At 31.9% G+C, this 64,038-nt stretch overlaps 1 protein-coding gene and 2 long non-coding RNA genes across 8 annotated transcripts; 1 reads left to right on the plus strand and 2 right to left on the minus strand.

The window, feature by feature from the left end:
• Window positions 1-13,089: 13,089 nt before the first annotated feature.
• Window positions 13,090-37,587, minus strand: LOC134702120 (uncharacterized). 4 transcript variants are annotated; one of them, XM_063563215.1, is made up of 19 exons: window positions 37,462-37,587; window positions 36,273-36,355; window positions 35,415-35,548; window positions 33,589-34,390; window positions 32,729-32,983; window positions 31,938-32,100; window positions 31,087-31,134; window positions 30,662-30,706; window positions 30,064-30,114; window positions 28,736-28,777; window positions 26,892-26,936; window positions 24,420-24,629; window positions 23,888-23,977; window positions 23,004-23,054; window positions 20,955-21,014; window positions 20,656-20,712; window positions 20,017-20,076; window positions 18,271-18,783; window positions 13,090-15,678 (listed from the first exon to the last, which is right to left on the minus strand). In XM_063563215.1, the coding sequence occupies exons 1-19, from the start codon at window positions 37,526-37,528 to the stop codon at window positions 15,509-15,511; spliced, it is 2,946 nt and encodes a 981-aa protein (XP_063419285.1). In that variant the 5' UTR covers window positions 37,529-37,587; the 3' UTR covers window positions 13,090-15,508. The 4 variants fall into 4 exon arrangements, with proteins under 4 accessions (XP_063419285.1, XP_063419286.1, XP_063419284.1 ...); XM_063563216.1 differs by having other exon boundaries at window positions 24,420-24,602; window positions 28,736-28,780; XM_063563214.1 differs by having other exon boundaries at window positions 28,736-28,780.
• Window positions 30,804-37,037, plus strand: LOC134702121 (uncharacterized). The gene is made up of 3 exons (XR_010104327.1): window positions 30,804-30,927; window positions 35,886-35,954; window positions 36,622-37,037. It is a non-coding gene; the product is annotated as an uncharacterized LOC134702121 (long non-coding RNA).
• A 4,431-nt stretch (window positions 37,588-42,018) lies between the features above and the next one.
• On the minus strand, window positions 42,019-45,188 carry LOC134702123 (uncharacterized). Of its 3 annotated transcripts, XR_010104329.1 has the most exons (4): window positions 44,103-45,188; window positions 43,680-43,767; window positions 43,222-43,343; window positions 42,019-42,696 (listed from the first exon to the last, which is right to left on the minus strand). It is a non-coding gene; the product is annotated as an uncharacterized LOC134702123 (long non-coding RNA). The 3 variants fall into 3 exon arrangements; XR_010104330.1 differs by lacking the exon at window positions 44,103-45,188 and having other exon boundaries at window positions 42,021-42,696; window positions 43,687-43,803; XR_010104328.1 differs by lacking the exon at window positions 44,103-45,188 and having other exon boundaries at window positions 42,022-42,696; window positions 43,680-43,883.
• Window positions 45,189-64,038: the final 18,850 nt, after the last annotated feature.

Consider the following 64,038-nt stretch of genomic DNA (forward strand, 5'->3'; position numbering starts at 1 on the left):
CATTAAGAATATCATTTCTGAAAAGTGAATTTGTCTATAAAATTATAATCTGATGCAGGCTATTTCATAGAAAAGACGCCTTTCTAAACGTCACCCATAGACCCCTAAGGGACTTTTTGCAAGACAAATATAATGTGTAATGTCATACATTGGAAATTAGTATGGCGTTCATTATCACTGAACTAGTATATATTTGTTTAGGGGCCAGCTGAAGGACGCCTCCAGGTGCGGGAATTTCTCGCTACATTGAAGACCTGTTGGTGACCTTCTGCTGTTGTGTTTTTTTATTTTGGTCGGGTTGTTGTCTCTTTGACACATTCCCCATTTCCATTCTCAATTTTATGTCATAATAACATAAATCTTTCTATTGACATAAACATTATTTTGTTGATACTTTTTGCAATAAAGCTTTGATTTGACCTATTTTTATAATACTTATCTATATAATTTAGCATATTCTTTTACAAATATTTCCCCAAAGATAAATGACGAGGAAAAAATTATAGTTTTAAGTAGTGGAACAATAACTAAAGATACGAGAGTAACAAGGCCAAATTCTCTATACATAAGACCACTGGAATTATTGGTTTTTCACGTATTGCTATTACATGTGAAAGTGTAATGATATAATAACGCTTTGCATTTCTCTCTTATTATGGAACGTGCATCACATATAAGGAATTAAAAACAAAACTTAATTGAAAATCACACGTCTTTAAGAATAAATACATTGATTCTTAAAAACAACTACTTTTAAAGGGACTTTCACGTAATAGAAAGGTTTTGTAGTATCTGTGCAGTTTTGCATGACGCGAATTCGGGAGTCTTTGTACCCGAACGCAAAAAGCACATTACTTTCCACATCGTCTTTGCATTCCAAATAAATAATATGATTGATATTAAATATCCTAGTAATCAAAAATCATATTTTACTGGTAAGATATTTAAACAAAAGCTTTAACACTCAGTTAATTCGTTATTTATTGAGCATGAGCATTCTATGATGTCTTATTATTTAGTCCTGAATATAATTACTTTTTTTCTTAGCATCGAGGATCATTTAAAATAGAAATGTCTATAATCATGATAATATGGAAATCTGGATGGAGTTTATTATTTTTATATTAAATTTACTGAATTTTAAAAGTTGTTAATATAGAACACGTTGAATATTTTTGGTTTATATATATATTGATATTAAAATGACTAGAGTGTTTCTGATGACATAATGACTGGTTATTCATCTTAAAACTATAAGGCAATTATTATAAAGAGGATATCATCAATTGTCAATTTCACGTTGAGTCATCTATAAAAAAAAGTCAAACACCTTATAAATGGGTCATCCTGACGCAATTTTACCTTTCGCCGCTTGCTTTATCCTGGTGCCCCTTGTTGGAGCATAGTCAACTTACGCAGAAAGTTTGAATAAAATGGTCAATATTCAAATTGGTCCAAATCCCTGTAATAATCCGACTTGATTTTCGATTATGAACCACTTGTTCATAAGATGGACACGTTTCTGGATTTTTAAAATAAGAACACGATTTGAACAAACAAATTTGACTTGGAGTATCGAGACGTGATATGGCCACGTTTGAAGAAATACACGTTTCTGATATATACAAAATGTACTTGAACAGCATTGAAATTAAAAAAAATAACGAAAAACTGTCGCATCAGACGATATTATCCTTGCAGCTTAGGATGTCAAGCCCAATTGACATTGATAATATGTCATCATAATACAATCTTCAAATAAGCCGTTATGAAAATTATAAATGAAAAACATTTTCATATAAAATTACTTTAACGCTGCCAATTTAAAAAAAGAAGATGTGGTATGATTGCCATTGAGAAAATTCTCCACAAGAGACCAAATGACACAGAAATTAACAGTTATATGTCACCATACCACATAGTCAGCTATAAAAGGCCCCAACATGACAATGTAAAACAATTCACAAGAGAACACTTACGACCTAATTATGTACCAATGGGTTTTTTTTTCGAAAAAGAAGTATGTAACACAAACAAACGGCAATCACTGAATTAAAGGCTCCTGATTTGGGACAGGCACATACATACAAACTGTAGGCAGTTAATTTTCAATTTTCAAGGTTTGAATGATCCCTTTGTTTGAGGATGTTACAAAGTGGATTTGCATAGTTCTAATGCATTCTATATAAGACAAATACATAAAAAAAAATAACCACACGAATAAGGACATTGTAGATGTGTGAGGAAAGTATACTCCGATTTCTATTCCTCGTTGTATTATAAAATTTTATTGGATAGTCTTTCGGGATTTACATCATAGAAAAATTATTTGTAAGATAGCGCAATTTAAAGAGGAACAAATGCCATGCAATGCCCACTTTAGACGAAACAATTAAACATACTATTACATTGACTGGGAACGCGGAAATATAGTAACAATTCTTTGTCAAAATAGGTCAAAATCTGATACATCAAAAAGCGTTTGTTGCCAAGAGTAATTCGGGTTCAACCTCTCTTTAGCATTATACAATCAAAATCATACTAATTAATACATTTTGGAGGGATTAAATTCCAAATCAATTAACATGATAATTTTAAAGATTACATTGTACTCAAAGCCATGTATCTGAAATTCCGATCAATTAAACAGCCAAAAACAAACACACATAAATAAAACCAATAAAATATAAGCAAACAAACTGGTAACTACCTCGATGTTTTCTATCATTAGTTAAAATCTTCAATAGTACAATAAGACAAAAACTCTAACTTGCTTAGATTTTGATGATAAGGTGAATTGCCAAGACGACAAAGAACAAAATAAGTAGTATGTGAACATCATACACATTGCCATACATGTTCTTAATTGGATATTTTATTAATCAAAACAACAAAGAACATAATCAGTTCTCCTTGAAGATTGCAATACATTTTCTTAAATATTTGCTTTGTTAAATATACGTGATACATTAGTTGAATTCCTTAAAAATCATAGTTATAACGTAGTCAGTATTGTGAGTTAAAAAATATCTTACTGAACGATTTAAATTTGTCCACGTAAATCGACTTTGGTTATTTATTTTGATGTCCAAAAATTCAGATTAACACATAGATAAATCAATGTTAGAAAAAAACCAATATAAAGTTTGAGATTAAATGAATATATCATTTAAAACACAATTTATTTGTTAAATTTCTTTAGCATATCAGAAATATTTATCATTGTGACAAAATTCCTTCTACTGACAGTGATAACATTTAACAGTGTTTAAGGTTAAAGTGTCAAGTCAATTGTCATAGGTTACATGTATCTCTTGTAATAGCTAACAATTTAGATTAACATATACAAGAATATTAATGTGCAAAAAATATCCGGTCTTACTGTGTTCAACCTGTTTGAAGAAGATATAATTGAGTATATGCTCTCTGTTTAAACGTCATCTAGATAAGACAAATAAATGTTAAAATACTACACTTGAAAACACGTCTTGAAACGCATGATAAGTGAGCTTTACTGTGGTTACATTTCAATATTTTTTTGATGATATTCGTTTGACTGGTTTTTACTTTTTTGCTGATGCATTCAAAACAATTCTCCGCTTATCCTTTTTTCTTGTAATAAAATTATTACATATACATGTAGTGTAAACAGCCAATTTTGTGAATTCTATTTTTTTTCTTTCATAGAATTAAAAATAATAATAAGGTGCCAATGATAGGTATATGGTTAATCTAGATCCTAGAGATTATCATTCCCCGTCATCATTTCAATGGCTTATATCTCAAAGACAAGGACACAAGGTATTGCTATATTCTGATAAACAGTTTAAGAAAAAAAAACAATCCTTTTTATTTAACATAACCCTTATTCATCAACTTTTGACAATGGTGACGTTTTGCAAATTCTAAGTATCAACTGAAACCCTTGAATACTAAGTTAGTTAAGAATGTATATTATGTTTATGACATGTGACGTTGAAGATGATATTTTGCTATCAAATTCGGGGAATATGATAATTTTCAATTCAAAATCGTTTCGTTTGACATAGATTAAGGTACTGTAATGACCGCTGGTGTCAACTTCGAAGTTTACAGTACTTTAATGTATCTTTGTGTTTTAATCCACTTTAAAATTTGTTTTTACCTTTACAATATACCTTTACAAAATAATATAGAGGCTGACATAGTTTTTTTACAAACATTTAATGAAAATATGAAAATAATATTTATTTACTTAAATTGCAAATATGTATTCATCGATACTGAATTGTTGAAATAGAACGTTAATTTGTGGATAGATCTTGAAAAAAGTTTTGTAACATAAGACATTACAGGTGAATTTTTTATAGTTGTTTTTTTTCTTCACATCGTTCATGATGTCAGGTCGTGAGCCATGTTGATAAATACGATTCATAGACAACTTTCCAACCGAAGACCTTACATTAAAAGTTAAAAATGGAATAACTTATAAAGTTAAAACGGCTAATTCTAACGTGATATTAAGGAATTAGATAATTCGTTAGCGTTTTTATTCTTCAATTTAAATGTTTATGTACAGTGTTCAGTGAGAAGTTATATGGTACTGATATACTGCTTTTAACCGTATCTTAATATTTGTTATAGTCTGATCGTTCTGTTTAAATTTGTCTGTGAAAATTGTTACTACAAATATTTTTAGACTATCCCCTTTTTTATAATCTATAGCATCAAATCTTTTCCGTAATTAACACATAAATATAAAAAATTACGTAAATAAATTTATCACCGAAATATGTGCTTGTACTTATGATATATTACAGTGTATGTATTTGATGGTGTTGTCATCTCTGTTGTACATTCCCCGTTTCCCTACTTCACTTTATGTAAAATAGATATATATAAATTTGAAAATATCCAGAATGACTCCGATTTCAGTACAAAAAAGTTTCAAAAACGAATATGGTTTTAAACCGGAAAAGCAGGTCAAATATTTTAATGGAACATCTGTTGTTACTTAAATTTAATTAAAATGATAACGATATTGATATACTCAAATATCAACTTTATCATTTTATGATAGATTTCTTTTTGTAGGCTTTGTATAAAATAAACAATTATTTAATTCATACGATTATTCTAAGTTTGCCAATGTTATTAAACAACTTAATGTTACATGTGTTATGCATTGCCAGCCTTTATTCATAAACTTAAACATTTGATAGTTATAACTTTTTATGCGAAATACATGGAATTCAAAGCTATTTTTCAGAATTTAAACAACCTATATACATGATATATATTTTTAGTGACAAGTTGTTGTCGTAATATGTGAATTTTTTAATGCCTGCTAGTAATACCAATTAGTAATATCCTCCTGGAATTATTCTGCATAATAAAATATCAATTATACCCAATGTCAAGTAGTTCCATAAAAGGTGGTCTATAAACTCTTACACAATCACTTGTTCAAAGTTTTTAAACAACAAAACAAATGTAAAAAACAGTCATATTTATAATGTTCATGGCTTATTGCAAGCATTTTCGAAGTAGATGATAGGTTGAGTCAGGTTTTAATAGTTAGTTATAGCCTAAGAAGGGCTTGTTGTTTTCTTATGCAATACTTTTTTTATTATAAAAATAGAAACAAAAGACTGAACAGTTGAAATGATGTACATTATAGGATTATTGATGTCGTATTCAAATATTTTATATCTAGTAATACTATAAAATTTTATGATTTTAATTTAAAAAGAAGGCTTAAAAACTAATTTATTTCATGACACCAGTCATATTTTGGTAATTTACTTTTTTCAGGTGGTAAAACTAGGACAAATTGATTTGCCGACAAATGGAACTTATCTGAGATACTAGGCTAATTCATGGGGGTTGAAACGATTTAATTTAGATTGGTAATATTGTTTATCAGGTCAAGATCTATCTGCCCTGAAATTTTCAGATGAATCAGACAACTCGTTGTTGGGTTGCTGCCCCTGATTTGGTAATTTTAAGGAAATTTTGCGTTTTTTGGTTATTATCTTGAATACTATTATAGATAGAGATAAACTGTAAACAGCAATAATGTTCAGCAAAGTAAGATTTACAAATAAGTCATCATGACCGAAATGGTCAGTTGACCCCTTTAGGAGTTATTGCCCTTTATAGTCAATTTTTAACCATTTTCGTAAATCTTAGTAATCTTTTACAAAAATCTTCTCCTCTAAAACTACTGGGCCAAAGACTTCCAAACTTTAACTGGATGTTTCTTAGGGTATCTAGTTTATAAATTGTATCCGAAGTTTTGATCTATCAACATACATGGTCGCCATTGCTAAAAATAGAGCATAGGGGTTAAATGCAGTTTCTGGCTTATAACTCAAAAACCAAAGCATTTAGAGCAAATCTGACATGGGGTAATAATGTTTATCGGGTCAAGATCTATCTGCCCTGACATTTTCAGATGAATCAGACAACCTGTTGTTGGGTTGCTGCCCCTGAATTGATAATTTTAAGGAAATTTTGCTGTTAATGTTTATTATCTTGAATATTATTATAGATAGAGATAAACTGTTACAGCAATAATGTTCAGCAAAGTAAGATCTACAAATAAGTCAAATTGACCAAAATTGTCAATTGACCCCTTAAGGAGTTATTGCCCTTTAAAGACTTTTTTCACAATTTGTTCATCAGGTTGACTTCCTTTTAAAAATCTTTTCCTTTGAAACTGCTGTATCAATATCAGCCAAACTTAGGCTAAATGAGTTTCAGAGTATCTAGTATAAATTTTATATTTTATTTCCTTGTATGTCAAGAAACATAGCTCCTATGGCTAAAATAGAACATAGGAGAAAATGATTATTATTTTTGGCTTTTGAAGGAAATAGGACGATCCAAAGAACATTTCAATAAATTGAAAAGCCAAAATAATCATTGATGAGAGATTTAACCAAAAGAATTAAGGTGAGCGATTCAGGCTCTTGAGAGCCTCTTGTTTCCTATGATTTTACTATACATTGATCGAATTTTAAAATAATAACCGTGGCGTATCAATGAAAATGCGCAGATGTTTGTCCTTGAAATATTTCTAATCTATCAAAAACTGAACCTGTTTACGATAGGAACAATTTCAAACATATTGTAGACTTGATATTTGTTGCCTTAAAACTCATTTAAGAAAGAACATTATAAATCAAAGGTCCCGAGGTAACGATCGAACGACAGATGGAAAGCAAAAAAGTGACAAACCCATAAACACATAAAAACCAATGAAACCATCTTTTACATCCCTTACGTTATAGAACCACGAATGCAAATCCGTATTGTTTGTATGTTAAATTTCGAAATTTCAAGCTTTTGTTTTTGCAGCTTTTATGTCTAAAGTAAAAATAAATCCAACCAGTAGACGTCATACTTTATTCTTATCCTGTCTTTTGAATGAAAGTTCAAAATACTTTTAAATGCATATTAGAGACGTGGTTTCAGAAAGTTTAGTATTACAAAATACCAGGTAACTTTGATCTTAACAACAGGGCAACTATGCTCTCCTATTCTAATTAATTCAGATTAAAATCAAACATCTCACTTACTACCATTTACATTCATACCGCGCTTAGGGTATCAGAAAATGGGAGTGCTGAAAGGTTTGATTTTAATCAGACGATTCTTATTGAACGGACTGCAATAAATTTTGATTCACTGCAATTTTCATTCTCAAAATGGATTGTTTTGAATCATTGCAAAATGGCTAAAAGTTTAGGTTTTTTCGCTAAAAACCAGTGTTTTAAATTTAATATATGATTACTTACATATATCTTTTTAAATAACCATTTCATGGAGAGAAACAATTCGCAGCCATGTTGAAAAACCTTAATTTCTTTTGAGCCAGAGATACTGCATTCAGCTTTTCAATTATTCAGCTGAATACAATTTATCTATTAAAGAAATAAGATAAGAAAATTCCGAACTGGTTTAGTATCATCCTGCAATAAAAAGAAAAGAAATAACATCTTTGCTATAAATTTAGCAGTCCCTTTTTATATATAATACACAATACATTTATATATTAAAACTAAATTTTTAGCCTACCGAAAATTTTAATTCAAAACTCTTACGGCTAAAATTTTAGCTGCCAAAAAAAAAAGATTCACTTTATGAAACTAAAATTTTAGCATTCTTCGAAATTTGAACAAGTTCTTATAATAGTAAAGTTACATGATATAAAATGCTAAAGTTTTAGTTTTTTCACGAAATTGTATGATGATTCATTACATGTAAAATATTTCACATATGAGGTGTTATGTATATTATGTCTCGGCGGCGGATAAGGGAGGGGGTATATTCCTGGAACTTATGCTTTGACCCCCGTTCCCCCTTATGAAAATGGCTGGATCTGCCCCTGTATCTTGATTAAAGAATACTAAGTAACAGATACTTATTTACATGTAGGTTTCAAAGAAACACAATAGCTGCATTTGCATATTTGTGACACGGTATTATCGCTAAATGTTTGTTATCATCCTCCTTTTGTATACTTCAAATTCATATTGTATACTAGGCAGTACTGTTTATTATATGTTGTGTCCACATATGTTATACGTTGTTTGTTTTAAAAACAATATATAAACCATTAAGATTAAGTCAAGACAAGACAAACCTAACGAGGAGTCCGTTTGGCTTTGGACAGGCGATTGAAGATGTCCAAAATATGAATAAAAGAATACTTGAAAAAAATGTATAACAATCAACAATTGACTGAGCTGTTTGAACATATATATCAGCTATAGAACTTGTACATGAGCATATGGGTCCAGTAGATACTTTGTTTACATTTTCTTATACAAACAAAAACTAGATAAACAAGTCAAATATAAGGAAATACTCACGTAAAAGATTCCTGATGTTTCCTCCTGTTTTGATATTATTCTTTCTATAAATAAAATTCTCATTGCAATTTATAAAACAGACAAATTTGATGTTTTTGCCATTTAACAATAAATAAAATATAAATTTGCGCCATTTTGAAGTCTTCAAAATTCGTTATCTTTCAAACGCTTTAGACAAGGGATAAATCAAGGACTTTTCAAACGTTCAGGTGAGTTCAGCATTTAAAGCGCTTTTATGTTTTGACTTTTGTCTCCTAAATGCTTGAATAATTGTATGACCTTTATATTATTTGTTTTTAAATGGTGTTTCAACAAAGAAAGCAATTATAATATATTTCCAATTTAATTTTTAATAACTGTTCTGATGTTAATACTTGATTTATTTCACTTGACTGGCGGTGTTTAACCGGTTTGCAGGAAGGCGTAACAGGAAAATCAAAAATAGCCTTTCTAGACGGCATAATCTTCTTCTTCTTCTTCTGTAGGTTTCTAGCGATCCTTCAATTATTGAAGATTATTCGCCGGGCGTCGACTATAAAATTTAGAATTTACATTTTAGCAGGAAAAAATCAAAAATAACAATATCAAGAAAAAAAACCAAAATAACGTATGTACATTCAAAAAAAAAAATTTTGATAAAACTATATACATTTGATAACAGAATAGTTAGGGATAGAATATGGGGATGAGAGCAGATTCTGTGATCATACTCTTAAATCCCTCTACTGTACTGCATGATACTATTTGTTGTGGCAGATAGTTCCAATTTATAATTGTTCGTGGATAAAAAGAATATTTATAACTGTCTTTAGATGTTTGTATTTGCCTAAATGAGTGCGGATTGCTATGTCTGGTTCTATTGTCTAGTGGTATCAAAAGGTTATGTGTAGGGACTGCAACAATTTCATGAATAATTTTGTAGAAGAAACCAAGTCTGTAAAGAAAGCGCCTAATTTCAAGTGGGTACCATTTTAGGTCTGTCATCATTTCAGTAACTGAGCTGGTGTTATGGAAGCGATTACATGAGAAGCGTGCTGCTCTTCTCTGAACTTTTTCGATTTGTGTAATTTGTTGTTTTTGATGCGGATCCCAGATTGTTGAGCAGTACTCTAATTTTGGTCGTACAAGAGCTTTATATGCATATGCTTTAACTTTTGGAGAGGCTATTTTTAGGTTTCTACGAATAAATCCAAGGGACTGATATTTGCTTTTGATGTCATGTTATCTATATGTTTGTCCCATTTTAAATTTGATTGAAGAGTTAGGCCTAAATATTTTGTAGAGTCAACTTTTTCTAGAGAGTGATTGTGTAATTTATAAGTGAAGTCTAAAGGTTTGCGTTTTTGAGTTACACTGAGAATGTTGCACTTATCAGGATGAAAATGCATGAGCCAGTCCTGCTCCCACCTGCTCCAATTATTTGGACTATCCGTATATATACAGGTGTTTTTGGATAAATTCTTCGATTAGTGTTCAGCTATTTGTCCCATACTAGTATCATACCGTCCGCTCTTTTGTATATCCGTTTTGTGACACTGATAATAATTAGAAATCAATTATAATTGTAACGGAAATCATCCTTATTGCACACATCTTCAAAAAGACTGTTTTATGTTTAACCCCGCCGCATTTTTTGCGCCTATCCCAAATTAGGAGCCTCTGGCCTTTGTATTTAATTTTAGTTTCTTGTGTACAATTTTGAAATTAGTATGGCGTTCATTATCACTGAACTAGTATATATTTGTTTAGGGACCAGCTGAAGGACGGCTCCGGTGCGGGAATTTCTCGCTACATTGAAGACCTGTTGGTGACCTTCTGCTGTTGTGTTTTTTTATTTGGTCGGGTTGTTCTCATTGACATATTCCGCATTTCCATTCTCAATGTTATGTCCATATCCAAATTAAAGCGTAAGATCAGTTGAAATTACATTGGAAATAACATATATTATATCGACTTTTTTTATAAACCATGCCAGCAAAAAAAGGAGTTTTGATTATGCAATTCCTTCAAATTCCCTTCAATTGTCCAATTATTAATATTTAAATTAAAAAAACCTAAGATTTCAAGTCCACCAGGTGCAGCTGACCGTCAACTATGTTGTCTTATTTTTTGGTTCTTTTGGTCGAATAGCTCTTTAACTGTTTCTGTTGGGTTTTTTTTACATCCTCGTCTTTCAAATCTGAGGCTCTGAGCGTAAATGATTAAGATTAATCCTTAAGAGCTTTGGACGCATGCGATATATACCGTATTTTAATTTTTTCTAACTAATGCAGAAATTTTTGTTGTCAACAGTTATCTTAGTCTGACCTCAGTCTCAAACTGTTTTTTATTAGTGCTGTTATATGAAATATATGACACAACGCAGAAGAGGATATAAGGTAAACTTTGTTTGGCAAAAGAGGGGCGAAAGATACTAGAGGGACAGTCAAACTCATAGATCGAAAATAAACTGCATTTACTGACATCGCAATGGCTAAAAAACGAAAAAGACAAACAGACAAACAATAGTACACAAGACACAACATAGAAAACTAAAGACTAAGCAACACAAACCCCACCAAAAACTGGGGGGTATCATTTGCTCCGGAAGGGTACGCAGATCCTGCTCCACATGTGGCACCCGTCGTGTTGCTTATGTTATTTCAACAAACCTGGTAAATAGTCTCATTCGGTAGGTCACATTCATGAAAAGGGAAGGGGGTTGTAGTAACCACGTAAGGAACATATCTGATATCATCTGTGAAACTGTTCATCAATAGCGGTTATTAACCAGCTCTTGATATCGTATCAATTTGAAGATATATACTCCGTATGCAGGCGCTGCTGGAATGTTGCTACTTAGATCCTCATTGTCAATGTGTAGATGTAAGTCAATATATGAGGACGACTTAACTGTATCTGTTGTATCCTTTATCTCGTGTTCGATGGGATGGATGCGTTCAACATAGTCACAATAGCAATTGCAATAGTGGACAAATTGATACAGTGGTATGTGTTAACTCGTGCAAAGTCGTGATTTTTGGAAGGAAATACCGATGCTTCAGTATGTATATATAATATGCATGATTATTTATTTGTAATTCCGATTCTTCCACTTAAGCATGTTAAGCTAACTTTCTCATTCATTGGTGTAGGAAGAATGTCAATCATTAGAGAAAAGTCCGAAACAAAACAAAAAAAAATAAGTCGACATTTCAAAATCAGAGATCAAGCAGAAGCCGCTGAAGAAGCATTCACAAAAGTACTCCGAACACGCATTGTTTATGAATTGTAATGCAAGTTCTCCATGCTATAAATGCTAACAAACCCTTCAATTTTCGGCCAATGCTTTTAATTTTGTGTGAAGGTTTGTAAAGTGAGCTGATGTTTAATGCTAGTACCATATGGCTTATTTACTCGTTGAAATTTCTAGAGAACACTTGTATTGATGACAGAAATTATAGGGTTCTGATATTTTGTGTGATTTGATATGCTAGAATCTTAATCATTTACACTAAACTTGATCTCTGCTTTTGAATAATCTCTTTGAACTGTTTGGGAGGCTAAATGCTATTCCTGACTATACAGCTTCAGGTATGTTCAACTTGGCGTTTGTTTTCGTTGTAGTTCAGTGCTTTTGATGTTGTTTTCATCTTATAATTGATTGTTCTGTTTTGGTTTGTAACCCAAATTTGTTTTATTGTTTGATTAGATTAATGACTATTGAACAGCGGTATACTACTGTTGCTTTAAATACAATCAAAGAGTTTTTTCATGATGAAGACTATACTGTAATATTCATATCCTTGTGTCTTTGGCTAGAACATTATGGTAGAACATTGGCAATCATGAAAACTAATTACCTAAACATAGAAGTTATTCCATGTCTATGGTTAATGACTTTGTAAGGAGGAAAATAAGAAATAAAACTGTTACTTTGAGAAACTTTAAAATACCCCAACAGTTTTTGTTTGCAGCCTTGATTTGTTTTCTTTTTATCAAATTATGACTGTTGAACATTGGTTGCCTATATTTGGAAATTTATTAAAAAATTAAAAAACACATTCCCATGAAATATTAAATAATCAATAGACCTTGAGACCTTAAATGCTACAATATTTTGAATGTTCATTCAAAATATGGCCTCTTCAAATCTTTTTTTTTCTGCTTATTATTTTTCAGTATGTTTCGTCTATGCATAAATCAACAACTACTAGTAACTAATATATGATTAAAATAAAAACAAATAATATTCAATTGTGTACTAATCATTTATTAGCATAATAAACAAATAACAATGTGAAAGATGTAATACTATGGAATAACAGAATAACATTATCCAGGTCTGCCACCTGTTAATTGTTGTTGTCCTACTGGTAAATTACGGAAAGGGCTATTTGTAATAGGACCATGGTAAGGTGTTGCATAGGTACATTCTGAAAGTTGATTAAGTCTTTCATGTCTATATTCAGTGCATCTCAAACAAATGCAAACTGGTAAAATGTGCACCAAATAATGAGCATGACAGGTTTTAAGTTCGTGCAATAACCTCATAAAATCTTCTGCACTTATATGTCCCTGTGAATTTACTCCATGTAAATTAAGTAAATAAAACTCATTAATGACAGAACGATACATTGGTTTGATATAAAGTGAATGAATGGCAACAGCATTTTTTGCTCTGATTTTTCGTGGCAGAAGCAGTTTAACAAAGTCTGTTTCAAGTTTGAACTTTTCAATCAGTGGAACAAGATGACCTGTTTTGCCCTCTCTACATCTTTTTACTTCATTATTGTCATTTAATAATTGTTTAAATAAAAAGCCTAATGTAAAATTGTGATTATACTCTGATAAAATAATTTCTATTTCTACAATATCATTTTCATTTTGCATTTGCATATAATTATTAACAACATCTAATAAAAACTCACTCCTTTTTAGTGCTAAATTAACTTTGGCCTGGGGCGCAATGGTAACCACACTGGGTTCACCATCATGACCAAAGTTTAAATGAAGAATTAGCTTATTCATGATAGAATTGCGATATCCTTTTTCCTTTTTTCCCAACTATTTAATTATAGTTCCCTATTAAGAATTATATTCTTACCCACCCCAAAAAGGAAAAAGGATAAAAGCAGATATGTTTTCAAGATGCTTCTACACCATAGCAAACCTTCAGACAATCATGTGGATATTGTTTTCAAAACACTCTTTGAATGTCCAAACATTTGGTCTTTACCCTTAAGGGTTAATCAATAATCAACAAGAGACGATTTGGAGCATAACCTCTTCATCCTGGCTGAACGCTAACAGTATGAAGATCGTTACACACCAATATTTGTCTTTTATTCAATTCAATAATTTGACAACTTGTATATCCGAGCAGAATGATTAGGTAAAAAGATTATCTCTATATACATTATGGTACATATTATGCAAAGAAAAAGAAAATTAAAGATGCATGATGCATGAATATTTTTACATTTATGTTGCACAAGATTATCCACAAATTCTGAAGGTTCACAAAAAAGCTGATAATGTAACAGAATAAATAAAGACACAAAATTTATTAAAAAAAAACTTAACATATTGTTTAAGAAGATTGTTTAAGCAAACAAGAACAATAAAATATTAAAGTCACAAGATATACTTTATTTATCTATCATTATCCTCAAATCATAACAAAAATTAACTGTGAGATTCCATCTCTATCAATGAATCTAGAATGCACTTCCTTTTTTTATAACTATAATAACTCAATCCAATTGGAGCATAACCGCTTCATCCTGGCTGAACGCTAACAGTATGAAGATCGTTACACACCAATATTTGTCTTTTATTCAATTCAATAATTGGACAACTTGTATATCCGAGCAGCATGATTAAGTAAAAGTATTATATCTATATATAGTATAATGTAAAAAATCAAGTTCATATTTGACTTGAACTTCTTTATATATATAATAATAATTTCTTGCTGAAAAGATCGGGCTTTAGCAAAACTTTACAGAATTTGAACTTTTTTCTCAAGTTTCTTGGCCAATATACTAGATATAGGAGGGTAAATATTACACAGTGATAAAAACAATACTTATAGTTATGACTTTTTTGTGCATAAATGAATACACATGACCTTAATGGAAAGAACTGTGCAATACACTCTTTTGTTTGTATTGCAGACTCATTTACTTGATGGAAAAAAAATTTAACATTAAAAATATTAGTGTAGAAAATTTGCAGACATGACATACATTAACACTATTGAAAAACTTTAGATAAATAATCGCAAGTTCCACAGAATTAATACACAACAATGTGTTCTCTTTCCTGATTTCTATTATTTGCCTAGCATTTGGTCATACTTATATTTAAGTTGCTACTTGTACATAAAACAAGTTTTGCTGTCATAGAACTGCATGACTAAGCTAAAGGTCAAGATTTTCTTGGAAGGGATTTTGTTATATTTTAATATATTAACACTTTTTTCCTTATTCTATTACTGATTTTCATAAATTAGACAAAAAAATATTAACAACTTTTTGAAATATCATAGTTTTATCATAAAAGTAGACATCCATTCAACTTATTTGAAATATGACACAAAGTATCCTGAATTTGTTGTTTCATATCAGATGAACTTATTTAAAACTTAACATATTACATATATTATTTTACAAGTTCTTTAGACATATCTTTCTTCTTTTTCTTTTTTTCTCTGTCTTATCAACATATGTTTTCAAGTTTTTAATAGTACCAATATCAGTCAGTCTTACTGTGCACTTCTTTGATTCTGTTGCATCCACTTTTTCATTTTTTGAAGAACAACTTGTTCGTTTTCTTCCTAAAAAGATAAATTTATTATATTAGCAAAAAAACTTTTATATTGCTTAAATCACATGACATATCAGGAACAGATATCTTTTCTTACTTTGTAAATACTTGGAAACTATATCATAATATTCAGATCAACTTATGCTTATCCAAGTACAGTTCAAAACAACAACTTGTTTTTAATGAAACAAATATATTGTCCAAGGCATATAAAATATATTTTGGATCTTTCACTTTGATCTGCATAAGGATGACAAAAACACAAATTCAGTCATTCAAACTGACAAAAGATTATTTCTGATTACCTTAAAAAAACAGACAGCATTCCAATACCTTAGAAGAGATAGACAAGGTGTCATCACAATGTGTCTGCTGTCTCTTACATTTGTATAAATGAATTATGGTCAACTATGCCCTTCAGTCCCTGGCATTATTTTGTGTATGTTGTTTCTTTCAGTATAATAAAAGTCTTACTGAATTGATATTTGTAGAAAAATAAGTTTATTGTCCTCTCAGATACAACTATTACCCTCAGATTTATCTCAGGGTACAACAATTTTCTATTCCCCTAATACCTTGTTAGGGGAATCCCAATCCTCACCTTACCTGGGACACTAATTTGTTTAGTTCTTTTATATGTTTTGGATAATAATAGTGTGGCGTCAATTTTCACTGCACTAGTACACATTTTTTATTAGTTGCCAGCTAAAGGTGTTGGATTTTCTCTCTGTGTTGAAGACCCAAACGGGGTCTTCAGATGTTTCTGCTCTTTGGTTGGATTATTGCTTTTTTACACATTCCCAATTTCCATTCTCAATTTTGTCATTATTTCAACTTCTTTAAATTTTGCATTATGAAACTGAAATTTGTTTTCACACACCTTAAATCTGTTTTATCAGTTATCATTCATTTCAAAAATAACTATCAAAATAGCAGCAAAGCAACTGAGAAAGATTGTTGCATAAGGAAACTAAACTACCACATTCATAAAACATCTGCCCTATGGTAAAGTAAATATCAGTGAGATGCAAACAATCTCTATTGGGTCTATTGTATTATATACTAAGAGATATTATAAAACCTTCAGCCTTACACAATCTTCCAATTTTAAGTATATGGTGGCAATCTCAAAAATTGGTAGAGAAGCCACAGTCACCAATACAACCTTTGACTGATTTGATATTGTAACAAGGGCTCTCAAGAGCCTGAATCGCTCACCTTAATTTTTTTGGTTAAATCTCTCATCAATGATTATTTTGGCTTTTCAATTTATTTAAATGTTCTTTGAATCGTCCTATTTTCTTCAAAAGCAAAAAAAATATCATATTCTCCTATGTTCTATTTTAGCCATAGGAGCTATGTTTCTTGACATACAAGGAAATAAAATATAAAATTTATACTAGATACTCTGAAACTCATTTAGCCTAAGTTTGGCTGAAATTTATACAGCAGTTTCAAAGGAGAAGATTTTTTAAAGTAAGTCAACATGATGAACAAATTGTGAAAAAAGTCTTTAAAGGGCAATAACTCCTTAAGGAGTCAATTGACAATTTTGGTCAAATTGACTTATTTGTAGATCTTACTTTGCTTAACATTTTTGCTGTTTAAAGTTTATCTGTATCTATAATAATATTCAAGATAATAACCAAAAACTGCAAAAGTTCTTTAAAATCATCAATTCAGGGGCATTATACCTGAAAAACCAGTTACCCAATTCAGCTAAAAATTTCAGGACAGGTAGACCTTGACCTAATAAATACTTTAACTTCTTGTCTTATTTGCACTAAATGCTGAAGTTTTTGAGATGTAAGCCAAAAACTGCATTTTACCCTGTGTTCTATTTTTAGCCATGATGGCCATGTTTTTTGACAAAATAGAAAATAAAACACAAACTTTATTTTATACACCCTATTGATCATTCAGTTGAAGTTTGGTTGAATTTGGTTGATTAGTTTTAGAGGAGAAGATTTTTTAAAGTGAGAAAATATGATGAACAAATTGTGAAAAATTGTCATTAAAGGACAAAAACCCCTTAAGGGGTCAATTGACAATTTTGGTCAAATTAACTTATTTGTAGATCTTACTTTGCTGATCATTTTTGCTGTTTACAGTTTATCTTTATCTATAATAATATTCAAGATAATAACCAAAAACTGCAAAATTTTCTTAAAATTACCAATTAAGTGGCAGCAACCCAACAATGGGTTGTTTGATTCATCTGAAAATTTCAGGGCTGATAGATCTTGACCTAACAAACATTTTTACCCCTGTCCAGTTTGCTCTAAATGCTTTTATTTTTAAGATATAAGCCAAAACCTGCATTTGACCCCCATGTTCTATTTTTGGCAATGGCGACCATGTTTGTTGATAGATCAAAACTTCAGATACAATTAATAAACTAGATACCCTAAGGAAAATTCAATTAAAAGTTTGGAAGTATTTGGCCTAGTAGTTTCAGAGGAGAAGATTCTTGAAATAGTTTACGACCACAGACGACAGACAACAGACGACGGACGACGACGGACGATGACGGACGCCAAGTGATGGCATAAGCTCACTTGGCCCTTCAGGCCAGGTGAGCTAAAAACTTCAGAATATTTACCATTTTCAGTAGTTTCACCAATCTTTCCACCTTGTCCAGAAGTTTCACCTATCTTTTCACTATCTCCAGTTATTTCACTAATCTTTTCACATTGTCCAGTAGTTTCACTAATCTTTTCACCTTGTCCAGTAGTTTCACTATTTTTTTCATTTTGTCCAGTAGTTTCACTAATCTTTTCACCTTGTCCAGTAGTTTCACTAATCTTTTCACCTTGTCCAGTAGTTTCACTAATCTTTTCATTTTGTCTAGTAGTTTCACTAATCTTTTCACCATGTCCAGTAGTTTCACTAATCTTTTCACCATGTCCAGTAGTTTCACTAATCTTTTCACCTTGTCCAGTAGTTTCACTTATCTTTTCATTTTGTCCAGTAGTTTCACTAATCTTTTCACCTTGTCCAGTAGTTTCACTAATCTTTTCACCTTGTCCAGTAGTTTCACTTATCTTTTCACCGTCTCCAGTAATTTCACTGGTCTTTTCTAAAATTGGGCACACATCTATAGCATCATTTAAATCTGAAAAAGTAAAAATTGCATATGGTTAATTATCTTTTTTTAGATGATGACATTCCTTTTCACCATCTTATGGTGTTTATATTTCAACTTTTACAATTTCGCTTGTGTATGTAACAATGTACTAGATTTTAGCGAAAGAAATCTATGTATTGCTGAAAAATAATTAAACAAGGATTTTAGATATCATAAACTAGTCAAAACATTTACTAAATCTTATCATCAGTACAAGGTCATCATTCATAAATAGAAATCAGCATGCAGACTTCGTATACTTTCTAGTGTTTCAAATCCAATACGGTTAAATTATTTACAAACGCAAAAAATGTCAGCTTTCAACTCAAAATCTTTAAAAAGACCTATTAAAAAAGGGATATATTTACGATTCTGTTTTCATGTTATTAAAGATGGCAAATTTTAGCTTTAATATTGATTCACTAATGGGGTCATTGCAAGAGACAGGGTTATGTACTTCTGTAATGATACTTAATCACTAACAGGAGGAATTGAGATTGATATTCATATGATGAAGACATTAACTTTCAGTCAGTTTAATCCAAGTTTTGAGCTGGCCTGTCAGTAAATGCTAGTATTACTTTGTTAATTTATGTACCATTGTCATTTTTTTTAGTTTCTTTTGTTACCTATATTTCTTTCACTGTGCATAATGCTGTGTGTTTGTATTTTCTGTATTGGCAAGAGGCATAGGGGATATCTCAAAATAACATGTTTAACCAATCCCATTTTTTCACCTGTCCTAAGTTAGAAGCCTCTGGCCTTTGTCATCTTGATTGATTTTTAAGTTTAGTTCATTAATATATTTCAGAGTTTAGATTGACATCAGTTATCACTAGACTAGTTCACATTTATGTTTAGGGCCCAGCTGTATTGAAGATCAATTGTGGCCTTTGGCTGTTTTCTGCTCTTCGGTCATGTTTTGTCTGTTTGACACATTTCCTATTTCCATTCTCAATTTTACTTTGAATAAAATAACAATCTTAACCAATTGTTCAGAGACTTATATAGGTCTTTACATTCTTAATTACAAGTGGTATTAGTTGAAAAGAAACATAAGAAAGGTGAAAAGTAGGCAATGAAGGTGTCAAAAAACAGTTAATCTTACCCTGATACTGAAAATATATGGTTTCTATGTATTTTCATTAAAAGCCCAGAAAAAAAATTGTCACATTGATTTTATCCAGATGTTAAAAATGTCTAGTTAAAATTCATACTCACCATATGTTGGTTTTACTGGAGAACTGTCCGCACTTGGTAAAATATTCAAATTTCTTCTCCCTACAAAAATCATTATCCAATAAAGTCCTTCAAACACATGTATACAGACAGTATACTATATATTTTATTTTCAAAACGTTGCTCTGAATACTGTCAGTTGGTCATAAACAACCTTCTTTTCAAATTTCATAAAATTTCAAGAAGGTTTGACACAATGTTTGATTTCTCAAAAGACTGTAACCACAGATTGAACCTTAAAGAGGGGCGAAAGATTCCAGAGGGACAGTCAAACTCATAAATTGAAAATAAACTGACAATGCTATGGTTAAAAACAAAAATTACAAAAAGACAAACAATAGTACACAAGACACAACATTGAAAACTAAGCTTAGCAACACAAACCCCACCAAAAACTGAGGGTGATCTCATGTGCTCTGGAAGGGTAAGCAGATCCATATAACTGTTGACAACGAAGCCAATAAAGCATGTCTAGGATCACTTTGTTCTATAAACTAAACTTCAATCTAGTATCTGACATGCCTTATATAATTCCTTTACTTTGAAGTAGGCTGGACACATAGTTATCTAGAACAACATAACACTGTATATATACATACTGAAATAAGAAAATATACCTACCATCTGTTGCTTTTAATGGAGATCTGTCACTTGTTGAGGAATTTTTTTCTGTTTTTCCTACAAATAGGTCATAACTTTAATCTTCATTACCTATAAATTATTAAGACAACTACAGAAAAAAATTAAGCTTCAGGTTTCCAAATGGTTTAACAATTCTTTGGTCTTAAGGACAGCCATTAAAATGGATATAAGAATACGTCATAGTTTCAACTTACATTGTCCCTATGAGTAAGGTGAGCTAAATATTGATTTTTCTAAAATAAAGTTAATTTGAATATAATATTTTTTTAATCACTCACCTTCCATTGCTTTTAGTGGAGAACTGTCTTCACTTGTGAAGGAATATACATTTCTTTTTCCTATAAAGTAATCAATTATTAAGGGTTAAATGCGACTGTGCTGAAGAATCTGACTAGTCACACCATTACATTAGGGGCTCAATTGTAATACAATATATTCTAAAAATAAGTATCTTATCACCAATTACTTCAGATGTAACTTGACTTAGCTAGCACATCTAATAACTGTAGCTCATTGTGACCCAAATATTCTAACACAAGTAAGATAAAATTAACCTTATCCACCAACAAATTAAACACATGACCTGCTAATGACTTGTTGATCCTTTTGAAAAGTATTGGTTTTATCAAATACTATGCTCATTCATGGTGCGCTTTTGTGTACAATACTGACTGTGTAAATATATTGCTAGAAATTTAGAAAGCAAAACTTTATCCCATATTTTACTAAGCATAACCCACTCATTATTCAAAGTAGTTGACAACATGAAAATGCGCTCGAACTAGATGAATGGGTTTTATTTCGCTGTTCTGGAGAAATAAGTAATAAAAACATTGAAGTTCAAACATCAAACTGAAATATTCAAAGTATCTGCAAACAGGCAGTGGATGTCTGTCAGATACAATTATCAAAGAGCTGGGCCATGAGGGCATGATATACACCTCACCACCCTTTCAGCTCTTCATTGTCATTATGCTTTAATGAAATAATCCGCTAAAAATACTTTGAGCACTGCTTAAATAGACTTAAGCACCCAACATGGTAAATTGTGAGACATGAAAACACAGTGGTATCCATTTCATTTCAGAAATTTATATTGAAACAAGAATGTGTCCAAAGTACATGAATGCCCCACTCGCACTATCATTTTGCATGTTACATGGACCGTGAAATTTGGTAATAATCTAATTTGGCATTAAAATTAGAAAGATTATACTATAGGGAACAAATGTCATGTATGTACTAAGTTTCAAGTTGATTGGACTTCAATTTCATCAAAAACTACCTTGACCAAAAACTTTTTTCTGAAACTTCCACTTTCATTTTCTATGTTCAGTGGACCGTGAAATTGAGGTCAAAGGTCCAAATTGGTTTTAAAATTAGAAAGATCATATCATAAGCAACAAGTGTACTAAGTTTCAAGTTGATTGGACTTCAGCTTCATCAAAAACTACCTTGACCAAAAAACTTTAACCTGAACAAACGGACCCACAGACAAACGGACTAACAGATGCACAGACCAGAAAACATAATGCCCCTATACTATCATAGGTGGGGCATAAAAAGGGTGGTTATACATGTAATCAAGTCACCAGGAAACCTGCTCAAAGTGTTTTGAATAAGAGTTAGAAAACTTGAAAATGCCTCCTATTTTATGAATAAAATCCCAATACTCCTTTTAAACATAAGATCAACAAAATTTCAAATAAGAAAAGGGAATGCAATTAAACAACTCACCAAAGTTAAGTTTACACATTTTTATTTATAGTGGATTGGGAATCAAGTTTTGCAACTTATATTAATTTCTTTCCACTTTGCGGGTACGAGTGCTGCTCTTTTTCGAAATCTCCAAGAGTGTCTTTTACATGCAAGAGCTATGGCTCTCTCTTAACACCGGTCAGCCATCTATTGTCCCCTTCCAACGGACTATCATCTTTTCCTCAAGACTATACTCGCGAATGGTGTCAAGGGAGAGCTGACAATTCAAGTCCTGAAATTTTCATCCCAACTGGGAATTGAACCAGGAAACTTTGTGATAGTAGTCCGATGCACTCACCACTACACCACCGCTCACTAAAGTTTCATGGAAATCCCTCAAAGCATTTTTAAGTTTTAATCAGAATTCTATCAAATTTTTATGAAAAAATTCTCATAAATCAAAAACGTAAAATCAACAATATATAAAACTTGAGGCTCTCAAGAGCAGGTTTTTAATTACATATGATTGACACCAAATAAATGGCAATACCCAAAATGACCTTTCAACCAACAAAGGACAGTTAAGTATTTGAATTTTCCTTTTTTTTCTTCTTGAAAGAATTAATTACCTGAATCAATCTGGACTGATTTCTTTTTTAAACACTTTTTAAATATTCTTCCTACAATAAATTTATAAACTGTTTGATCCTGAATTAATAAAGATTACAAAGTGAAATTTTTAAATATTTTTTTTTAATGCTACAAATGTTGTTAACAAGAATCATACATGAATTTGCAATTTATATCATATATAATAACTATTGTTGACCATCAAAACTGGTTCACGGATTCAGACAAAGCCAAAGCTTGGTCATATTTCAAACACAATGACATTCTTTAAATGGAATTAGAATATACTAATTGTCTTAGTAACATGCTAAATCATGGTTCACTATCTCAACCATGATATTTGCTCAAATTATACTTCTTTTCCCACTTCACAATGATGCTTAATCAATAGCTTGCTTTATTAATTGTGACTTTTTTTTAGTAATGCCTTGAAGAGAAAGAACAATTGAAATCAATAGCAATTGTTTCACTTTCCCATCTGTATTAAAGTTATGTGTTATTAAGCAGAAATATCAGCAGGGTTACAAGCGAAAAATATCTTTCTTTTTTCATTGGCAAAATAGCCCTTCAGAACATGCTATATCTAATCAGAATGAGATAACTCGTATGGTTGTTTTTATAGTCATGTCACTGATTTGATAAAAAGTTTTTTTTTTGTTCTTGACAAATAGAATACCAATATTTTTATTGTTGAGGTCTCTTATACTTTGAATACTCAAGAAGGCAAAGGTTTTTCTTATTGTATTATTGTTGAAGACCGTACAATGGTCTGTTTGTTAAAAACTTGTTTAATGGGCTTTTCTGAATGGTTGTCTCATTGACTATAACACATCATGTCCTTATATTTATATTTCTTTTCAAAATGATTTTTTTAATGACCAACCTTTAGCTGATCCTATTAAAGCTTTGCCTTTTCTTGTCCGAGATGGAGAAATCATATCATATTTCTTCTGAGTGTTAACAATATACATATCTAAAACATAAAAAAGTAATGAAAATAATCTAATTGAAGGTTCTTTTTAAAATTAACACTATAGTATAAAATCATTTAAAAAAAAAAACTAGTCATTCAAATAAGTTTTGAAACTGTGAATATCTGCATCATGCTCTGATATTTGCTATTAAATGTTTTTCCTATGAAAATCAATGCTTCCTTTTCACATGTGACATGATATTCTCAAGAGCTAAACATGCTTAAGTAAAGGAGATCCCAGAAACATAGGTCTGTTTAATATCTTGGTTGATATTATTTTGAATTTTTTTCCTATGTTCTTTGCTTTATGGTGGTTTTTTTACTACCTTTCTGTACCTTTCAATATATTTTCAACCATTTAGATTAAACCTTTTATATCATTTGAAAAATCAGTTCCAAGGGAATTTGTCAATGCCATATTATAGATATTCAGACTGATTACCTTCTAATACTTTGAGAGTATTTAAAACAAGCTGCCATGCATCTGTACTAAAGTATGGCTCTGCTGCAGTTTGTGTTTCTGGACACAACAACACATCAGTATAACTGATCAACTGTTCTGGCTTTGCCTCCACTTCTTCCTCTTCAATTAAGGACATTCCTGATTCTGCTCTTAAAACAGCATCTGAATCAGCCATGTGATGTAAAAACCCTTGAACAATATCATTCAAGTTTATAGGTGAACATTTATGAAACTGTCATTTCAAATTATTCATTTACAATGTAGAAAAGAGTAGCCTTCCATAGTATGTTTTACTTCTAGGCATCTATACACAACACTTACTTATTCAAGAGAAAAGTGTGGTAATACCAAGTTTTCCAAATAAATAGTTATAAATGTTGATATGACATTAAAAGTAATCCAAATGTTGAAACTAATGTAGCAATACTTCTGCAAAATATTTAAAGTCAATGAACCATGACCAAAAGTGCAATATGCCATTTCATCTCAGTGAAGATGAGATAACCCAAAGTTAAAACAAGTGAAACTGTGAGCTACTGGAAAATCTTAATAGTGTAAAAATATGTAAGTGTTCAGTGAACAGGAAGTTGTTGAGTGATAAATTTGAAAACGCAGCACACGGTAAAGCTGACTCATATCAACCAAATTTCAGAAATCCTTGCAGTTGTAAAGCAGTTCCTTAGAAAATTCAAGGAAAAAATATTCATGGGAATGACCGACAGACAGAGAGAGGGAAAAACAAATTGAAAACAAAATGTATCCCTTAACTTTTTTAAAGCAGGAGTATAACAACTGTGTACTAAAATCTTGACATAAGTGGTTCCCAGAAAACTTGACTAATAAAAGAAATCAAAAATATTTCAAAACATGTCAAGTAAGTTTTTATGTGTTAAAAATATTTTCACTTCAATCGCGTAGTGGAATTAACTATTTGTGGATTCTTATAAGTTCTATATAACTTTTGGACTATTTTAAATCTTGGTCGATTTCTGAAACTTTATTCTTGCATACTTTTGATTTTTTAACCCTGTATGCTAACATTGCATATGTGAAATTTTAAAATTGTTTGTATGTACATTGAAGACAAACATATGTGACGTATGAAATTTTCTGCATCAGACATGCAAATCAATGAATGTGTTTGTAGATAGATGTTTTTGTGTTCTGTTAAATTGTTCAGTTTAAAATGGTTACATGAGGATGACTGCTGTACCCATATTTTGACTATTTTATTGATTGTGTGTCTGTTTAGTTAACGCATCATTGTAAATATAACGGAATTTGATGAGACTGTCATCAAAGTGAGGGGTAGCACTTTAAAACCAGGTTTAATCCACGATTTTCTCCATTTAAAAAATGTCTGTACCAAGTCAGGAATATGACAGTTCTTGTCCATTCGCTTTTGATGCGTTTTGTTACAGTAAAACCTGTATAAACCGGCCGGCTACGGGACTATGAAAAAGGGCCGGTTTGGACAGTGAGCTGGTTTATTCAGGTTTCCGTTTTGACCAAAAGATAATGACTTGTGACGTCCGACATTTTGCAAGTAAAAGTTCTCTCTGATTGTAAATTATATCTGATAAATTAAAATACTTTCACTTCGTTTTTCATTGTTTGCATTTGCATCATAATGCTCGCGTTGTTTGGATTGTAAGACAAGAGTTTCGATTTATTCCCATGATCAATAATTTGAAATGTTGAAATGGCTGATTAAAAAGCCAGAATATTATCAAACGTAATTTCATCACTTTCGAAACGTTGTCGTACAGTGTACAATATCCATTGATTGTTGTCATCCGGGTGTTTTTCATTATCAAGGTCATTTGTTTAGCGGTTCACAACAGGGAACCCAGGATTTCGAAATCACCATTTTTTTATACTCCGCGATTTTAATTTGTTTATCCAAGTTAAAACGGAAGTTCAATCCGAGATATATTCGGTGTGTCTTTTAATTGACACGTTTATAATGTTTTAATTAATAATACAGCTCACTACTATACGATTGTAGGTTCACAGTTTGACACCTGATTAATTGATTATCAAATATGTTTTGATTGCATATCGATCATTGAAATTAATTAGACAAACCGGTATTGACAGGTAATAATTAATGTAATTAAGAGTATTGGGACTTCATAATTAGACCGGAATTCGGAATACACAGGGTCCGGTTTACAAAGGGTATTTTCACAAAGAGTTTGAATGGAAAAATATGGGACTTTCATTTTTGGGCCGGAATGGACAGGAAACCGGTTTATTCAGGGTCCGATTTAATCAGGTTTGACTATATTTGATTTTGCCATGTGATTATGGACTTTCCGAATTGATCTTCCTCTCAGTTCAGTATTTTTGTGATTTTACTTTTTACACACAATTGAAAAGAAAGCCATGGTTGTGTAACTGTAATATTTTTAAAAGTGAATCTTGCAAGAATAATTTTACAAAACTTACCACTTAGTTTCATTGAAAATGATATACCCAGGGAACTTTTGCTACCTGCAATTACAGAACTGTGTATAATAATAGGGATAATATTGTAAGCCTGTCATAAGGAAATGTTTCTCCATAAAAAATAATAATAACATTGCATCTTGTCTGTCTGCAGAGTTTTAGATACAGCAAATTTGATGGACAGCATCACTACTTATTAATTAAAATCACTGTACCATGACTAAGGACAGAGCCATAAAATAGTCATCATTTTGATATGTACTGATAGCAGTGGCAGATCCAGAAATTTGTGTAAGGGGGCCTGCTGACTGACCTAAAAAGGAAGGGGGGCTCCAGTCATGATCCAGTAATGGATCTGCCTATGCATAGTAATAGATGTACCACATAAAACTATGCAAAATATCATTTATTTTATCAGTAGTTCCTATCAAACTGACTTAACAAGAAAACTTAACATTCAAAAGCAGCAGGGCCTCTAAAAAAATTGCAAAACTGATATTTTCTGACAGACATGTAACTTTATACAAAGTATCATTGATCTTTCACAAGAAGATCCTGTCAAACTGACTAAAGCAGAAAACTTGACACTGAAAATTTATACTTAATTCAAAGTCACTTAACAAGAACCTTCAATTGATGGCATGGCCTTGAAATAATCTTCAATCTGATGTGTACTAATAGTCATGCAAATTCAAAAAAAAATCATTGATGTATCTAAAGTTACTGTTATCAAAATGACTATAAGACAGAAAACTTTACAATGACCTAAGGGCAGGGCCTGGAATAGTGTACTGCTATGTACTGGTAGTAATACAACTATAGATAATAACATCGATCTTTCAGAAGAAGTTCCTTTCAAGCTTACTTAAGCAAAAAACTATAACTGAAAATTTCGCATTAATTGAAAGTCTTTTTTCTTCAAAATACAACAATAGACTCCTATAGAAAGAGAGAGAAAAACAGAGCTCACAACCTTTTAAATTAATTAATTCAACTTTATATACAATAACTGTACTTAATGAGAAGCAGTTCTTATCTTACTAACTTTGTTTCAGATGCGACAATTATCATAATCACTAAAAATAAAGTGTTCCTAAAAAGTGATGACTAAGTAAAAATAAAATATAGGGTTTTAAAATCCCATTTATCAAAAAAGAAATTGTTACTCTGTTTTTAATATTTGAAAATTTAAAAATTAGAACATTTCACACATGCATGTAAACTTGATCACAGACAAAAAGATTATATTTGATATTGGGAACTCTAAATTAATGCTAATATACTGGGCACGAAAAATAGAAGGCTTTCCTGGAACAAAACAGTTTTCTTCATGAAGTATTTCAATTTACGTGGCCAGGCATGTTGAAAAAAAGGAGTGAAATATAAAATAGCAGACTTAAAAAAATTGCAAACTGTTTTGAAATGTGTTAATACTGAAAAAAAAATTCTGAAGGGTGTAAAGAGGAGTACAGGTAGAATACACAATAACAGTATATAAATATTAAAACATTAAAACATTAAAACAAAAAGTTGTCCTTGATTACTGTTTATAACCTACGACATCCTTGTACTCAGTCGATTAAGAGCAAGGTTAAGAAGTTACATCAAATATTTAATTGGTGTGGTTTGAGGGGAAATTTTACTATTTACCAATGAGTTTGTCGTGTAAAGAGAATATAAAGCAGTATATTTCCCCTAAGAATTGTACAGATTTAATGTTTGATGTTACTTCTTTACTTTTATCTTAATTGACCCAGTACTTGGATGTCGTAGGTAACCTGTTGAACAATAATATAAACCAGTCACAAGTCGGTAATATGAAAATAGTATATTGTCTTACATACCATTAGATGAAAAACTTGTAGTTCCCGGAAACGAAGTTGTAGCTGCTAAAATAGAACATATTTCAGTATATAAACATGTCTATAACTGTTCCAGACCGTAGAGTATTTGGACCGTATGCGTACTTTTTCAAAATACTCATACGGTCTGACTAATATTAAAAAGTTGGTCAAGTTTATTAGATACAAATGCATATAGCAGATCAACGTAACTTAACTATCAAATTAATATTAAAGTTCAATTGTAATTGAAACAAAAAATTTGTATTTTAACTATTTTTTAATTCACGTTAATTAAATATGTTAATATCTTGTATTAAGCATGGCGATCAGTAATACATTAATTGCATTATGAATTGAAGATCTCGGAAGTAAACATAAAGCGTTTTAGAATATTTAGCAACTTTACCAAAAATGCAAATGCAAAAGAACATGACTGAACTGGATACATGAAAATGCTAAAAATATTACGTTACTTGAATTGTGTCACCTTGGGCGATCGTACCAAAATAGGATACAATTAAACAAATACCTAATTTAAATTGTTTGTTTGTTCATTTTATCTATCTAATTGTAATAAATTATCAAAACAAATTTGTAAAACTAAAAATAAAGATTGTTTCAATGATATCCATATGATCAAATAACATGTATGGTCATCTCTTACTAGACCGTATGAGTATTATGTATACGGTCTGGACCGTAGGCGTAGGGTCCACATACTCATATGATCTGGAACATAACCACCAACTGACAAATCATTTTTATAGTTCATTTTTATGTTGCACTGTTACACCACTGTCCCCGGTTAGGGGAAGGAATGGGATCGGACTAACATATTAAACCCCACCACATTCTGTTCCATGTTTTTTACATTAATTAGGCAGTTAGTATTCTAGTTTTGATTATTTTACATTTGTAATTTTGTGATTTTTTTTTATAGCTTATTATACGATATACGCTTTGCTCATTGTTGAAGGCTGTACAGTGACATATAGCTGTTAATTTCTGTGTCATTTGGTTTCTTGAGGAGAATTGTCTCATTAGCCATCATACCACATCTTCTTTATTTTATAAATATACTGTTCAAAAGTTTCAAAGTAAATTTTAGAAGTACAATGTATTACAACTTGGGATGGCATCTACAGGGAAATAATATATGCGAACCCAAGAAAAATGCATATCATATATTGACTTACATTTAGTGATATACTCCTTAAATTGACTTACTGCAAATTTTCACAACTGTTGAAAAGCCAACAACAGATAACAATATCAGCATGTCATAGTTTGACTTCAGTGACATTTATTGTAAGTGAGACAAAACTTACCACATTCTGCTCCTGTCAAAAATTGATCTGTTGAATCATGTGAATCAAGGTCTGAAGAAAAGAAAAAAACCTATGTTTTTAAAATAACAAGTAAAATGATATGCAAACAAACTTTTAAATTACTAAGGATTTCATTTTAATTAATGAGATTAATCATTTAGCAGCAATATATGATATGGCACATTTCTCCAATCAACAATTTTGGTGTGTTCAAATCTCTCTATTTCTTTAATATTCAATGAACAGTTAACATATTATTCTGTTAAGAAAGTGAATCCTCCCAATAGAGATCAATTTTACATATAATTAGGTAGCAATGAGAACAAACTTTTTTGAATACTGATGTGATTCTTTTCAACTGATTGTTAATGAGTTTGTTCTATCCTTTCAACGTTACACCAAGTTAGGAGGGTGTCAAGTGCTTACAAACATGTTAAACCCTGTCACATTGTTTAAGTGCCTCTCAGGAATTCAAGAGCCTGTAATCCAGTGAATTTCATTGGATGCCATCTACAAAAACTGGTGTTTTTTTTTCTTCTGTTTATTGCTATAACCCTTACTCTGGTTGCTTGTTATCTATTCTAATCACAAAATTTACCACTGCTTCTTTGAGATGAGAATCTATCCAAAAAATCTTGTTCATCTGAAAAGCACATTACATTTCTTTTAATTACTTATTGTTCATATACTCAAAATTAAAAATTAAATAAAAATGTTTCCATGCTCCCACTTATAATTACAGCAAACTCTGCAATTTAGTATTTACAATGGAACATAAACTTTGTCTGCATTTGGTTGAAGGAAACTTAAAAGTTAAAGAACTGAAATAACTTTTGGGACAGACAGACTAACAGAGGAACAATGGTAAATATAAAAGATAGATCTATCAAATAATCATTATTCTCTTGTCTTTCCCTAAATCTTAGCTGAACAAAAATACAGACATCAGTATTATATCAGTTTTTAGGGTTAATATGGAATTGTAAGAAGAAAAAGATGATTTAAAATAATAATAAAACTTACCATCCAAATTTGGAGTTGAAGAAATAGGAAGCCTCTTGTCTTTTGATGCTGAAAAAAATAAGATAATGATAATCAATCAATTCCAATTAACTGTTAAAAGATGCCATAGATCAATATGTCAATGCTGAAGGCTATAGTTCTAAATATGTCAATATTTCTTTATGACACAGATCTATATGCCAATGCTCTATGTCATAGATCTATATGCCAATGCTCTATGTCATAGATCTATATGCCAATGCTCTATGTCATAGATATATATGCCAATGCTCTATGTCATAGATCTATATGCCAGTGCTCTATGCCATAGATCTATATGCCAATGCTCTATGTCATAGATCTATATGCCAATGCTCTATGTCATAGATCTATATGCCAATGTTTTAGGTCAGAGATTTATATTTCAATTTTTATTATAAAGAAATAATGACATGCAGCAGAAGAGATAACACAGGAAGTACAAAAAAAGCAGTACTAACACTAGAATAAAATTTGAATGGCCCATCATTTGATTGTCTTGCAGCAACCAGTAGCATGTATAAATACAGTGGACAAAATCAGATCTTTTACACTGCACGTGTTGTGTATTTAAATTGAAGAAAAGTATTATTCAACAAACCATTCTTATAGAAAAAAAATACAAAACTTTTGATTTTTTTTTTTTCAATGAATATGCAAAAAAGGAGACATATTTGGAGTTCGCCTGATTTTGGATTGAAAAATTGTACCATATTAAAGGACTTAATTGCCAAAGTTTTGTCCAGAAAATCAGTAGCATTTGGAAAGTGTTTAAAACTACTTATCATTAAAAAACAAAAACAAATATTTTAAAAAATAAAGAAAGAACTTACAAAACACCAGCCTTTCCATTTCTTTATCAGTTAAGCGAATCTGCTTGTTATTACAATCAGTGAAATGAAACCAGGTGTAATTCCCTGCAAGTTGTTTCTGTCCAACAAAACCCTGAGTACACTTTGTTTGGAACTTTATATTTAGTGTTACATCTTTCCTCAACTGAAAAAATTACAGACATAAACTAATAAAAATTAAATGTTTAACATAATTTTAATCTGTTGTTAGTATTCTATTTCAGGTTTAGGGGTCATTAACAATATACACACCAATAGATCATACTCAATTCAATTGCAAACTTTCCTTTTCTATGTAGCAAAAAGTAAAATCACAAAAATACTGAGCTCCAAGGAAAATTCAAAACAGAAAGTCCCCAATTAAATGGCAAAATCAAAAGCTCAAACACATAAAAATGTCATATTCCTGACTTGGTACAGGCCTTTACTTACGTAGAAAACATTCCAGCATGCATATGGAGCATATATCTCCTAGTTGATAAAATATTCCAGGGCTTGTTTTTCCTATCATGAGTTGCTGCACTATTTAACTGAGTTCAAAATGGTGAAGTTAGAATTATTCTGTTGTAAATTGTATGGATGCCCTCAAGAGTTAATTGACTGTTATTGAATTTTTGTTTCAGATGATGACAGATTTGTTCCAATTATTGTATTAATCCTAATCCTGTCCTTTTTACCCTAGAAATGTAGACTGCATGTACAGGTTTACTGAAATAATTTGTTATGCATAAACTATGCTGCATCTTACTACATTATAAAGTTTTAAAAAATACCTTTTTTGGCTTTGATTGCTTGCTTTGACACAAGTAGTTAAATTTCTGCCAATCTTTTCTTTGAAGGTTGCTACTTGAGAGATTGATGAGACAAAATAATGCATCTTCTTTCTTCAAACCCTTTATTCCATCAAATTTTGATGCCTGAACCTTTCCAGTGCTTTTTGAGCATATATTCTTATACAGTTCATAGCATTGATAGGAAAGTCCAGTTGCAAGGAACCTCAGCATGCTTTTGTTGTCTACTTCTTTTTTCTGTGAAAATACAGAACAGTCATTGTAGTTAATTACAAATGATTACATACATGTATATAATTTTTTCTCATGGCAGTTTCGTAAATTCATGCATGGAGAAGGCACTTCAGAATTTAAATATTGGTGAGTGTTTTCATACAGTTAAATGCTAAATCTTATAATATAAACATAAATTGTTTACTGACTAGGTTACATGTAATTTTAAATAGTAATATAAATTATCGACTCATGCTTTCTAAAATATGTTCTGGACATAAATTGTAACCTACAAAAATTTCAACTTGTGATACTTGTTTGAATTGGTGTTGTTTTTGATTGAAAATCTGATGACAGAGATATCATATTTGTCTTACCTGTATGTAGTATTGCATGCATTGAGTTGTTTTATGTTTAAAGTTTAAAACTTTGATTTGATTTGGCTTGATTTTAGACAATTTTTTTGATTTCTTATAAGGCAGATTACTTCAATTGTTAACACTTCCCCATCAACTTTGTTTTGTCAAATAGAGCATAAAGATTTTCTCCATGCAAATAAACCAGATCCATTCACATTTCTTACTTCAACTTTTAAAAGATCTATATAGATGCAATTAACTGTTACTTACACTTTGCAAGTTAAGTAGAGTGATAAATACATCCTTAAATTCTTTAGGAACTGTAGGTGGATCAGCGTGGGCTGGTGTACCTGTCATGGAATACAATCGACGCCTTAATACATCAACCTTCTGAAAATCAGAGAACTTCACAAACGATTCAGTATCCTCATTTCTGCTGATTCCAAGCAGAATTGCTTCATTTTCTGTTAAACCACAGTATATGAAAACTCCACGATGCCTGAACAGTTCGTCTTTTGTCTGTATGTATGCCTCTTTTTGTGCTTTAATACTGTGGTTCCCATCCACTATATATACCTCATATTTAGAAAAGTTTTCTTCTTTATAATCAACCTTATTTATGTCAATAAGGCCAATTATATTTGGAGCATTATCAACACTTACAGAATTTTTTTCAACCATTACTTTCGCTATTTTTTCAACAAAGTTTTCATCAGCTTCTCTGACTTTGAACCTTTCTGGTGGATCTTTTAAATTAAATATGTCTAGGAATTTGAGCCCAATTGCCTTTAAACTAATACTTTTCATTAACTGTCTTCTGTTCAACCTTGTGGACTCATCAGTTAAGCTTTCATCCTTTTTTTTTGATTCTTGAGAAAAATTGTCTACAGCATGTTGAACTTCCAAATGTTTTATACTGATAGCTCTTTCTGGTAAAATTTGTGACAGTTGTGTAACAAAGGGGTTGTCTTCATTTGAAAGGTTATCAATGTTCTGGACCGGCTCATTGTAATACTCATCCTCTCCTTCTGATTGCTCACCACTAGAAGAGGATTCTTGAACATATCTTTCCCTAAAACACACCCAGACATATATAGGAAACAAATAAGGCTGAAATACACCAAAAACATTGATAACTGCGAAACAGTGAAACCAGTAGGAAACTATGGAAAACATTTTTTGAACAATTTGATGGTTTAATAGACAAAATGAGAATATCCATATTGAATATGAATATATCATGCATGTTCAGCCTTTTAAAGTGCAAAAATCAAGCTTTTGGTTACCAGATGTAAATGACAAGGAAAAGTAACACCCTTCCACCAAATGGTTCATTTTTGTCAAGCTTAAGTGGTCAAGTGGTCTAGACCACTAGGCATAGACCATCGCAGTTTGGTGCCACGGTATCTCAGTAGCATGAATTGGAATCCCAGCCAGGGAAGAACAAAAATTGGCCTCCACTAATTTACAGATCTAACATTGTTGGGCTACTATTTAGACGAATACTATAAGCATGTTAGGCAAAAGTCATAAGCAATGAACCTCTGGTTTTTAATACATGCTTTACTAATAAAGATAAACACAATTCGACCAAAAAAAATTATAAGCATCGCCCTTTTTAAATAAACAAAGCCTTAAATATTATGTTTCTGATATTAGATTTGACAGACTTTATTGTTTCTAACATAAAACTTGATAGACTTTATTTTTTCTGACATATTATGATTTGACAGACTTTATTTTTTCCAACATAAGATTTGAAAGATAAATTGAGTTTGTTTAAGCAGTCAACATGAGCATGATCGCTTTTTTGAAAATTCTACACTGGATGCCACAGCTGGATATGGTAATCTATTAAATCTAGAATAGCATAGCAACTTTAATTGTGTTCTGGTTAGCAGTTGCAGTGTTACAGACAAGACATGATTTGTAACATGAACTTGGAAGCACAGATGGATGCTTGAAGCCCTTATAATTTGTTTCTTGTTAAAAGACTAAAAATTAGGAGTCAACTTCTTCATTGTCAAAGAATGGTGCGCACAACTATTTATTTTAAGAGATTATATATATATCAAAATAATAATAATTATAATAACCTGTCTTTTAAGAATTCTCCAGTGTCGAGCCAGAACTTCAGCAGTTTCTTTGTATCATTTATCATGAGACCAAACAAAGTTGTTCCTTTGAATTTCTTTTTATTAAGCTTTAATACAGATGTCCCAAAATTCACCTAAAATCATATTGTAAATGGCTAATTTAATCAGTTTACTGTTAATGCCTACTCATGAAAATAAATAACAGGATGTCAGATCACATGAGCCTGAATTTGCTCACCTGTTATTTCTATTACATCTTTCATCAATATAATAAAAATAAGAAGTTGTGGTATGATTGCCAATGAAATAAACTTCTACAAGAGACTAAATGACACAGCAATTAAAGGCTATATGTCACTGTACAGCCTTCAACTATGAGTAAAATAATGATAGCATAGTTTTACATATCTATAGAATATTGATACTTGTATATATGTTTAAATTTCCATCATATGTTTCTATCCATTACAGATTTTTGGTAAATCAAACTAAGAAATTAGCTTAAAATCATCTTTTAAAGGCAAAAACTCTAATATAAGGGTGAGTTTCAGTCATTTGACTTATATCTGTAGATCTGAGGTAGCAATACACAACTTTGCCGTACAGTCCTGAAATTAACACTTTAGCTCAATCTTTACAAAAAAAAAAAAGACTGATTTTCATAAAAAAAATAATCATAATGAATACTTGGCCTAGCAGATGTGCTTAAATAGTTATTTCTTAATTTGAGAAGCATTAAGACATGCACATTTTAATGGAGAATTATGTTTTTGAAAACAGTACATCATGATCATATTTCACGATGACAAATTAGTGAGTGGTTTTCTTTAAAATTTAAATTGTCAATATAAAATGTACCTGTATTTTCTTTATATCGTCTGTACATTCTGATATACATGTTATATGCTGTACATGTGTTTGTAAATTAGGAAGAGACTGATCTGAAAATTAAAAAATATATGTGTTATAAATCAAAATAACATTATTTTTATTGACATGATAAGAAAACATTATTCTTTAAAAAAAAATACTTTTAACACTGTTATATATTACATGTATATATAGATTCTACCACTGCATCGAGTGTAATACGATATTTAAACACTCGAGACAGTTAAATTTTCAAATTTAAAACGCGAGGTAATACGAGATTTTGTGCCAATGGTGGTGGAATCTGTTTCTCTAATGATTTTCTAACATTATGCAGGTAAACTTATTCCTTGTTTTCGAATGATCTACAAAAAGATGTGTTCTTTCTTTGTGACGTCATCAGGCATGGTTGCCTTTTTTCATGACATCACAATAGGAATTTCAGAGGAAAGCAAGAAATTTCGACGTCCTACATGTCATAATTGGATTTTAACCATGTTAACCAATGAAGTTCTAAGATCAAACAAACCACATGTTGATTAAATTCTTTTTATACAATGGGTGCAGAAAGGGGTAAATTTACAAAGAATTAGAGAAAAAAGGTTATCAATTCAAGACAATGATTAGATCATTGAATAATGTCTTATTGGTATAATATTGATTTTGTTATCAGTAAATTAAAAGGAGACTAAATATTATTGTTGTAAACATATATACATTCATAGATCTACAATCTGTTCATACCTGTATTTTGCTCAGTATTGTGGCATTGCACAAGGTCATGTTTTTCTTTGTCACTGTTTATTACCTCTTTACACTAAATCCATTGGATGTTGGAAATTGTACTTAACTGCAATATGTTTACAGTGGCAGATCCAGGGGAGGGGGTTCTTGGGGTTGGAACCCCCTTTTCGACGATCAATGCCTGATTTGAACATGTCGAATGGGGACATGTGGTTGAAACCCCACCCCCCTTTTTAAATAGCTGGATCCGCCCCTCATGGTCCTGGTCTCTGTTCTGCCTTCTATATAGTAAACGGCAATTCATTTAAATAATCTCCAGAAATACAGAATAGAAGTCCAAAGATTATCAACGGGGAATGTGTCAAGGAGAGTCCGAGACAACCCCACCAGGACTCGGGGCAAAAAACGGAAGATTGACCTGAGTAACACTTACAGTACAAGCTTGTGTTAACATATTTAAAACATAAATTAGCACAAATATAGTACAAAGACAGTGACATGTCGTCTTTTGAAGATGAAATACATTTAGATTTCACCGAGCAAAGAGCATCTGTAGTTATAGTCCAAATAATTATGACGTCTGGGACGGCTATTTTTTTTTTTTTACTGGGACGCCTTCCTACGTTGTAGGAAGTCGTCTCAAAAATAATTAAAATAGCCTAAGCCCTTGCCAGACGTCATAATTATTTGGACTACGGTAGTTATAGAACACTATAAAATTCGGGGGAGAGAAACCAACTTTCTGATCCTTTTTGTATACTATGTTTACTCGCCCCACAACGATTCGCCCCACTTTTTCACCAATTCGCCCACATTCTAAAAGGCACCCTGCACCAAAAACTTATGAAAAGAATTAAAATACCGCTGAATAATGGTCTGCGATTTCATCCCACCTAGTATGAAAAATACTGAAGAAATAGACGATGAACTTAAATTTATGATCTTAAACATGCCCCACTTTAAATATCAGTGAATAAAAAAAAAAAAATGTGGTATGATTGCCTATGAGACAACTTTCCACAAAAGACAAAATGACACAAACATTAACTACTATAGGTCACCTTACGGTCTTCAACAATAAGCAAAGCCCTTACCGCATACATAGTCATAAAAGGCCCCGATAAGACAATGTAAAACAATTCAAACGAGAAAACTAACGGCCTTATTTATGTAAAAAAAAATGAACGAAAAACAAATATATAACACATAAACAAACGACCACCACTGAATTACAGGCTCCTGACTTGGGACAGGTACATACATAAATAATGTGGCGGGGTTAAACATGTTAGTGGGATCCCCCCCTCATCAGATGGGCTGACAAAAAAAAACTTCAAGTGGACGTTGTGAAGTTCGATTTTATTGACTATAGCAGAGACATATGTAATATGTTTCTGACTATAGTAACTGTTTATGACGTTTGTTTTCAGCTCTTCTGTTAAATATTTTATAATCACTGTTAATCAAGATTACGGTTGGTATAAAAATGGGGTTCGCTCCACATATGATCACAGATGCACATTCATTACGTGCAAAACAACAAAACAATTTCGATTGTGAAGAAATAACACGTATTTACATTTAACTAGACGCCTCTCAAAAGGGAGACCGTATTTTTTTTTGCCATTTGCACATTGTTTCACATGCTCTAGGGGGTATTAAGACCCTTCTCTTTTATTTTTTTCATAACAAATTCCAAAATATATCATTTCATCTTATGTTCACTTATTGTATAAAGTGCTCTTTGTTTTGTCAATACGATATTATAATAACAGTGGATATGTACATTTACTGTCTTTTGGTGTTGTAAGATCTTGTAAATATGTTGTTTTATTGACTTTTGAAAAACTGATGTTCACTGAGACCAACGGCCGAAGTTTATATTAGATTTCAAAATTCAACCACACATTTATCAAAGCAAAAGACAGTAACTCTTTTATTACATATTCCGAGAGAAAACAATATTTGTTATGAAAAATATTTAAAAAACAAAATATTTGTACATCAATCATTTTACTAAAACATTACATGTAAAAATCACCCTGACGATAAACGCTGTGATCGTCTCTATACCCGGTGAAAAATGTTATAAATTTAAAAATCAAATAGAGAAACCTTCTAAAATGATACCGATATGGAATAAATATTTTTATTTTATGGAAAAAGTGGGTCCATTCCCAAATAGCATGTGCTTTGACAATTGTAATTGATTTTTAACTTTCCTGTAATGAGTTCAAAAAAAATGACTTTATGCAGGTTAAAAAACACAATTAAATTGCTAAATTTGAAAACAAAACCATGTTAACGTTTACTTTTAGAACAACATATTCGTAATACTGTGTATTTGAAATGCTGAATAGTTTTCTTTTTGTTTAAAAAATCTTTCAAAAGTATTCGCGCTGCTCCAAAAACGAAATTAAAATTTAAAAACTGAACATACTTATTAAACAATATAAAACGTACCTGCACAGTACTGTCCAACATCTTTTGAATCTAAAAACAGATGAAGTTCAATTTCATTAATAAGTTGAATCGTCCAATGTTTATACGTCGGCATATCTTTCGTGTTGAAATTGCGCAATCACGCTTCTTGCAGCACTCTAATTCATAAGTTGCAAGAAAAGATTTAACAATAACTAAATTATTAGCTTTTATACTCGACGCTGTTTCACAAAAAGTAATTTGATAATAATTGGATTATTAACACACGCCCAGTTGCTGATCAAGCACATTTTTAGCTAACATAAATCATCATGAAGTAACTTTAAAATAATGTCATTACAGGAATGATACCATATTGCGTTTACAAAACAAAGAAGAAAAAATAACCTAAAAAATAGTGACTCAAATTGTCCATGTATATATATGTTACAAATAGCAAACGCCTCAACGGGATGAAATAAACATATTATTTTTTCAAAACATATCAAAATTGTCCTTTTTAAAAAATGGTATTGAATGATAGTACTATATATTTTTTCATCACACGCTTTATGTTTCAATATCTTCTATACCTTCTATAAATATAGTTTAAACATATTTCATTGTCCAAAAACATTTCTGTACAAATTAAAATTGTTTAACCATAAGAAAATATTATTATTTCAATGTATTTTCACAAAGAACCTCCTCCTTTTTTAATCGAATTATGACATTACAGCACAGTTATGTGTTCAAACAAAATGTTCTACTTCTTTGTATACTTCAGTGTGTCATGACAAATAAAAGTATGAATTTCTTGATTAATAATAAAATAATTAGTTTTAAGTTCGCCGTGATGTGTTATAGATATAGATATACTTACCTACTAAATAAAGTTTTGCTGTTAATTTTCTTCAGTGAAGCTTTTTAAGGAGAAATCAAAGGATGTTCGCTAAGTTCTCTGTTTAAACAAGAGTGCACACACTGAAATATCTCGTCTCCTTTGCTAATCATTGATATTATGTTTATAGTCCTAAGTATAAAGCTTTATCAAAAACTGTCATATAAACTTAACATTAACCAAACAAAGACCAATGAAACATGAAAATGAGGTCAATGTCATATGAACAATGCCAGGCAGACATGTACAACTAACAATGCTTCCATACAACAAATATAGTTGACTTATAACTTATATATAGTTTAAGAAAAATAGACCAAAACACAAAAACTTAACACTGAGCAATGAACCGTGAAAATGAGGTCGAGGTCAAATAAAACCTGCACGACTGACATATAGCTCATAAAATATTGTCATACACCAAATATAGTTGACCTATGGCATATAGTATTAGATAAAAAGACCAAAACTCAAAAACTTAACTTTGACCACTCAACCATGAAAATGAGGTCAAAAGTCAGATAACATCTGCCCGCTAGACATGTAAACCTTACAATCATCCCATACAACAAATATAGTAGATCTATTGCATAAAGTATGAGAAAAACAGACCAAAACACAATAACTTAACTATAACCACTGAACCATGAAAATGAGGTCAAGGTCAGATGACACCTGTCAGTTGGACATGTACACCTTACAGTCCTTCCATACACCAAATATACTAGCCCGATTCCTTATAGTATCTGAGATATGGACTTGACCACTAAAACTATTCACTGATCCATGAAATTAAAACTGTCCGACGGGTATGAGGACATTGCAAGGTACGCACATACCATATATAATTATCCTATTACTTATAATAAGAGAGAATTCAACATTACAAAAAATCTGAACTTTTTTTTCAAGTGGTCACTGAACCATGAAAATGAGGTCAAGGATATTTGACATGTGACTGACAAAAACTTCGTAACATGAGGCATCTATACACAAAGTATGAAGCATCCAGGTCTTCCACCTTCTTAAATATAAAGCTTTTAAGAAGTTAGCTAACGCCGCCGCCGCCGCCGCCGCCGGATCACTATCCCCATGTCGAGCTTTCTGCAACAAAAAGTGCAGGCTCGACAAAAAACCCAAGCGTTTTAAAAGACTTATAATTGATAGTTGATAAATAACAGAAATAAAAAAGGAGAAAAAATGATCGGGCCGTGTCCTTCACTGTAAATAAAAGTGTTAAGAATCTGAACACTTTTTGAACACCCTTTTGTAACACTTCTGGAACGCGTAACAGTGTTCTAAATATTAACATTGGTGTTCCAGTTTTTAATAGTATGTGTGCATCTTTCGAACGCTATGTATATGTGTGTTATTCTTGAACGGATAGTGTGTACTCCTTGAACGCCGAGTGTTTGAATCTGGAACGCGTAACAGTGTTTTAAATATTAACTTTGGTGTTGCAGTTTTTAATATCATGTGTGCATCCTTCGAACGCTATGTGTGTTATTCTTGATCGGATAGTGTGTACTCCTTGAACGCCTAGTGTTTGAATCTGGAACATGACCTTGTGAGCAAAATTGTATGCCGTTACGCGTTCCAAGCCTTGTAACACTTCTGGAACGCTCGGACTGTGTTCCAGAAATATGTGTTAATATCCAGAACACATAGTGTATACATATGCATGTATTAGTGGAACACAATTTTACATGTTCCAGAAAAAAGTGTTCTATTCTCTGAAACATTATTGTGGTCTTGTAAAACAAATAATTAAATTGATTAAAAACATCTTTAATTGATTAAAAGAGGCAAAATTAAAAAAAAAAAGTACAATACAATGTGAAATATTGAAGCAACTTTAAAATGACAAGTTAGACAAATTAAAAATATAACATTTGTAATTTGCAAAAATTAATGTATCCAAATATTTAACCATAAACAAATTGTTCGTCATATTTAAAATTAGTATGTAACAACAAAGTTTAGTGACTTATGAACACAGTTTAAATCATCGTTTGCAACTTCTCAAGTCAAGCACTGTCCTGAATTACAAAATACTTATGTCAATGACTCGTTTATCACCAATATTTTCGATGATCCACAGCTTTCATAGCACTTAGATAGTCAATATCAAACATAAAATACCCTGTGTATATGCTGCTACTAGTCGAGTCGGTGTTCATGTAACACTGCTACCTTAGGTACTTTTGATTATGATTTGAGTCGTCTACAACTGATTTTGAGCTGCCATTTTTTAGAACATTCGTCTTTTGAGCTTCCATTTTTTAGAACATTCGTCTCCTTGGGTTATAACTACTCTTTAACCTTGTTATCCATCAACTGTGAGTTCTAAAATATGAAATATAAAGTGTATGAGTAAACAAATTATGGATCATGTCGATATTCCTTAAGAATTAGAATTAAACTCTTATTTCGTTTTTTTAATTCCATTATACTTGTCAGCATTATTAGATAAGATACATTTGTTAAAGAGTGGTATACATGCATTTTCAAGTATATGGGCTCTCGTGTTCTATAGCTTTTAAAAAAAGATGGTAGGAAGTGTCCAGCAAATGCTTATACAGTAGGTGTTTTAGGCAAAACTTTGTCTTTAGACTTGTCACTAAACTAACTGCTCACATTTCTAGAAACTATAACTACCTTTTGTCTCTTTTTTTTGTAAGATATGTAGTAATTTCACTTATGATCTGTATACGGTAATTCCAATTTAAATTGATGTTATTATATCGAATTTAGCTCAAATAGTTTTCTGATTATAATGTACACCAGTGAATGGTGCACATTTTATTGATAAATCTGCAATAACAAAACTTGTAAGAAGTCAATGGGCACTCCTAAAATTCTTAAACTTACATATGAAAGTACTTTTATGGTGCAGGATAAGTAGTCATCTCTTGAACTGCGAAATTTTCTCTTCATTCTCGGCGAGGTATGCACGAACAATTACCCCTCAGTACTGTAGTTGTGTTTGTACCCTATAAAAGAAACATAAGAATACATAACAATACATGTATGAACTGTGGACATTTGCCAAAATGAATTACTAAGATTTAAGTATTTAAGAATGAGAAAGCTATCAATATAACATATACATAAGAAATTTAAAATTAGTGTTGCAGTATGCCTTTTTACAAACTTCTGTCTTGACATTGGAACACATGGTGTTCAGAGAAAACGATTAGCTGGAACATTTCATGTTCGAAACTAGAACACATTTACAATAGCAACGATATCATTAAACATTTACGTATAAATTTACATTGGTTATTTTTTTTATAGCATGATCATCTAAATATATTCTCTCAACGAACCTCCTACTTTTTAAATCGAATTATGGCATAACAGCACCGTTATGTGTTGACACAAAATGTTCTACTTCCATTTATACTTCAGTGTGTCCTGTGAAAGTAGAAATTTGTTGATTTAATACTAAAAAAGTATCAGGACCCCTCCTACCCCCCCACATGGCGTTCGGGGGGAATGGTAAATTTGAACGCATCATGTTCGACGCCAGAACGCTTTTACAATAGCAACGTTTTCATGAGCATTTACACATTTACATGGTAAAAAAATATACCCAAAGAACTTAAGTCCTTTAGAAAGAAGATTTATACTAAAAATCAATCATTTGCACGCTTATATAAATACGCTCTTTCATTTTTTTTACCAAACTATAATTTGCTTATGTTGATACAGCTAAAATACATTTATCGTCAAATTATAGTGCCAATCACCCTTATTCATCGTCTGTTTGACTCTGAAGCGATGAAATATTTTTTCACTCCCCATTACAATATTAGAACATTTCTAGTGTTCAATTTAGAACACTTGTCTTGAACATGTGCGTTCAAAGACTGAACACAATGTGTTATATTCTTTAACGCTGGATGTGTGGAACACGAATGTTAATAACTGAACATATTGTGTTTAAAAATGGAACGCGTCTAGACGCGTCAGGAGTCCGCAATATTTGCAGTGTTGTTTTTAAGATATAAGCTATTTAAACTTTGGCAAGTAATGATTCTCTCTAGGTTTTTCGAGGGTTTTTCGTCAAACTGTCATTAGTACCTGCATGTTTGCTTTCAAAAACTATGAAAAAATAGCAAAGATTTTATGAGAGTTTCCGTAATATGGCTTCTTAAAACATGTAACAAAATTAGGAAAAAGTATGGGTTTGCGGGCAAAATGTTATATTTACATAGATAAAACCGGATAGAATTACGAATATCTGACAAAAATTTAAAAAAAAAACAAGTTTTGGCTTTCTAAAAAGCTGTGAACTGCTTCGCTCTACCAACAAATGGAAGTTTTTAACGACCTTTACCCTAATTTAAGGTATAGATATGTATGATTGTGGTTATTGATAATTATTATTAAGGTGGTATTTTTATATATTGATAGATAAAAAAATGAATGTACTTTAAGAGTATGCGTTTTACACCCATGCTTTTAAAAAATCTAAATTTCTAGTTGAAAAATAAAATAGATTATACATTAACATGACTTTTGAGGTGGGCCTTTTTGGAAGTTTGCCTAGATTTTCAGAAGTTATAAACTTCAGATAATGCATTTTTGTAAACATATTGTATATGAACAGTGTGTAGCAAAGCAAATCGTGCAAATTGCAGAGTATCAAAGCAAATAAACACGTATTAATAATTGATATTAGAATATTGAATTTATCTGTGAAATATATGCATAATGAAACGAACATGCATTAATGACAGTTGATCGGAACTGAAATACACAGACAATTTTCCGGCATTTGATGTCAAATTTTGAACTTGTTACCTTTTGTTGGCTGTGATTCTCTGTCAATTGTGTTCTTCCATTTTTTTATATTGTGGTCCTGTGGTGTTGTGTTGTCATTTTGATGTTATATTTCACATGGCCGTAAAAGTGCGAGGTTTGGCATGCCACAAAACCAGGTTCAACCCACCATTTTTTCCTTTAACAATGCCCTGTACCAAGTCAGGAATATGGCCATTGTTATATTATAGTTCGTTTCTGTGTGTAATACATTTTAACGTTGTGTCGTTTGTTTTCTCTTATTTTTTAGTGTAAATTCAAATTGCGATGAGACGTGTCTCGTTTTTTGTCTATCCCAAATTCATGTATTCGGTTTTGATGTTATATTTGTTATTCTCGTGGGATTTTGTCTGATGCTCGCGGTTCGTTTCTGTGTGTTACATTTTAGTGTTATGTCGTTGTTCTCCTCTTATATTTAATGCGTTTCCCTCGGTTTTAGTTTGTTACCCCGATTTCTTTTGTGTGTTCATGGATTTATGAGTTTTGAACAGCGGTATACTAATGTTGCCTTCATTTATCCTGTCCGCGAAAAGTCTGTAATTCTTTATCTATTTTAAGCCAATAGCTGTTGCTGTATCTCAGCCGCATCCAATCAGAATATATACGTGATAAGTAATTTACTCAAGATGGCGTTACAACGCAAACATAAGAAGAAAAATGAAAAAAATGTGTGGCGCTAATATGAATACGCTTCCGTATTATACTCTTTAACACTGACGTTTAATGTGGAACACTAATGTTAATGACCGAACATATCGTATTCAAATTGGAACGCGGCCGGAAGCAATATTTTTAGTGCGGAACAAATGCATTTATATATTTCGTGCGCATACTTTATAAATATATTTATACTTTTGTTTGTGGTCACATATGTAGAAAAAAGGAGATGTGGTATGAGTGCATCCTTGAAGTCACAATGTGTAAAAAGTCAAAGTCAAAGTGCATCCTTCATTATCTGTAACAAAGTACAAAGAATTTCAGATAATCTTTTAAGTTGTCTGATACCCAACAGCAAGCCTTAAAGAACACACAAATGACTAGTGTAAAACAATTCAAAGAAGAAAAGAGACAGTCTAATTTATTTTAAAAAAGAGTAACGAGAATCATTTACGAACTACACCAACAAAGGTCCGAACAACAGATTCCTGACTGAGGGCACGCACGTGAAAACAAATGTACGTAATAAGTAATTACAGTAACACCAATGTTTTTATGCGTGTGCGCTTTTTGTGTGTGTGTTTGTTATCTCTATTAAACACTTTATGTATCCAAATTGATACGATAGTCGGTGCTTATATTTCTTATCATGATTTTCATGAAAGAGGGTTGATGCTCACAAAGAAGCTATTAAACCAAGAGTTCCAAATCATCACTTCGTAAATTTTACGGACGCCATCACGAGTTGGTTGACCGTTATGGAATAATCGTTTCATAGATAATATCGGATATGTTCCTTACGTTGTAACTACAATCCCCTTCCATTTCATGAATGTAACCTACCTAATTAGACTATTTACCGGGTTTGTAAAACTTACCCTTTCGGAACACCTGAGATCAACCCCCAGTTTTTGGTGGGGTTCGTGTTGCTAAGTCTTTAGTTTTCTATGTTGTGTCATGTGTACTATTATTTGCTTGTTTGTCTTTTTCATTTAAGCTATGGCGTTGTCAGTTTGTTTTTCGATTTATGAGTTTGACTGTTCCTCTGGTATCTTTCGCCCCTCTTTTATGCATACATCCATACAATTGATAATGGAAATGGAGAATGCGTCAAAGAGACAACAACCCGACCAAAGAGCTATATAAACAGCATAAGACAACCATGCGATTCAAAAGGTTTTCAACAGAGCGAGAAAACCCCATACCCGCATTATATAGGAATGATCTCTAATTAACCTTCTCTTAGTTAAATGATCAAGATTAATTAACCTCGAAACAAATATCAAGTCAAAACCTTGGTTATAGTCGTCATATCGACTATTTTGTTGTTGTTGCTTTTTTAAGAGAATTTATGGAAGATCGCTCCATCAGATTTGATGACTACTTTTTACACCCGCTTGAACTAGTGGGCGGTTGTTTAACAGTACAGAATATCGGAAGATGGATTCTAAACGCATGTGTTTTATTTTTATTTTTTCTGTTAGATTGCTGTCTCAGTGATAAATTCGTTACATCTTTTATTTCCAAAAAGTATCATATTTTTTTAATGGATTTCAAGCGACGTACCATTATGACAGCTTCTTTTTTCAAGAGAAAAGACAACCGAATAGGTTTCAGAAAATTAAATATACAAGTATACGTTTCAAAAAAATAAAGTGAGTAACAAATTTAAAAGGAAATCCCACTTTGCTGAATAAGCATTTGACATTTCACACACATCAACAAGGGATATGCACCTATTTTAAGTTTTATCATATTTTTGTTCACCTTATTTGTTATGGTAATTCAATGTGTCAGTTTTAATAAAGAAATGGCCGTATGGTACGCCAATTTCTAAAATTGTATAATTAAAATGCCGACATTGCGTAGTAAAACACTAATCAATTTTGACAGACAAGTGCATGGCTTGCAGAATATGGAATTTACAAACAAATATATTGTGTCGATGTAATTTTAATGTAATAAAATGACTAAGAATGTGGTACATACATCCGTTGAACTTTAAACAAATTACACTAACTGTTGCTTTCAACGCTTTGTAATTTCGGAGCGAACTCTAGAAAGTTTCTTTAACAATCTATAGTGACCCTGTCTTTTTCAAAAGAGCAAAAGATTGACTTTAATTGCTCTCTTTTTCGTTTAACTATAACATAGAACATTTTTACAATACATTATGTCCTAGCTGTAGCCCATAAGGCTTCGACTCTAACTTCTATCGAGCATCTTTCAAACGTCCGTAAAATTTTCATTTTCATTTTCAACGGCCTATATCATTATATTCGTTAATTTTAAAATACGAAACACATAAAAAAAATCTGATCAAGAAAGCTTCAACATGAACATGTATAGGAGACGGTATGTAAAAACGTGAAGACACCACAGTACAAACAGTGACAGATGGGATTGATATATAAGTGTATAATGTTCAGTGGCAAATATTGCATACAAAATAGAACAAGACCTTATAGAAAGATATAGGAAATGTGGTATAATAGTCAAATTGCCGACTCACGGGATTCTCAATTTAGTTAAACACACCCGTAGAAGTAGATAGCTGTCAATGATCGAGACAATTATCAAGCAGAGATCAAATGATAGGAATTTACACAACTATAGGTTACCATACGACCTTCTACGAAGAGCAATAAAAAAAAACCAATGAAAACAAACTGATGCACGATAAAGCCTCGCGAAAAATTAAGCCGGCTTAGTTTTAAGTGATTATGAAATTTTCTACTCCCCACCCACCCCCCCCCCCCAACCCCCACCCCCCACAACCCCCACCCCCTAAAAAATAATCACCGAATATCAAATGGTCGTCCTAAACAAAATTGCTATGTCTGAGGCTGGCCCTGAACATAATTATACACCCCTTACCATAGAGTCAGAACTTAAGTCGTGTATATTTCTATATAATTTGTCTAAAAAAATATACAACACTGAAAAATATTATTATTTCAATTATGAAATCCAAAGAAGGATGTTTTTATATGCATTTAGTGTTCCATAGAAATGCGCTACGTGAGGGGGAGGAGGGTCGATACGCAAAGTGTGTCCCTCTTACCCATCCTTCTTTAATTTTTCCTCTTTCACGGTTGTCCTCTATACTAGTTCATATCCCATCTTTTTACAATCTACTTTTTGTAACCCCTATATCCCACTTAAAGATCTTCCAAAGAGCGTGTTAATCCCTTCAATTGAGTTCTCGGGCTACTTAATTGCAAGTTTCATTTTCTGAATATAATTAAATTCTATTGGGTTGGCATGACTTTATAAAGCCCCCGTTCTTTAAAGGCCTTTCTCAATTACTCTTCTGCGATACTTTTTATACGGCTATTTTTTCGAATTGTAGTTATCTGATGAATTACCCTTTAGTTTCCCTTTCCCTCATGATTTCAATTATCTTTTAATCATTTTTATAAAATTAAATCTTTCTTATAAGTTCATACTATCGTATTTGAATATCAAATTCTAAAAACTGGATAAAGTGCAAGAAAATCGGTACCGTTAATTTTATTATCACGAATTCTGATTTCAACATCAGTGATCAGATTACACGCGACTTCTGGTGCTTCTCAAGACAATATTGCACGCACTTCCACACGCACATAAAATGGCATGTGCACGTACTTAAATAGCCGGACAAATAGTCCTCACACTCTTCGTACGGCTATAGCCGTAAAAATAGCCACTCTTGGCCACGGAGGATTTTTCAAATATGAAAGTAATTGTGCAATTAAATTCATTTTTATTAAGCTAAAGATAAATTTAGCCTTCAGAGTGTGTTTATAAGAACATCAATATCATTTTTCACCCGTTTTATGGGTTATTTTCTGTTTGAATGTCCGTATTTTCCGTAGACTGACTTAAGGATGTACACCTCTGAGGAGCCAAAAATTTCTAGAATTAAACTTTTTTTCTTAACCTGATTTTTAGGTTTATAAGACTGTAACAAAACAATTGGTGAAGAAAAAATCATATGGTGGTGTGCTTCTTTTTTCGCTACGGCCCTTTGAAAATGCCCAATTTTGATGATTTTCACAATTTTCATCGATTTTTACCTCTTTTTGGGCTATTATCGTGAAAAAAATCACAGTTCCACAATTAAACTTTTTTTCATACTTTCCATAAAGATGAAGTGGACCAATCTGAATAAATTTAACTTACAAAAACTATAGGTAGGTGTTAATATAAGAAAGATTTATCATATTTTGATGCTTTTTTGTGTAAAATTTACCATACTGCCAATTTTGTATTTTTATGATTTTTCTCATTTTAAAGAGCAAAATGCATATTAATTCAACTTTTTTGTAATAAATGATTGAAAAAATACATATCTGAGAAATTTGAAAAGACCAAAATGAGATGGGATGTATATTATTCTTGTAAAATCATTTTTTGTATCCCTCACCCATTTTCTCAAAATTTTGACTAAAAATACTGACTTGAATGGTCGTAAAATTTGAAAACCTGGATTATTCAAAAACCGTTCATGGTAAATACACAATTTTTTCACAGAGTTATGTTTGATTATAATATTCTTAAAATTCTTTGATATTTTCCACTTCTATCATATGTTTTGGAAATAATTTAAGAACGAGATTTCAACGAGACTGAACGAGACTGAAAAGTCAGAAGAATACATCCTTAAATCCTGAAACCAAATTTCAGAAATCCTTGTATTGTAGTTCCTGAGAAAAATGTGACGAAAATTTTCAACTTGGCTATCATGTGTAAAATCATACAAGTGTTCGGTGAACGGGAAGTTGTCAAGTGATCAATCTGAAAACGCATCACACGGTATAGCTGACTTAGATAAACCCTGAAACCAAATTTCAGAAATCCTTGTATTGTAATTCCTTAGAAAAATACGACGAAATGTATTCATGGGACGGACGGACTGACTGACGGACTGACGGAAGGACAGACAGAGGTAAAACAGTATATCCCCCTTTTTTAAAGCGGGGGTATAAACACTTAATTCACATATTTTTTTCACTGACCCCCACATCCCTCTCTTAACTTAATTAGGGAAAAATTGATTTACCAATAGGGATATATAGGGACATATGTAAAAATCGATTTTAGATATACAAAACTTGCAGAATTTTGACCCCTCCCCCCACACCCCCTAACTATTTGATTTTAGTTTTTTATCCTACATCGATCTTTTGATGTTGTCCCTAACAACCTTGGAAACAACAATATTACAACATAAAGATCATAGTGAAAAAAATAGATTCTAAATTGCGTAATATGGAAGATGATGCCACATAGCTCAATTGGCGCTCTATGAAAACCAATCTCATCTTTACTGGCATCCAATTTCACCCAGAAGAAAACACTGAGGATAAACTTAATTCTTTTATCAAACAAAAGTTGAATATTGACAAAAGAGTCAACTTCGTATGCGTCCATCGATTCGGAAAAGAGGTCGCAGAGGTAATCGTCCGATATTAGCAAAATTGTATCAATTAAGGACAAAGAAATTGTGCTAAAAAATGGATACAAATTAAAAGAGACACATTTCGGAGTTAAAACAATTTCCAAAAGAAATCGAACAACAACGAAAAACTGTATACCCAGTTGCAAAGCAGGCAAGAAAAGAAAAAAGAAAAGTACGTATGGTAAGAGACAAATTGTACATTGATTGTGATTTGTACAAACCAAAAACTGAAAGAGATAGAAATGAAAATGTACATGATGTTTTGAGTTTTATACAGTGGCGAAATATAGCACAACAATACGAAAGATCAACAAATGAACCTCAAATATCGCAGCTTGAAAGGTTTCCACGTGTTCAAACAAGATATGACTATCAAACAATAAGGCAGTGGCTACTTGACCGGCACCGGCTAAATAGCAAGTTTGCTATTTGACCGGCACCGGCAAAATAACAAATTTGCTATTTAGCCGGCACTGAATAAAACTGTTCATTGATATGATTAGCAGAGAATAAAAAAACTTTATAATAATTTAAAATCATTTTATCACAATATCAAGCATTAAAAATACACTGAGCACAATAAACAAAAAAATTATTGAATATGTTCATAAAAAAATAATTTATAACTTTATAATATTAACTAAAAGCATGAACATGACGAAAACACATTTGTATTTACATTTTTAAACATATACTTTTCAAAAATATTTACACAAATGTTGATGTCCGTGTAAAATCTATGGTTTAAATATCCTGTCATGCTATAAAAATAGTGTTATGTAAAACTACGTACATCTTAAAAAAGGCAATATCAAAAGTTCTTTGCTACGAATTTCAAAAAGACACACGAATTAACATTTTAAATTGTTACAAAACCAGTTCTTTGCCTTTGAAAGTTGTTTTAATCTAGCACAAGATAAATGTTGCCACTCCAGACAGGAACTACACTGTTACACTAGCTTCCTTTGAATCTGCATCATGTGTGCATAGGGTTCTTTTATTTCTCTTTATAAACGCTCTTAATAGCTTCCCATAAATATTTTTTTGATTAAATCAATATTTACAATTGAGTCCAAACAAGAGACAGTTAATAGTTCAGGTCTTGCTTCAACTTGTTCCTCGGTTATTAAAATGTTGTTATTAGCAGCATGTTTTGCTAAATAGATTCCAACAAACCGTCTAATAAGAAAAATCTTTTTTATTCAGTGCCGGCTAAATAGCATGTTTAAATGTTTCTATGAAAACCTCTTGTTTCACCATCGCTGTGACAGAGGATTACTTTGTTGTTATTGTTTTCTGTTATACCATTGTATCCACAAAGGTTTTTGGAATACACTTACTTTCTGCATACGGCAAAATAATTGAGAATGGAAATGGGGACATTGGGGCAAAGATTCAACAACCTGACCATAGAGAGAAAATAGCCAAAGCCCACCAATGGGTCAACTCATCGAAAAATTTCGAAACAGGATGCTGGCTTCAACTGGCTCTAAATAAAAAAGTGTACTGGTTCTTTGAAAATGGACGTAATCTAAACTCCAAAACATATAAATGAACAAAGATATATATAAAAAAAAAAGCATACAAGACTTACAAGAGTCAGAGGCTCCTGACCTGGGACTGGCACAAAATGCGGCGAAGCCCAAATGTTAACAAACATTATTTTTTCACACGATCCTTTTGACGCAATTTTACAAAAAAATGAGACAAACGACAAATATTTTTTTTATTGGATCTCTTGATAAATATATATGTAAACAGTTTCAGACAAGGTATCACTCCAAAGAATTGAAAGTCTACTTTTGATCAAATTTGGGGGTATATATCACATCTTTACCTCCATTTTTGCAATATATTTTATCAAAAACATGTAGGTTGTTACCGTGGATACGCTAAAAAGAAATTGTCTTGAACCAACCAACTTCTGGATATCAAATCTATGAAAAATACTGAAAAAAATCCCAAATATATATGCACATATGAAATAAACAGTATGTTATGTCACTGCTGCTGGAGATTTATTTCCCCGAGGGTATCACCAGCCCAGTAGTCAGCACGTTTATATAAAAAAAAAGATGTGGTATGATTGCCAATGAGACAACTTTTGTCTGTTTAACTTTTTTGGATGCGAGCGTCACTGATGAGTCTTTTGTAGACGAAACGCGCGTCTGGCGTATGTACAAAATTTAGTCCTGGTATCTATCATGAGTTTATTTATATAAATTTCTATCTAACATAAGTACCAATCTGGTGACGAATCTCAGTTGGTGGTGTCATTTTCAAGAAAAGAGCAGTGAAAACTAACATAACATATCAACGTCCACTCAGAGGAAGTTTTTATAACTATGGGGACCTTCTTTGTTGATCTCCTTCAAGTATCTCACTCTGGCCATACAGTTGTCGCCGTGTCAGCCCGACTGTCTCACCTAGATTTCTTGGCTCACGTTGTTGTCTACGCCTTCTTGTTCGTCTTCTACGCTCCATTTAAGTTCCGTCACAGCTATGAATCTTACCTTGCCAACAAATCTTTTTAGATTATTAAGACGTACATATATATATATACAATACATCTTCATGCCTTATATATCATGTACTGTAGTACGCCGCTAGATTAAAACTGACATGGAAAGGTAACACATGCCCACCAAAAGCTCTTTTTGAGAGCCCAGGTGTTCGTACAACTCGTCTAAACATCAACCCAACAATGTTAGATCTGCAAAATTGCTTTCGCAAATTTATGGTTCTTTCCTCGCCGGGATTCGAACCCATGCTACTGTGATATCGTGACACCAAATCGCCTGCACTGCAGCCGTCCCGCGAGACCACACGACCACCTGGGCTCTCAAAAAAAGAGCTTTCGGTGGGCATACAACTCGTCTAAACATCAACCCAGCAATGTTAGATCTGCAAATTTGCTTTCGCAAATTTTTGGTTCTTCCCTATATTCAATTGCTCTACGAGTTATATGTTTTAGTCTAGTAGTACCTATTGTAAGAACCGGTTTGAATTTCGCGGGTATAGTGTATAAGAAAATTATCTCGTTTTCTTTTTCAGTTATCGAGGTTAGGCGGTGAACACATTGCTTACTACATTGTAGACACATTTACAGTTGTGTATAATTGTAATGAAAATCAGATATCAATTTGACGTGTACTAATAATAATATTTAAAATTGAGAATGGAAATGGAGAATGTGTCAACGAGACAACAACCCGACCAAAGAGCAGACATAAACCGAAGGCCACCAATGGGTCTCCAATGCAGCGAGAAACTCCCGCAACCGGATGCGTGTTTCATCTGGCCTCTTTGCAATAAACTGCTTCGCTGAGCGCAGCTGGATACGTCCACAGAGGTCTAACCCTGAACAGTTGGGTCAAAAATGAACTTAATATTCCTCTCAATATTCAAGCTTGATACAGGTCTGAATTTGGATTGTACAAAATATATATTTGACATATTATAGGGTTTTGAATAAATGAATAAAAACTTGAAATTGGTTATATGAATTGAATTTATATTCAATTCAAGATTTCTTGCTGTTATGCAATACACTGTGCTGTTGCACAATACTTAGTAAATCTGTTGTCAGACTATAAACAAATAAAGTTCAATTAATTCTCAAAGTCATATTAGAAATTTATGAAAATCAAAAGGGAGCTTAAGCTTACATCAATAGATATATAAACAATTCACCAAACTTTCATGAGAATTGCTGACAGCATTTTTGAGTTATTGGCCGAAAACTGGAAAATCACCCCTTTTTCATGAATAAAACCCCACAACTCAGAAATGTAAAATTTAAATTTATAAAATTCTAAAGGGAGCTTACATCAATAGATATAAACAATTCACAAAAGTTTCATAAGAACTGCTGAAAGCTTTTTTGAGTTTTTGTCCGAAAACTGGAAAATCTCCCTTTTTTATGAATAAAACACTGTATTTCGGAAATGTAAAATCTAAAATTAATAAAAATCAAAATGAAGCTCATGTCAATAGATATACACAATTCACAATTTATTGCAAGTTGGTGAAAGCATTCTTGAGTTATTGTCCGAAAACTGGAAAATTCCCCTTTTTTTAATGAATAAAACTCCATTACTCGGAAAAGTAAAATCTAATATTTATTAAAAACGAAAGGGAGCTAACGTCAAGATATAAACAATTCACCAAAGTTTCATGCAAATTGGTTAGAGCGTTTTTTTAGTTAATGTCCGACATGTTGACGATGGACGGACAGACGGAAAACGGTATACCATAATACGTCCCTCAAATGTACGTATAAAAATGAATAAAATATATGAGAAGAACATAACCTGTTTCGTGCCAACAACTGATTTTTAGAGTACATGTGTTTATTTCTGATGCAAAGATCTTTAGGATAAGTGAATCAATATCAAATCATGCAATCTTTAATGACCTGACAACAGTATCATAAATATATCCCTTCTTAATAAGTCTGTTTAAAGGTTTTGTTAGCTTTTGAGGTAAATTTTGACACTTTAGTGCTTTGTAAAGAATATTACCATAACAATTGGATGTGAAATACCGGAATGTGCTAGTATAAGAAGTCTGTGTGTTGAATTATATTTGCAAATGATGTCCTTGTACAGATGACAAAATTTAGTAAATGTTTTGACTAGTTTGTGATATTGAAAACCCTTGTGTAATAATTTTTCATTAATATACAAATTTCTCTGTCTAGAGATTTTTAGATAGTCTGTCTGCAGTGTATTTAGTGTACATTATTTCATGCGGCATATGTAGTGAATCCAATGTTTTTGTAGACAGTAAAAATGATGCTCGAATTAGCTTGTATAATGTTTAACTAAATTACATACTAGTAGTCACCATGCTGGACAATTTCAGATATGTGATTCTTATTTTATATTAAGAATGATAAGAGTATACAGTTTGGGTTTGAAATACCAGTAAGTTTCAGAAATTAATTAGCGATTTGCACATATATTCTTACAGTTCGTTTGAACAAGTGAATTAGACCATAATTAAATTTCTGATTTTACTCAGACCTTCTGTGAACTACTGAATATAACCAAATAATGGATATAATGCCCCTGCTTACATAACATTTGAAAGGAGGGTCATCACTCAAGAACGATAAAAGTGATGCCATCAAAAAAAGAATTGTCCAAGTCAAAGGACCATAACTCTGCACGAAATCATCAGACCTGAACAAAATTCGAACTTGGTCTGTAACTTGTCATGACAAGAGTGGACACACTGAAATGTCTCGCCTTCTTTACTAATCCTTGATATTCATAATCTTGATAGACCGAAATATAAAGCTTTATTACAACTGTCACATAAACTCAACATTAACCTAGAAAATGAAACATTGATCAATGAACCATGAAAATGAGGTCAAGGTCAGATGAACCATGCCAGGCAGACATGTACAGCTAACAATTCTTCAATACAACAAATGTAGTTGACTTATTGCTTATAAATAAAGAAAAGCAGACCAAAACACAAACACTTAAAACTTAGCAATGGACCGTGAAAATGAGGTCAAGGTCAAATAAAACCTGCGGAACCGACATATAGATCATAAAATATTTCCATACACCAAATATAGATGACCTAAGACATAAAGTATTAGAAATATAGACCAAAACTAAAAAACTTAACTTTGACCACTGAACCATGAAAATGAGGTCAATGTCAGATGACACCTGTCAACTAATCATGTACACCTTACAATCATTCCATACAACAATTATAGTATACCTATTGCATAAAGTATAAGAAAAACAGACCAAAACACAAAAACTTAACTATAACCACTGAACCATGAAAATAAGGTCAAGGTCAAATGACACCTGTCATTTGGACATGTACACCTTACAGTCCTTCCATACACCGAATATACTAGACCTATTGCTTATAGTATCTGAGATATGGACTTGACCACCAAAACTTAACCTTGTTCACTGATCCATGAAATGAGGTCGAGGTCAAGTGAAAACCGTCTGACAGGCATGAGGACCTTGCAAGGTACGCACATACCAAATATAGTTATCCAATTACTTATAATAAGAGAGAATTTAACATTACAAAAAATCTGAACTTTTTTATCAAGTAGTCACTGAACCATGAAAATGAGGTCAAGGACATTGGACATGTGACTGACGGAAAGTTCGAAACATGAGGCATCTATATACTTTTATTGTTAGGAAAGGATAATCGTCAGTTTGTCTGTCCTTACCGGTCATATGAAGTTCTTCTTATAATGTTAACAGTGATAGTTTGTTTTTATTCTTCCTTATATTAATTGTCTTTCTGTATCGTAATTTGTATGAAAGTGCAAAAGTAAGTTGGTGATGATTTTTAAGCAAGTGAAAAATGACGTTTAGAATCTAAACCTGTGTAGGTAGTAAAGAGCGATCGTCAACTTAAGATTTTCGAAATAAGGGGTTCATGACAGAATGACAATAATAAGATCATTTTTTGTATTCCACCTCATTTCGGTTTATAGCTTTGAAGCACATCGCTATCATATTCTTATTTATAAGAAAAGGCGATCGAAAGAGCTTGTCCGTCCTCGCCTGTCTTATGAATTTCTGCTAATGTAGTTAAAGATAGTTTGTTTTGATATTTCTTTATATTGATTGTACCTCGTTCTGTGTCGTAATTGGTAGCAAACTAATTTTTTGGAAGTAAAACATACTGTTCAAAATTAAACGTGTGTAGGTAGGAAAGAGCGATCGTCAACTTAAATATTTCTTAGTAAGTTGTTTATGGCAGAATGGCAACATTAAAATCATTATTGAATTCCGCCGTTTTCAGCTTATATATCTTTGATGTACATAACTATCATTTTGCTATTGTTAGGAATAGGCGATCACCAGTTTGTTTTGTGATCAGTTTGTTCGTCATAACCTGTCTGATGAACTTCTGCTCATAATGAAGAAAGCAATAGATTGTTGTTATGTTTCCTTATATTAATTGTACCTGGTTTTTTGTGTCGTAATTGGTAGGAAAGTGCAATAGTAAGTTACTGATATTTTTTCAACAAGGGAAAAAAAGCTGTTTAGAATTTAAACGTGTGTAGGTAGGAAAGAGCGATCATCAACTTATTTTTTTCTTAAGTAAGGGGTGTATGAGAGAATGACAATATTAAGATAATTTTTGTATTCCGCCTTTTTTATGTTATATATTTGATGCATATTACTATCATATTGTTATGGATAGAAAGAGAGATTGTTAGTTTGTGTTTGATTTAGTTTTTCCGTCCTAACCTGTCTTATGAATTTCTGCTAATAATGTAGCTAGGGATAGTTTTGTTTTATGTTTACTTGTATTGATTGTTCCTCTTTTTGTGTTGTAATTAATTAGTTTGTCTGTCCTTACCGGTCATATGCAGTTCTGTTTATAATGTAAACAGAGATAGTTTGTTTTAATTCTTCCTTATATTAATTGTTTTTCTGTGTCGTAATTTGAAGGAAAGTGCAAAAGTAAGTTGGTGATGATTTTTTAGCAAGTGAAAAATGACGTTTAGAATTGAAACCTGTGTAGGTAGTAAAGAGCGATCGTCAACTTAAGATTTTCGAAATAAGGGGTTCATGACAGAATGGCAATAATAAGATCATTTTTGTATTCCACCTCCTTTCGGTTTAAAGCTTTGAAGCACATCGCTATCATATTCTCATTGATAAGAAAATGCGATCGAAAGAGCTTGTCCGTCCTCGCCTGTCTTATGTATTTCTGCTAATGTAGATAAAGCCTTAGTTTGTTTTGATATTTCTTTATATTGATTGTACCTCGTTCTGTGTCGTAATTGGTAGGAAACTATTTTTTTTGGAAGTAAAAAATTTGTTCAAAATTAAACGTGTGTAGGTAGGAAAGAGCGATCGTCAACTTAATTTTTTCTTAGTAAGTGGTTTATGACAGAATGGCAACATTAAAATCATTATTGAATTCCGCCGTTTTCAGCTTATATATCTTTGATGTACATAACTATCATTTTGCTATTGTTAGGAATAGGCGATCACCAGTTTGTTTTGTGATCAGTTTGTTCGTCATAACCTGTCTGATGAACTTCTGCTCATAATGAAGAAAGCAATAGATTGTTGTTATGTTTCCTTATATTAATTGTACCTGGTTTTTTGTGTCGTAATTGGTAGGAAAGTGCAATAGTAAGTTACTGATATTTTTTCAACAAGGGAAAAAAAGCTGTTTAGAATTTAAACGTGTGTAGGTAGGAAAGAGCGATCATCAACTTATTTTTTTCTTAAGTAAGGGGTGTATGAGAGAATGACAATATTAAGATAATTTTTGTATTCCGCCTTTTTTATGTAATATATTTGATGCATATTACTATCATATTGTTATGGATAGAAAAAGGAGATCGTTAGTGTGTGTTTGATTTCGTTTTTCCGTCCTAACCTGTCTTATGAATTTCTGCTAATAATGTAGCTAGGGATAGTTTTGTTCTATGTTTACTTGTATTGATTGTTCCTCTTTTTGGGTTGTAATTAATAGTAAACTGAAATAGTAAGTTACTGATATTCTTTCGGCACTTGAGAATGACTTTTTGAATTTAAACGTGTGTTGGTACGAAAGAGCGATTGTCATCTTTAGTTTTTGTTAGTATGTGGTTAATGACGGCATGACGACATTAAGAGATCCTTTTCCGCATTTTTTCAGCTTATTCCTTTGATCACTATATCATATTGTTATTGATGGGAAAGGGTGATCGTTATTTTGGGTTTGATTTATTTGTCCGTACTAATCTGTTTATATAGTTCTGTTAATAATGAAGACATACATTTTTTGTTTGTTTTATGTTTCTTTGTGTTAATTGTACCCCTTTGTGTCGTAGTTGATAGTTAATTACAAAACGTAGTTACTGGTCTTTTTTTTGGCAAGTGAAAACTGACGTTTAGAATTTAAACCTGCGTTGGTAGGAAAGAGCGATCGTCAACTTTATTTTTTGTTAGTATGGAGTTTATGACGGAATGACAACATTAAGATAATTTTCCGCCTTTTTCATCTGATTTCATTGATGTACATCACTAACATACTATTATTGAAAAGAAATTATAATCGTTAGTTTGTGTTTGATTTAGTTTGTCTGTCCTTACCGGTCATATGCAGTTCTGTTTATAATGTAAACAGAGATAGTTTGTTTTAATTCTTCCTTATATAAATTGTCTTTCTGTGTCGTAATTTGAAGGAAAGTGCAAAAGTAAGTTGGTGATGATTTTTAGCAAGTGAAAAATGACGTTTAGAATTTAAACCTGTGTAGGTAGTAAAGAGCGATCGTCAACTTAAGATTTTCGAAATAAGGGGTTCATGACAGAATGGCAATAATAAGATCATTTTTGTATTCCACCTCCTTTCGGTTTATAGCTTTGAAGCACATCGCTATCATATTCTTATTGATAAGAAAGGGCGATCGAAAGAGCTTGTCCGTCCTCGCCTGTCTTATGAATTTCTGCTAATGTAGATAAAGCCTTAGTTTGTTTTGATATTTCTTTATATTGGTTGTACCTCGTTCTGTGTCGTAATTGGTAGGAAACTATTTTTCTGGAAGTAAAACATTCTGTTCAAAATTAAACGTGTGTAGGTAGGAAAGAGCGATCGTCAACTTAAATATTTCTTAGTAAGTGGTTTATGACGGAATGACAACATTAGGATAATTTTCCGCCTTTTTTTATCTTATTTCATTGATGTACAACACTAACATATTGTAATTGTTAGGAAAGGATAATCGTCAGTTTGTCTGTCCTTACCGGTCATATGAAGTTCTTCTTATAATGTTAACAGTGATAGTTTGTTTTTATTCTTCCTTATATTAATTGTCTTTCTGTATCGTAATTTGTAGGAAAGTGCAAAAGTAAGTTGGTGATGATTTTTAAGCAAGTGAAAAATGACGTTTAGAATCTAAACCTGTGTAGGTAGTAAAGAGCGATCGTCAACTTAAGATTTTCGAAATAAGGGGTTCATGACAGAATGGCAATAATAAGATCATTTTTGTATTCCACCTCCTTTCGGTTTAAAGCTTTGAAGCACATCGCTATCATATTCTCATTGATAAGAAAATGCGATCGAAAGAGCTTGTCCGTCCTCGCCTGTCTCATGTATTTCTGCTAATGTAGATAAAGCCTTAGTTTGTTTTGATATTTCTTTATATTGATTATACCTCGTTCTGTGTCGTAATTGGTAGGAAACTATTTTTTTTGGAAGTAAAAAATTTGTTCAAAATTAAACGTGTGTAGGTAGGAAAGAGCGATCGTCAACTTAAATATTTCTTAGTAAGTGGTTTATGACGGAATGACAACATTAGGATAATTTTCCGCCTTTTTTTATCTTATTTCATTGATGTACATCACTAACATATTGTTATTGTTAGGAAAGGATAATCGTCAGTTTGTCTGTCCTTACCGGTCATATGAAGTTCTTCTTATAATGTTAACAGTGATAGTTTGTTTTTATTCTTCCTTATATTAATTGTCTTTCTGTATCGTAATTTGTATGAAAGTGCAAAAGTAAGTTGGTGATGATTTTTAAGCAAGTGAAAAATGACGTTTAGAATTGAAACCTGTGTAGGTAGTAAAGAGCGATCGTCAACTTAAGATTTTCGAAATAAGGGGTTCATGACAGAATGGCAATAATAAGATCATTTTTGTATTCCACCTCCTTTCGGTTTATAGCTTTGAAGCACATCGCTATCATATTCTCATTGATAAGAAAATGCGATCGAAAGAGCTTGTCCGTCCTCGCCTGTCTCATGTATTTCTGCTAATGTAGATAAAGCCTTAGTTTGTTTTGATATTTCTTTATATTGATTATACCTGGTTCTGTGTCGTAATTGGTAGGAAACTATTTTTTTTGGAAGTAAAAAATTTGTTCAAAATTAAACGTGTGTAGGTAGGAAAGAGCGATCGTCAACTTAATTTTTTCTTAGTAAGTGGTTTATGACAGAATGGCAACATTAAAATCATTATTGAATTCCGCCGTTTTCAGCTTATATCTTTGATGTACATAACAGTTACTATCATTTTGCTATTGTTAGGAAAAGGTGATCACCAGTTTGTTTTGAGATCAGTTTGTTCGTCATAACCTGTCTGATGAACTTCTGCTCATAATGAAGACAGTGATAGTTTGTTGTTTTGTTTCCTTATATTAATTGTACCTGGTTTTTTGTGTCGTAATTGGTAGGAAAGTGCAATAGTAAGTTACTGATATTTTTTCAACAAGGGAAAAAAAGCTGTTTAGAATTTAAACGTGTGTAGGTAGGAAAGAGCGATCGTCAACTTATTTTTTTCTTAAGTAAGGGGTGTATGAGAGAATGACAATATTAAGATAATTTTTGTATTCCGCCTTTTTTATGTTATATATTTGATGAATATTACTATCATATTGTTATGGATAGAAAAAGGAGATCGTTAGTTTGTGTTTGATTTAGTTTTTCCGTCCTAACCTGTCTTATGAATTTCTGCTAATAATGTAGCTAGGGATAGTTCTGTTTTATGTTTACTTGTATTGATTGTTCCTCTTTTTGTGTTGTAATTAATAGTAAACTGAAATAGTAAGTTACTGATATTTATACGATAAAAGAGATGATTTCAGCTTTCCAATTGTGAACTTTCTATTTTTATGTAGCAACATTCCAGCAGCGCCTGCATATGGAGAATATATCTCACAGTTGATACGATATTCCAGAGGCTTGCGTTTCCTATGATGATTTTATTGATTGAGGGTTGCTGCTTACCAGAAAGCTACAAAACCTAGGGTTCCAAGTGGTAAAGTTAAAGTAATCCCTGCGAAAATGTTACGGACGCCATCACGAGTTGGTTGACCGTTACAAATGATATGTGATCACCTAATTTGTATATATGCATAAGCAAAACGACGGGTGTCACATGTGGAGCAGGATCTGCTTACCCTTCCGGATCACCTGCGATCACCCTTGTTTTTGTGGGGTTCGTGTGGCTTAGTCTTTAGTTTTCAATGTTTTGTTTTGTGTAGTGCATTTTGCCTTGTCGTCGTTTTTCATTTTTGTCATGACTTTGTCGGTTTGTGTTCGACTTATGAGTTTGAATGTGGCTTTGGTATCTTCTACTTCTTTTTAAATTAAGGCCAACGGGATGTTGTCTTAAGCCCACCTTTGTGTTATTCATAATGATTTTTTCAAAGGAGAATCGTATGCATGCACTTATCAATTGTTCACAAATACCGCTATCCCAATGAAACTAGCACCTTGTAAACTTTTCAACATACAATTATTAAATTACATTTGATATGTCAATTAACCTACGTGTTACATAACACTTAAAATGACTAATTTGAATTTCCTAATGTTGTACATCTGCACGCTAAATGCCTAGGAATCCCAATTTAAGAGGAACTAATCGACACCCAAGGGACGTTGGAGCATTTGTTCCATATATTGAAGATTTTGTGAAATTACTGAAGTCGTCTGACATTGCAGTGAAAAGTACTGATTTAAAGCGTATTTACCTTAGATACGTAAGTGCTCGAACTGAGGCTGTAGACCTTCATCATCAAGCAAGTTCGGGATTTTATAGAAGATTCAAAAAGCTTGCAATTATACACAAGATAAAAGAATGTACAAAACCAAGGGGGTATTATGTAAACTTGCCTAGAATATCCAGAAAAACAATTCATTCGGCAACAGAATCAATTTCCGAGAGACAATTTTATGAAAGAAAATTTGTGAACAATAACGTTGGATGTGGGGTTTTCGCTCTCTGCAATATTCCATCGAATTTTCA

Source organism: Mytilus trossulus, unplaced genomic scaffold (genome assembly GCF_036588685.1).
Source record: "Mytilus trossulus isolate FHL-02 unplaced genomic scaffold, PNRI_Mtr1.1.1.hap1 h1tg000398l__unscaffolded, whole genome shotgun sequence".
Classification (NCBI taxonomy): Eukaryota; Metazoa; Mollusca; class Bivalvia; order Mytilida; family Mytilidae; genus Mytilus; species Mytilus trossulus.

Coding starts and splice junctions, on each gene's coding strand:
- LOC134702120 (XM_063563214.1), bottom strand. CDS start 37,528: ATGTCACTGTCTTTGTACTATATTTGTGCTAATTTATGTTTTAAATAT. Junction 32,984..33,588: donor CTCTACTTAACTTGCAAAGT/GTAAGTAACAGT, acceptor GTATTTTCACAG/AAAAAAGAAGTAGACAACAA. Junction 23,978..24,419: donor TACTCTCAAAGTATTAGAAG/GTAATCAGTCTG, acceptor TTTATGTTTTAG/ATATGTATATTGTTAACACT.